The sequence below is a fragment of the Mugil cephalus genome, chromosome 1, assembly GCF_022458985.1.
Source record: "Mugil cephalus isolate CIBA_MC_2020 chromosome 1, CIBA_Mcephalus_1.1, whole genome shotgun sequence".
NCBI lineage: Eukaryota > Metazoa > Chordata > Actinopteri > Mugiliformes > Mugilidae > Mugil > Mugil cephalus.
The window spans coordinates 25,424,827-25,496,915 of NC_061770.1; the positions used below are offsets into that span (position 1 = coordinate 25,424,827).

The window sequence follows — 72,089 nt, forward strand, 5'->3', positions numbered from 1 at the left end:
CGATCTGATGTGTAACTTTATTTATTTCAGACCAGCGTTGTCCATGTAAACACACACAACCACACATGTAGCAGACAGAGAAACAATCTCATCAATAAAATAAATAATAATAATCATAAGATAATTAGCTCAATCACAAAGTTCCTCAGCTTTTTCAGTTTTGCTTTAACTGCTCCACAGATGTGCTACATGGAGCGGTAACATCTGGATTTAGTTATATTAACATTATCTGTACACACATGGAATCTGCATGGCAGCATGTTCAGATACGGATCATAGAGATCAGATCATCTCTGGGGATGTGGTCCGAGTATTTGACCATATTCACTACGTTTAGGCCTTGATCTGAACTTTAAAGTGTGGTTTATATTTCTTCAACCTTTCAACCTTTACATCTGTGGCTCAACCTGTAACAACCCCACCCAAACACTAGTCGGCGCTGTGTCTTTGTCCATTTTTGTTTCCACTTCCTTCTTCACTTTCAACAATAGCACAAATGTTTGTATCTCAGGACGTCCTCACGATTTCTGGATTAACGATAAAAAACATAATGAGTTTTCAGACCAATCATGACTCAAAAAGGTCCCTTTAATTATTTCTCAGACAAAAAACACATTTCTGAGGTAGGATGTAACTTCAAAATACAAACTATGAATGAACGCATATTTAAAAGACGTCTATATTTAGATACATAAAAACTACAAATTATATTTTCTCTTGAACAAATGAAAGAAAATTTCTTTTTATTTCTCTGAGGTAAATGAATAAAACAAATAAACTAAATGTCTTTAAATAAACAAACTAATTTGCAAGTCTTCCTAGTTTTAAATATACGTGACTGTGACATGACGTCGATCAAGTGAAACCCAAACGTAGATTACGCCCCCTGCTGTTTAAAAAGGACGTCGCGATTCGTTTTTTCACACATTTGTATCGATTTTTCTGTCTCGCAATGTTTCGTCACATCCCTACAGTCAGTCTTTTCTCGATGAGCTCCATCCTTATTGATCCAAAACAACCATTTAGATAATCGTGGAGATGAAGAAGCAGACGGAAACAAGAAGCGGAAATACAAGCGGACCAATCACAGAGAGCTGTGACACGTAGTTACGTATTTAGTGATGGTCGGTTACAGTGTTAGGTTGGTATCGATTTAAAGTAATGTACTTTAAATCATAGCTTCATACAAGACATCAGAGTAATTTATTTATATATTTTAAACTCTTAAAAGGTAGTGGCCTATGTAGGACGTGGACTGTTGCCATAGCTACGGCGTCAAATTGGTATAAGCGAAGTATAAACTGTGCATAAGTAGCTGTGTGCACACCTGGCTTCTTCCACACAAACCAGCGTGAGATCAGATCTCAGCTTCTGTCTCTGTATGTAAAATCTAAACTAACATCATTAGAATATTGTGGTCAGTGACAGTAGGAGACCTCCCTGGATTTAAATCAATAAACATGAAGCAACAGAGAAACTAAAGAAAATATGTGTGGAAAATGCATAAGACGTCCGGTGGGGGTTCAATGGTGTCGGGGGGGTAAAAAAAAATGAGATGAGCAGGTTTGGGAAAACGTATTGATCGCAGCTTGGCTGTGGGAGCTAAAAACTATTAGAAAATAACATCAGGCTTTTTTTTTTTTTTTTTTTTTTTTAAATTACGCGGCTTGGCTAAAGAATATCATGGCACATTGTTACCTTAAAGGCTATTGCACTTTGTGACAAGTCTGGTAGTGGCGAACCCAGAGGTTTTTCAATTATTCCAACCGATCTGAAATAATGTAACAGTGACCCGAAGCCGTTTACGATGAGGGCGTTATTATTAAAGGGGGACAGCAAAGACTGAGTGCAGACGGAGGCAAAATGCAGAGCAGGGAGTTTTTTTTACCCTTGGATTGCCCTAATTATACAGAGCATTGATTTTACAATGCATCCATGGATTGATTAGAAGAGCCCTGCACCTCCCTGAAGGAAGGAGGGCTCCGCTCCCTGGTCTCCTGCTCTCCTCTCGTCCTTCCTTTCCCTGCGCTTTCATTTCTTCTCTTTTCTCTTTTAACGTTTCATTTTCTTTTGATGATTGCACAGTTTCTCCCACAATAAAACCATTGATGTACTAGTTGAAGTTGAAGTCTGTCGGGGTTTAAATGTCCCTCACCGTTCTAGGTCTTCAAACTACATCTGGATTCAGTTGAGTATCAAAGTATTCACTCCTGATTGTGTTCACACCAAACACGTGGTTTTAAGCTGTCAATAGTGAAATGGTTAAAGATTTAAACCATATTCTGTTTATTGTGTTTATCAGGTTAATGCAGCTATAATTCAATGATGTTTTGTTACAATTTAATACTTTTTGTTGCAATTCAGTTACTTTTTGTTTATATGCCAATACTTGTGTATTGTTTATTCTATTCTTTTTTTTCTTTTACACAGTCCACTCTGTGTTCTTGTTACTTTCTGTCCCTCTGTCTGCTGTTGCAAACTGCAGTTTCCCCATTGTGGGACAAATATTTCTCACTCTAATTGTGGCTTTATTGGTTCTAACTTTTCTCTTTCCACCTTATGAGGATTCATGGAGATGAGAAGTCGTGCACAACATACAGACGGTGACTCTCCTGTAACGTCTTGTTTGCTTGTTTTGCCTTTTTAGCGTGGGCCGTGCACATTAAAGGGAAAATACACCAGATCGAAAAAACGACCTTCATGTCGATGCAGAGAGGATCAATCAATGCAACAGGTAAGTCGAGCACAAGAAAACACGAAGAGGATGAATATGAAAAAGACTAACTCCAAGAGGAAGAATGACAGTCTTAAAAATGAAAGAAATAAAGTTTAGAAGAAGGTTGAATAATGAAGATTTGTTCCTTCTTCCAGTGAATGTTGTCTGTTACATTAAGTTTTAGGTTTTATTGCAGCTTAGTCTGCATCAATTAAACCAGTTGTCCTCGTTAGTGGACACTTTAGTCTGCAAAGCAAAGCGTCCACAAAAGTGAACGAGGGACGAAACCCCATCAAATTCTACGGTTAAACCTTCTTGACTTTTGCTTATTAACGTTTCTAGTTTGATATGTCCCACAAATTTAGCAAATTTTACCAATTGCAACGAGCTACAGCGTCGCTAATTAACAAGTACCCGTTTGAGGACGTTGGGACTTATTATTATTTTGTCACACATTGGTGACTTTATTATAATATAAATAATGAAATAATCCCAGTGTCCACATATGAGGACTAACGCTCAGGTCTCAGGAGGTTATTTCCTCATCTCTTCATCAACTTTCTGGCAGTTTCTCATCCACCTCAACATTTTCTAACATTTTCCTTGTATTTTTGCATTTATTCAGATCAACCTTTATTTACTTGGGAACATATTTTAGAGGCGAACTGACAATAATGAGCTTTACTCAGCAGTAAAAGGTCACATAGCTCTGATGAGTGCAAATCACACCAAGAGTTTAAACGAATTCCACCTCTCTGAGATTTGCTGCTCCAGCCTCATGTGAACCTGTACATGGTTCATGGTTTACCTACCTTTTATTTTTACCTTCCCCAATAAGACGCCACAGCCGGAAAGACAGACAGCAGCAGGAGCTGAGGAGAAACCAATATATGATGAAGGAGACAGAAACGCTGAGATGATGATGTTTATTTTATAGCACACACACACACATCGAGGCCGGAGGGACGGGTCGCCGTGCGCCGTGGAGAAAAGTGGGGAAAAAAATAGTAGTGTGGGAACGGAGAGAGACGAGTGTGTTTAAAAATCAATTACACAGTAAATATGACACGAGTCAGCAACAGCACCCTCAGGGGAACTCAGGAAATATGTTCCTGCCCGCGCGATGGTAAATCTGCACCCCCTACAAATGAATTACTAATTTTATGGAGTGAGGAAAAAAAAAAAAAAAGAAAAACACCCAGTGTGGTTGTGAGTGTGCTGCTTATGAGCGCGAGCTAAAGCTCTCCCGGGAGCGTGTTATTAATTGATGGAGCAGAGTAAAGGATTTCTTTTTTCCTCCTGCTGGGGGAGGAGGCCGGAGAGCAGAACGCACGCGCCCGGTGGTACCTCTGATCTTCGCTGAGAGTCAGCGGGTCGGCGAAGCCAAAGGAAAACAGCCAAGCACCCGGAGCTTTGAACCGGCCTCAAAGACTGGACCCGAGGAGGAAGAGACGATCTGGAGACGGGGACAAACTTTACAACTGAGACAAAGGGATGAGGAGACCGATATGAAACAACACGATAAACCCTTGAAGCTCTGTTATTCCACACACTGGCAGCAGCACCCGCTGCTTCGTATGTGGCTTTAAAATCATCTTGGGAAGAGACGCATCATCACAGCATCTCGTGCATAAAAACAATAATAATAATAATGATCTTTATTCCTACATTTATAAATGTAGACATGGCATAAATCGTGTGTTTATGTAGATAAATATGTTATATGTGATATGCAAATATTAGAGGTGAGTATATTTTTGAGTTGTTTGTTATTTCCTTCTCCCTTCAGTGGTCATAATGTTGTGGCTGATCATGGGAGATGATATTTTCTAAGGAGCATTTGGTCGGTAAGAGACTGGAAAACTCAAACTCACACAGAGATACAGAAACACAACCACAGCTCCAGTCGCTTCTCTGTCTTTTCACCAGCTCTGCATCCCCCCCTCCATCCCCCCTTTCTCCCTGCCTCCCTCGTTCCTCCCCCTCCTCCCCCGCCCACCCCTCCTATAGTCTTCCTGTGGGTGGCTGGGCCGGCTTGGCAGGGCAGCAGTATTGGGTCCGGCCCTAATGAAGAGCATTGATCCTGGTTGGGTTATGAGCAGGCTTTAGTGGCCGTGTTGAGATGTTAATAAGCTCGGTCTTATTCCGGAGGAGCTTTAATTAGCCTGTTGGAAATGTGCTTACGGGGCGCACTGTCACTCTGTTGTGGCACACACACACATATACACACATATACACAATATATACACACACACACACACAAGGGCAGCTGCAGAGACCGTCCATCTCTGACTCACGTATCCAGTAGTCTGTCATTTCATGGCCCACTGACACAGCAATCAAAACAACATTCTCCATTTATTCAATTAATAGTTTCATTAGCGAGTCAAGCGGCGTGAATTTAGTTACTCATGTCGCCCACACACAGACACACACACACAGACACACACAGACACACTCACACCCTCGTCTCCAGCTTTCGTACTAATTCAAGTATTTTTATTTTGTCCCCATCGCCGTCTTCCTTTTTTTCTGCCTTTGTTTTTAAAACTTGAAGTGAGGCTTCGTACGTGTGCTGCAGCGTGCACACATTTAGAGGTAGAAACTTAGGCTCAACGCAAATACACAGACATTTATGAACAAAAAAAACACCTTTAGAGAAGAAACGCAAAGAAAATATGTGCAGAGAAGATGTAAGTAATAATAATAATAATAATAATGTACATAAAGTGCAGCTTAGTGTAAGTCCAGTCTGTGAGATGTTGTCAGTGTGTATTTCCTGCAGAGGACTCATGGTCTGTTCCATTGATTGTCAGCAGGGGTGAGTCAGCGTGGGAGAAGTTGTGTGGGTGCATGTGGCCGGTGGGGGAAACGTACTGAGGTCTGAGTCCAGTTTTAGCTTTATTAGGATACCTGAGATTATGACGTGTATGGAAGTTTACCAGGGTTCAGGTTATAATCTAAAAAAAAAGGTCAAACCAAAGATCAGTAAATGTTAACTTGTCATGATGCACACACACAAAAATCATCTGTTTGTGGTTCTTACTGAGGCGGCGGTCAGTTGTTATATATATATTGTAATGTCCTGCAGCTCTTTGCACTAATCCAGAGATCAGATCTCTAGTAGTGGCTGGGGACGCGTTTGAATTTACACCAGGTGTCAACACAGGAGCTTATGGATGGACAGTTATGGTCGGACTGCAGAGGAGGGATGTTAACGTGAGGTCTGGACGGGGGCAGCATCCTCTGAGCGTCCTGAGAGAGATTCAGTTTTTCTTCTGTGAAAGTTGAAAAACGCCTCATAATGAAATGAACTTATGGTTAGACCGGCTGCGTCCGGCTGGTATGAGCTTGGCAGCAGGTCTAAAATCCCAACTAATGGTCACCTGAGACTCTGTTTGCTTAATCTATTTATTTATGTTTTTAATTCTGCAGCACCAACATTTATTCATGGATTAAATGAAATTGTTCTTTAATCGTATTTGTTAGTTGTGAAGACACTAAGACCCTATAAAAAACTGAACGTGGTCTGTTTCTAAATATTCTTCTATTCTAAACTGATATTAGGATGATGAAGGTTTTTACAGTCACTGCCTCCAGAGGTAGAACTAGATACTAAATTTGGTGTTGGGGTTTTTCCTGCTGGAAGAATGAATGGAGCAGGCCTATTTGCCCTCCTCTTCTAATAAGTTTGGTGATCCTATAGATGTCTATTTGGTCCCATCAATAGGTAAAAATGTCTCTTTATTCAGTACTGCAGGTACTGAGACGGGTCATATAAACTAATATATAGGTTATATAATAATAAGCTCATTTCTTGTATTGCAGTTTTTCTCCTCGTGTGTTTATTCTTAGAAGGTATGTTTAAATTCAAACCCAAGAAGTTAAATTTACTTAAAAACTCTTCTTTCTTTTGAGTAACCTGAGTAGCTTCTTCAGTTCTAAGTGACTGGTGGGAAGTTTGAGGTGTAAATAGGGAACTCTGTGGGTACAACCCATCAGAAACTTTCTGTTAACGACTTGAAACTGGCACGACTAGTGTCTGTTAATGGATAGAAATGTGATGAGTGATATATTAAAGGTTCCATATTATACATTTTTTCAACAATTTCATATCGGTGTCTGAGGTCTAACATCATTGTTTTCAAAGGGTATTAGCCCAAATTCAGCCTTGGTCCTGAATTTCAGCCAGTCAAGAAGTGTCTCTAGTGAGCTCTACTGAGAACAGGCTGCTTCTGTGCCTGTACCTTTAAATGCTAATGAGCTGTGTCTGTCCACGCCCACATCACGCCCCTCTCGGGGAGAGGATGTGGCTCTTGCTGGCGTTTCCATGCGCTAATGTTTATGGTGGATTAATGACTATGGCTGGTACCAGTTTGAACCAGAATCTGACCCAGAACGTGTCAAAGGCAATATCCACTCCTGGAGGGAGTGGTTATTTCCCTGCATGAGATCAGCCTGTTTGAACACACATTCACTAAAAAGTGGAGCAAGTAAGTGAGGGAAGTGACAGTATTTTTAAATTTCTGGGGCCTCATACACAGACTATGGGGAAACCTATTACTGGTAGAAAACCTTTATAAAGTGAATTTCGCATAATATGGGACCTTTAAAAGCAGTGGCAGGACGTGCATTTTCCACTTCAATGCCCTCCAGCTTTAAACAACCCCCAATAAAATGGCATAAAAGACGCATAAAAGATGTAAATATAATTCATTTTACAGAACTTAAGAAACAATTTAGAGTTTTCCTCTGAGCCTGTGAGCCAGGGGTACTGCTCCGGGTTAGTGGACTGTAAGTGGCTGACAAATTATTTTCTGTAGCTTCTGAGTTGCGATGTCCAGCTTTTCTTGAAAAGTCTGTCTTGAAAATGACAGTAAATCCTCAACCAAATCCATTTCTTCTCCTCCTCCAGACGTTGTACAGTGACAAAACAGCTATTAAATCGCCTGTTGCTTGTCCAGCTCACAACAGATGTAGTTTGCTAGCTCTGGTTAGCCTAGCTCACTCTCTGACTGTCCAATCAAAGGCTCTGAATATGCTGACGTCACAGCACCAGCCTTCTAGATGGCCCTGGGGTCCTCACCTTAAAATCAGATTGGTAAAAGCAACAGTCGGATTATTTTATGCTGCAGAACTGATTCCGAAGGCCTCCAGGCAGATTTTTTTGAACATAGCAACAAATTAATGCTGAACTGTGATTGGATAAGAGCTTTAATGTGAAAATACACGTTTGGAAACAGCGCAACCAAGGGAAATGCTATGAAAGGAAGCAAATAGACCTTTAGGTTAGTTTTCATGGGAAATATAATTAAGTCTATTATTCAGATATTTTTTTAGGCCAGCAGACAAGGCCCTGACGAACCACTGCTGTTTAAATTTGTTTGGTTTGTTTCTGAGACTTAATACATTGTGCTAAGTGGACTCCTGGTCTGGACCACAGCTGTAAATGTCCTGTTGTTCATGACATGCAGACCCTCGGTGGTATCCGGGAGTAACTACCTGGGCAGGACCCCTAGAGCCACATTCTAATAGCCAGCATGGGGATCCCTAGGACAGCATTCATGCAACCTCCTGTCCCCACTGCGCTACTCTCACTCACTTTTTAACAAGCTCAAATTTCCCTCATGCAGAAACTCCCCGTAGTCAAAAAACAGCTTTGGACAGCAAACCCGAACGGGCCCAGAGCTGCAAGGACACGCTGCTCAAAATCCGATGAAGCATTTATTAACAGACAGTGAGTTTGTCTATGTATGCACTCTATACCGCGCCTCTACACAAATTGCTTACAGTCCTGAGTGTGTGTGTGTGTAGATATGAACACACAGATTGCACGAAATAATAAACCACATTTGGCTTTGTGTGGTAAGTTTTCATGGCCTGGCAAGAAACGGACCTGTATTTGGCATCCCATCCTCCACACACGCACACACACACATGCACACTGTCCTTCACTCAAACACATATACAAGCACACACACACACCTACACACACCTGAGTGGGGTGCAGTAGTGCCTTGGAGGCCCACTTAGTGGCCGTGTGGATTTGATGAGAAGGGCCTTTTGCTTTATTTAGTGGAGTGCTGCCTAATATGATTATGGTCAGCATACGTCCTGGTCTCTCTCACACCGGGAGCCATTACCCAAGTCCCCGATGACCGACCTTTTTTTTTTTTTCTTCTATTCTTCCTGCAAGAAGAGACAAAAAAAAAATAAAATAAAATAAAAAGTAAAATATCTGTAAAAAAAAAAATGATTCTGCAGACTGTAAGAAGATGCTGACACTCCTGACCTCCTCAGGCGTAACAGAACGATCAAGTCTTCGTTCAGGCATAACTGATCATCTGTCATTGTCCCACAGAGGTCACATTTAATGAGATATTGGCAGTCAGCAGCCTCCCAATGAGGAGAGAGCTTTATGCATTATAAAAACGTTACAGAGCTCCGCGCACACAAGGGCTCGCGGTGACAAATCACGCAGCGCAGGTTTTACAGTGGAAGGCTCCGCTCCGGTTAACAGTGGATCACAAGACTGTTTTTGGGGGCTCAGGTTACGTCTTGGTGCTTCATGGAGGGTTACGTAGCACTAAGATTCGATATTCTAATCGTGTACACTTCCACAATATGTTAATGAAAACGTGAAAACTGAAAACTTTTCCCATGTGCTACAGCGCTGCTTAAAATATGTTTTCTGTGCTTTGGTATTTTCTACTTTTTTTGCATAAAAATGATTCAGATCATCAGTGGATTTTCACACACGTCCTGGAAGTAGAGAAAGAAAAGCTAATCAGACTCATGGAACAGAAACATTATACGTCAGTGAAGCCTTGTTTCCAGTATCTGCTGTGAGAACTAAATGTTTCTGGTAACTGCTGATCAGATCAGATCCCATTTCTTCAGTTCTGAGATGTTGGTGGTTTCCAGTCATCAACTGATGCTACAACATTTCTACTGGATGAAGGTCAGGACTTTGACTTGTTCCTAAACATTCATCTGGTTCTTCTGGAGAACCACTGGTGTTCTTGGGCTCCTTGTCTTCCTCTATGACCCAGTTTCTCTTCACATTCAGCTCATGGACTCATGTCCTGACGTTTTCTTTTAGAGTTCACTGGTAGAATTCAGAATTCATTCAACTATTAATAATGACGGAGTAGAGATCCTAGTTGAGATGCAGTGAAACAGTCCCAAACTTTGTTTTTATACGCTGACAAAGCACAGACAACAACTACTTCATACTGAGTAAAATTCAAGCTGGTATCGTTGATACCGATCCGATACCGATACTTTGTGTAAATACATCCTAATGTGTCTGGTAAACCTAAAAAAGTAGTGTATTTCATATCATAGCTTCATAAAGAACAAAAGACATCAGAGTAATTTATTTATTTATTATTATTTATTATTTATTTTTTATTTATTATAAACTCTGAAGTATATTGAGGTAGTGGCCTCATTTATTATATAGCCGAGTTAATACAACAACAGAAAAACCAGAGACACAATCACACAAAATATGAGAAAATGATGTTTCAAACACTGAAAAAACAAGTAAAATAACAAGATCCTTGAAATAAATGATCTTATTATTTTATCCTCATCATAAATGTCTCGTATTCTGTGTTGTGGTTCAACCTGAGTTTGTGTTTCACAAGGTTTGTTGTGTTACTACATCACCTCCAATGACTGAAGTATCAAAAGTACCGATATTTAGATCTGAGAATTAATTTTAGATCATAAAGACCTGGTATCAGAAGTATCGAAATTTTGGTATCAATCTTCACATCATTACTTCTACTACCGCACAATTTATACACAAAGGAATCTATAAGCAGAAGATACACAAGTGTAATTCATAAGTAGAAACCGTATAATCTGTTTTTCTTCCGTGTGTCAGATTATTGGCCCATCACACGCTGTGGTTTGGGTAAAGAAAACAGGATCAACACCCACAGATGTTCCTATTTAAACCCCAAACTCCCCACGGGTCTTTTAAAACTAAACGAGAAATGTTTTCAAGAAACTCTACGTGTCCAGTAGTCGTTGTTTCAGCTTGTTTTTTTAGCTACACCATGACCTGGATGACTGAGAACCATCACAAACTGCATGTTTTTGTAGCTTAACAAACCCTCCGGAGTGAGAGCACAGAACTGAACAATGACAGAAGCTCATTTTTATGAAGCCCTCATATATATATGTGTGTGTCTTTTTTAATGACCCCCCCTCACACACACACACACACACACAGAGCGATGTGCGTGGCAACACTACAGCAGGCATTGTCTAAGCAGAGTGTTGGCATATTGCGAGAGTAAATATGCAGCAGTGCTGAAACAGAACACCGGGTCCAGCGAAGCTGCTGTGACTTGACTGCAGTCTCTCAGCATGTAGACGCAGTGCAGGGACCCGTCACGGCCACTGATGAGAATGTCCACACTGCCCCCTCCTGACCACGCTCTGCACATCACCTCCGGCAAACCACAACGCACCACACCACACCACAGTGTTCACAGATGAGCTTTTACAAGGAGGTGAAAGCAAAGACAACTTCTGACCTGACATTTATAAAAAAAAAATAAAATGTGTGGAGGATTTGTACCAATGGTGGGCGCTGTCCCTTCCTCACACGGGATTCAAATCCACAGAACAATCCAAACAAGATAAATCTGTGAGAGAACATTGTGGGAATTCAATGTAAAGTCAAAGTGTCATGAAGGGATAAAACAACTATTCACCGTGAGCCCTCAAACCTCCAGAAATCCCACTTTCACACTCAAAATCTCTTAATGAGTTGCACAGAAAAACACTTTCATTCATTATTAATTAAATTCCATCTAATAATTTTACATTTAACCATTGCAACTAAACATTATTATTCAGTACACAACGCATCTTCTCATTAACGTCACCGCAAACTTCTATTTCTTATAAAGTAATGTCCTTGTTTGATTTGGTTTTATGTCTCTTTAAAACGTTTTGCAATAATTTGTCTCATAGTGAAGAACAGTGTCCCAACACAAGTTGGTTGTTACCATTAAGGGACAAAAGTGTCCTCTAAAAAAATGCCATAAAAATAGCACATATTAATATTTTTTTTACATGCCAGTGTTTGTGTCGTCATCTCGTATTTTTCAATACATTAATCTATATGCAAAGTGGATTTTTTCTTGGGGAGATTATTGGAGCCTTGGACCTGTCAATAATTAGTAGCAGCAATGATTTTGATAGAATTTCTTATTTGTTTTGTAGCGCCTGATTTACAAAAAATGACTTTGTTACCATTAAAGGTGTCTTAATATTTTTCATGACTTTTTTTTTTTTTACATAAATCTTTTATTCCACTACAGTGTTTTTCACAAATACTAAAAGTTTGATTAATTTCTGACCCTTTATGTGGCGTCCAGTGTTTGTGCATCAAAAAATGTTCAAAAAACAAAAAACAAAATACATCCATCAAAATGCTGGAATAATTTGGCTTACACTGAAGAATAGTGTCCCTGTTAGCAGCACAACACAAGTCTGACACAATAAAACATTAAAATAAATATGAAACCGTGAAGAAAAAGAAGCGAATGTGGTTTGATAAAGCACATTTTTGCTTGAATCCAACTTTTGTGATCATGTTTCTTCAGACAAATAATCATTTCTTGTGTAAAGATCTATAATGTGTCTTCAGCAGGCAGACGTTGTGAGGTTAGAGGCCCATAGAGACTTATAGAGATTAAGTGCACTGCAGGCTCCACTGTAAACTATAATAAATCACAAAAAGGACACAATTAAAACTTAAATGAAAATTAAACTAATAAAAAGCACAACCTTCCAACCACATTGTTCATATTACAACGTTGGAAAATGTAAAGCCGCCCTCAGTAATGTGTTGTCTGTGTCTATATTTGTGTTTTGTGTGCGATAAGAAAAGCCGGCGGTCAGCGTAAAAGCCCAGGTAACGCCGGGGCCGGTGATAACGCCTCCAGCTAATGATTAGAGCGTGGCCTCCACACAAACACACAAAAAAAGTCTTCACACGCACTGTTTACCCTGCTGCAAATTTAATTTACAGTTTGCATCTCATTTATAATTTAAACGTGTGTGTTGAGTCATTAAAGATTTTTTTTCTGCACCTTGATTTTCCGTAATTGTTCACTAGTACAAAGAATATATAAGGTTTTTATTTATAACAGACACCAAATGGTTCCTATGTATTTGTTATCTGCTGAGTGTGCTCCTTCTATCTCAAGGTCAGTCGGGCTGGTGGCAGCATTTGCCACTTCGCTATCAGCTCAGTGTGTTTGTCCCTGTGAGAGTATGTGTGTGCGTTTGCTGTGTGAAGGTATGAAGCCTGTGCAGAAGTGAGTGGACGTGAAATTGCATGCGAACTAAATGCAGTGTGAATAGAGTGTGAAAGCATGGAAACTTACAGAAATATGTTTGTTTTTTAAAAGCAGGTAAGTAAAAACTGAATAGAAGTCACGTGTTAAAGTCTCCACAAAACTAAATCTCCTAAGACCCGCCGTCCTCATATGGGGACATTATGTTTTAGGTTGGTTGCAGCTTCTTATTCTGCTTCATATAAACCTGTTGTCTATGTCTCATAAGGAGACACTTTTTTCTGCCATGTACTGGAAGCGAAGTGTCGATGAATTTGTTTATTTATGCTCGTACTCGTTTCAGGACGTTGGGATTTCATCATTTCCAATTCTGCTTTTGCATTAAAATAAACAGTTTTATATTTTGGTTCCCATTGGAGACTTAAAATGTAAAATACAGTGAAATAATCCCTTTGTCCACAGTTCAAAGATGATGCTTATTTTTTTTATACTTCTTAATTCCTACTAATCCCAAATACCTAAAGATCTTAATCATATTTTAAATAAATTAACATGAATTCCAAACAAATGCTTGAATCTCAGGAGGTTAAAGTGTATTTGTCTATAATATTAAATATTAGCAAGAATAAAAGGCCCAACACTGTATTGACTCAGTGGGAAATTAGATACGACACACACTGGGCTGACATCGTTTTTGGGACACAGGGAAGTCAAGATAGTTAAGAAGTAGTTTTTCACATCTGATGAAAGAAATAAAAATATAAAATCTCCATTTATTTGTTTAATGTTGAAAAACGAGGAGTAATTAACTGTTGTGAATATACATTTTACTACTGTAGGACATTCTTGTGGTTTGTTAGCACTGAAAAAAAAATGAAAATATGAAGAAACATTCATTTCACACACTTGCCTACTTGCATTTCTTTGGTTACTTTGGCCATTTGTTACCTGTGGAAACGGTTCTCTTTGATTATTCTTGTTTTGTTGAGATGCTGTACCTCCAACAACTGTTAAAACTGAATAGTACAATGCAGCACATTCTATCATATAAGGCTCAAACTGTGGCCCTTTATTTCTACAATGAAAAATATGGATAAGAAGTGCATGCATAAGATGTTCCTAATGCAGTGTCTAGTGTCTTGTTTGTTCATATTCTATGAATTGTCACCATTCTGCTATGAACTGTAAGTTATCAGAAATAATCAGATTGCAATACCATTAATGTCCACTGGGAGCTCAGAACTAGCCCTCTCAATAGATCAACAGTGGCTACAGTAGCTTTGCAGCACAGCAGTGTCTCCATTCACAATCAGAAACAGTGATGGCATCAAAACATTTTAGAATACAAAAAAAAACAACCCAAAATTGAAATATTTTCAGTAATATAAATTGAAAGTAGATTTTTCTAGTGGGGATTATTAGACCCTAGGACATGTCAGTGATTAGTAGCAACATAGATTTTGATGGGTTTTTATTTATTTATTTTTGGAGTGTCTGATTCAAAAAATCACTCCCATTAAACCCCATTGAAATCCATTAATTGAAATGGAACTGCTGTCGTTCCACATATAACATCAGGATGAAAGATATAGTTGAAAAAGTCTCAGTTACACACACACACAGGTCAGTGTAAAGATCACTACGAACCCACGCATCCCCATGACCTAACAACATCATCTCTTTGTCATAACAAACTGCAGCAAATCACACTTGCATTTGCAACATTTTGGTACCTTTGCCAAGTTTGATGGCAAAAAGCACAACTACCACTAAGTTGAAAATTTAAAGTTGTTTCTCTAACGTGAGAAAAAAATTGGCCGTTTAATCTTCAGCTATAAGTTGATGCTGTAGCCATGGTGACAGTCCAGACCCTAGAAACTGACGTGCACCTCCCCAGACATGCAACTACAATGCAAACCTGTGATTGGTCTGTTTTGTTTCCGCTTCAGTATTTCTGACTGCTTCTACTTTGTCACAATTTTTGAGTCGGTTTCTTTGGATCAGTGAAGATGGAACATACTGAGGAACGGTTAACTGAGGAGGATCAGAGATACAAACATTCATCTTCAGAAAGTTTCAGGCGTGTTTGTTGTAAGTGAAGCAGGAAATAGAAACAAAAATGTACCCGACTGACAAAAAACACAGTTTAAAGGAGCCTTAACAGAGCACAGTCAGAGGTAATTCTCTAGAGCCAGACTCTATGTAGGACCAGGCTTAATGTAAGAAGCTATGAAAGACAGTGGACTTATACAATACATGTAACAGAAGAGATGAGAAGGGGAATGCAGTGAGGTGATCCAGGTGAAGTGCTTACCTGAGCATTCCAACAACTGTCCTCCCCAGATGTGTGGAGCAGTATTTGTTCAAGATAAGATACCGACAGCCAGGACGAACCAGGAGAGTCGGCCTCCTCTCTGTCTGACAGGCCAGGGCGTGGGTCTGTTTGTCACCGTGTCTGAGGAGCATTCAGCTCTGAAACTGTTGCATCCTCCGAAACTTTAAATCTTATTCTTTCAATGTATTTAACAATGAATTCAAAGCTACAGCGTTAGAATGACACGCTCTGGCCCTCATTCCCCTGTGAAGCTCTTGTAGCCTCGTTTCTTTTGGTTTTAAACCAAGAATAACAAACCGCAGACAAAACTTAGTGACTAACTAGCAAAAAATTATCAGTTGGGGGACCTTCAAGAAATAAAAGCTCTATGAAAAGCATTCCAAATAAATGCGTGTGCTGGATCTGTGCATTTAGTTTTTATTTCAAGTTTTCTTTTAATACTAGAAATGAAAACTGTGTCAGACAAATGTTATTTTATCATTTGCATTTGATTGAAAACGCTCTCTGCTCGACTGCTGCAGGTTACAAGGAGATACTGGCTAGTTAATGACATTCATTCACTTATTATTAGTCTACTAGAGCACAACTACTCATTTAGTAGGTTTCAAACTGACGAACGGTTATTTTGACTCCTGTTGTTGTCACGGCAACTGTCAAACATCTTGATGTCACATCCTGTTTTTACAGCATCATTGAAGAATTTAGCTTGTGGAGCTTATACTGGCTAGCTGAGAGGCTAGAAGGAGCTAATGTTAGCCGAGAGGCTAGAAGGAGCTAATGTTAGTTGAGAGGCCTGGAGGAGCTAATGTTAGCTGAGAGGCCAGGAGGAGCTAATGTTAGCTGGGAGGCTAGGAGGAGCTACTGTTAGCTGGGAGGCCTGGAGGAGCTAATGTTAGCTGAGAGGCCTGGAGGAGCTAATGTTAGCTGAGAGGCCTGGAGGAGCTAATGTTAGCCGAGAGGCCAGGAGGAGCTAATGTTAGCCGAGAGGCCAGGAGGAGCAACTGTTAGCTGGTAGGTTAGGATGAGCTACTGTTAGCTGGGACGCCAGGAGGAGCTAATGCTAGCTGAGAGGCGAGGAGGAGCTAATGTTAGCCGAGAGACCTGGAGGAGCTAATGTTAGCTGAGAGGCTAGGAGGAGCTAATGTTAGCCGAGAGGCCAGGAGAAGCTACTGTTAGCTGAGAGGCCAGGATGAGCTACTGTTAGCTGAGAGGCTAGGATGAGCTACTGTTAGCTGAGAGGCTAGGATGAGCTACTGTTAGCTGGGGGCTGGGATGAGCTACTGTTAGCTGGGAGGCTAAGATGAGCTAATGTTAGCTGGGAGGCTAGGAAGATTCAAACTAAAACAAATTAAATCAATCAAAAAAATTAAAAAAAAACAACTACAAAATGTAATTATTTCTGAGAGGTGACATCACGCGTTTATGGGACGTCCCATAAACCCAACCCAACAAAACATAGCGTAGTATATTTCAGTGTCATTACATTTTAGTGTGGTTATATTTTAGGGTCATTATTCAGATCTTTAAACCCGTGTGTGGATGCATCGGTGTGTCCGGGTCAAAAGTCGCGCTGTTCGCCTGATGAAGCTGGAATGTGAACAGTGGACTCTGATGTGAAGTCCATCCAACACGGCTCAACTGTTTCCTACAGGTGAACGGTCTCCGCTATCAGTTCACACCCTCGCTGATTATACGCAGTTATGGTGATCACTCTGAGGAGGAAGCTCTAAAACTAAAACTGTTTATTACGTTTGCGATCCGTGTTTTACGACCATTTCACTCTCTTTATTCATAAGAGTGCAGTCAGTCACTTACCTAAACTAGATGCAGCCTGTAAATATGTTTTCCACTCTTAATGTATTTACTATTATTAAGTTTTCTTATTTTGTACGTAACTTGTATTTTTGTCTTGTCCTGCCGCTCATCTTATCTTATCTTATCTTATCTTTTTGGTTAAAATTCGTCATCGCTCAAATTTCTGCTGTTATTACTCAAACGAAAATGTGCAAATCCTTTATCTCAGAGCTGATGCTTATCTATTTGAGGATGATCGAGAGTCGTAAACTGATTGCACGATCTGAACTCATCCTCCACTTTTAAGAACTTCAACTACAAGTAACATCCAGATCAAATTCTGCAAATGCAAAAGGCCTTTTTATATCTGTGGCACGTTTTCACTTCAATTTTCATTCATAAAAGGAAAAATGTTGTTTTTTTCTTTTAGCTGTTCCACAGTTTAGTCCCTGGCGTTTTTTTAAAAAAAACAAAACAAAACAAGTTCTATTCACTTCAATGACGAGTCAACGAACGGCTGATGAAGTGTTGTCAGGTGAGTTATCACATGGTCAGTTTGCACATAGTCATAAATCAATAATCCTGCCCTGCAGCACGCACAAAAACACACATTATCACCACTCCCTGAGTCTGAAGCTCATCTTCTGTGGCCCGTGTTTGTGTTGTTTGACCTTTGACAGCTGCAAAGACAACGAATGCACGAATCAATGCCCGACCACTAGCACATAAGCGCGCATAAAAACCAGCACAGCGTTAGCAGCCAAACACACAAACACACAAACACACACACGTGCAGGAGGCCTGAGAAGAACCACCCCGCGGGTTCTCCCTCCGCCTCTGTTTGCCAGCAGAACGGGTGACAGCTGGCCGCGAGGCTCGCCGCTGTTGAGCGATCGAGCCACGAGCAAATGAGCTGTGCAAATTGGCCCTTTATGGGACTGTGGGGGAAGATGTTTCACACCCTATTTCACTCTTCATCATTGTTTGGACAGAAAGAAGAAGAAGAAAAAAGGAAAAGAAAAAGAAAAGGATCAATCTGCGAGAGATTTAGCGGAGTAATGATGATGAGTAACAGGGATTTATTCAACATTTGAAGGGGGCCGCGGGCGCTCGGAGCCGTCGGAGCGGAACCATCAGAGACACTTATGTTCACGCAGGATAAATAAAAGTCTGAGAGATAAACGCAACATTAAATAAACTACAGAAAATACATAAAGCGTTTGTTAAGAAGATGCTTTAAATAGAAAGGGAGCGGCACAGAGTGTGTGTGTGTCGTTTATGACTATTCTGAAAGTAAATTATCAGCTACCAGACACGATCAGCCATAACATTATGACCACCTTCCTAATATCGTGCAGGTCTCCGTTGTGCGTCTGAAAGAGTTGTGACTCATCAGGGGATGGATGTGGGACCTTCTGAGGGTGTTACATGTTGTTAGTGGGGGAGCTTTGAGGGGAGGGGCCTCTGTGGATCATCCCACAGATACTGGATCAGTTTGGGATCTAGTGAATTAGGAGCCCAGGTTTTTTTTTAGTTGTTCCTAAAGCGTTTGTGTGTGTGTGTGTTTCAAGGAGTGTCATCGCTATTGGGTGGGGGGGTCTGGTCTGGTCTAGGTGGGGGCTACATGTCTAAGTAACCTCCACATGAATGAATTCCAGGTCTCATTGTCCAGGAACAATGAATCGTCACAAGATGGTTTTAATGTTATTTCCTTCTCCTGTGAGTGGTCATAATGTTGTGGCTGATCTGTGTAGTTACTTATTTTATGTATTACAGTGACAGTCATTGGACGGATCAGATGCAACATTACAGTTACTGTTTGCATAATGTTTGTTCATTCCAACCTCTTTAATTTGGGGTTTAATCTTAATAATTAAATCGTGTTTGAACTGTCTGAACTAAATGTATTTGAGGTTGAGGAGAAATGAATCAGATGAATCACACTCTTAACTCTGATGTTGTTTTTTGGATTCATTTTTTTGTACCCTGTTTCTGACCCGTGACGTCTCCCTCTTTGTCTGAACGCCATTTCACACAGACACAGATCTTCATTAGCTTAAACAAATGCACCAGCGTGATCAGTTTTCTGTCTTCACGCGACTTAAAGGTCACGTCGTTCTCCCGATGAAACAAGACGTGATCAATTCTGATGTGAAAGTCTGCAAACCCACCTGACCTTTCCTGTTAAACGCAGCCGTCCAGTCGACCCTCCACTTAAAAAAAAAAAGGTTTTGCTTAGTTGCAAATTGACTTTAATCTTCGTTGCACAGAATGATTCATGAAGGGTTATTTTTTTTCGTGGTGCATCCATAGAATTTCTCAACAGATTCTTATGAAGTAACATTAATTGCGTCCCAGAGCCTGAACCCAGCAGTAGCAGGGTTAGGGCTCGGCCAGATAGGGCCTGACAGGCTGAAATGAAACACAGATAGGGGGAATGGCAGACAGGCAGACAGGAGCCAGTCTCTCGTGGGCGCTGGAGATTAGACTGACTCCTACTTCACATTCCCCAGCGAGCAGAGCAGAGCAGAGCACCAGCGGCGTGCTTCTTTAAATCCAGCCTGTTTAAATCCTTTCTTCCCCCTCTATCTGGTCCCTGTGTCCACTGACATGTTTCTGTGGGTGGGGAGGGGGGAAAGACGAGGAGGAATTCACATTTTTGGGGATGATGTGAACAAAGCTGGGACCAGAAAGAGCAGCAGAGGAGAGGCTACAGGCCACGGGCCACCGTGCACCAGCAGCAGCCACGAGGCCGGAGGTCTGGAAGAACGCTTCTGACAGAAAACCAGGAGACGTGTATCACTGGAAAACTGTTGAAAAATGGGCAAAACCTCATCTATACATTTATATATGCAGCAGGTAAAATGAATATTGAACACATCACAGATCATAAACATCTACTTCCTGATTCTCACTGGAACGTTCAGAAGTTCAGAAATCCTTCTGGAACCAACGCAGTCACAATGTTGGGCAACAATAAGGTTGTGGAGGTCTTGAGCAAGTTCTTTGCTTTTATCCATCATGAGATGTTCCCTGTGTGACACCTTGGTAATGACACACCTTTTTATAAGGCCGTCAGTTTGGACTGAACCAGCTGATGTTCATTTACACTGAGTAGGAGCAGGATGGTTTTCTGATCACTGATAGATTCCAGCTGGTGTCTTGGCTTTCAAGGCCTTTTTCACCTCCCTTTCTGCAAGTGTTCAATACTTTTCCGTACTATAAGTTATGTGTATTATTACACATAACTTAATTTCTGAGCTTATTTGTTCTGATTTCTTTTTATGTATGGATTACTGGGACTGTTACCAACACCTGGTGAAAATTTCATGTCAATATCACCTTTAGAAACATGCTTACTATGAAAAATTGTGATGTGTTCAATACTTATTTTACCCGCTGTATATATATATATATGTGTGTGTGTGTGTGTGTGTGTGTGTGTGTGTGTGTGTGTGTGTGTGTCACCAATTTATCTCATAAAGGGACCAGATCTTGTGAAAGGCCTCCATCTCTGGACTTATCTGGACATTTACATCAAATACTCCATTTGCAAAAGTAAAAAAAATGTAATTATTCTTTAGCTCTTTTCTTTTGAGAGTCTTCATACAAATATCCCTTGTGGAATGAGGTTGATCTCGTTTCCAAACCTTTGGCCTGTACTCTACCTGTGCAGCGACAGAGCATCATATCATAGAAACAAGGTCGAGATCCGACCAATCAGGTCGCACGTGTCCAGCTTTAATTTCCTGTGTTCACACACATTAAATGGTGAATGATAACGTTTCCTCATAGTCCTTGTTTGGGAGATGCTTATAAAATCATCTTTACTGGAGCTGAATAAATGAGGATGTGATTCTAATTCTGCATCATGTTAAATCATTATTTATTCATCTTCACCCTGATGTTGGTCGTCTGGTTCATAGTCAGCGACACAAACAATCTCACATCTGAGTCTTTTTTTCTTCTGTTTTATAACAAAATACTTAATAAATTCATTACATGGTGAATTATTGATTTGATTTGATCTTTATTTTTCTCAAACCATCCTACAAGATTCTAAACATTAAACATAATAATATCTGTGTTTTAAAAATGATCCAAATACGCGTTTATTAGAAAAAACCTACATTTGTTTTTAAAATGTGTGATGTTATTGCACATTTTTATGAAATGTGTTTAAATGTAGACAAAGTTTCCCTCTTAAATCATGTGTGTTGCCACTTTCTGTTGTGTTTTGTTGTAATGTTATGTTGATGTGTGTGTGTGTTTGTGGACACTTGAATTTCCCCCACGGGATGAATAAAGTATCTTTCCTGTTCTATTTCTCTTCTATTTTTTTCAAAAAGTAATTCATGAATAAAATGTTTAAACCTGTAAATCTGTGCTCAGTGTTATGTTCTGTCCTTGTTGCTGTTTTTTGTAGCGTGTCAGTCCTGCATAAAAGTCCGTCTGCACCGTTTGCTTGCGTCATTCGTGTCGACTGTGAACCAGAGACCAGAGACCTGCATGAGCTCAGATTAGGCCTGAAGCCTGAAGCTTCTGTATGCATCATGTTTAAACGCTGTGATGTTTGAAGGTTTGAGGAAATACGTAACTTAACTCCACACGGCTCCTGTATTAAATAAACGAAGCTGAATGCAGCTTAGGTTTCTTTCTGGTTTAGTTTGGTTCAGCTCCAGGTCCAGGATCTTTTAAAAGACCCAGGAACGAGGTCACATGGGTCCCAGACCACATGACCACCTCCACATGTGGACTGACACCAGATCAGTGTGATGGATTTACATGGAGCCATGTATTCTGATTCCAATCAGTTTAGAAACCGAAACTAAATGAAAATGCTCCATATAAACACCTCAGTGGGAATAAAAAGGCCCAGAGTAAATGACAGGGGCAGAATATTCCTTTTCTCAAACTGATCTACAGTCATGTAAACCAGGGGGGTCAAACCCATTTTAGTTCAGGGGCCAAACCAGTTTGATCTCAAGGGACCAGTAACACAACAGCTTATTAACTTGCTATTTACTTTAGTGTTTAGATTTCTTAAGAAGTGCAAGGTGCACGTGCAATTTCTTATTTTATCGAATATTTTCAGCTGATATCTTCAGTGTAATTTTAACAAATTCATCCCACGGGCCGAACTGGACCCTCTGATGGGCCGGTTCTGGTCCCCAGGCCGTATGTTTGACACCCCTGATGTCAACAGTGAATCTGAGTGAAGTGAGGCTACGTTCTCTCTGAGCATGCTCAGTCTGGAGGCAAATGCTCAGTGACGTTTCCTCAACTGGTGGAGAACTTGTTTTTAATAACTAGAAAAATAGAAACAGGTCCATCAATAATGAAATGAACTCAGTCTGAGACTGAAGCTGGAAAACCTTGAAGACAAACAACACAATAGTAAAAGTGGATATGAGCCGACAGACTTTACGAATCAAACTGCTGCTGCTTTAATAATAAAGGTAAAAACAATAGGTAAGTAGCTCCTGCTGGTTAGACAGAGACTCCATCTTTGATCAGCTCACATGGAACCAGCTGACCTGAAACTTCCAATCAGAATGAGACAGAAGCCTCCATGTAAACCTGGCTACCTGTGATCAGATCAGGATGGATGGAAATGTGAACGTCCTCAAACTCTGACTGCATCCGTACCTTCACATCCTGATTTCTCTCCAGACCAGACGCCTGCACGCGTCATTCACATCGACAGCTACAGGAGACAAGACTTCAGACCTGCTCCCTGCGAACGGGAACACGGTCGTCTGCCATCGAGCTAAGAGGAGAAAAGTACAGCACCGTTGGAATCAGCTGTGGTGAGAGGTTCAATCCGTGCACCTTCTTCTTCTACCACGTCCTATCAGGGCTGTTTCACCATGTCTCTCTTAAACTCTCATTATGGTTTTCAGGTCCTGTGATGAATGAAGCCTGGGAGGATCTTATCTGGAGGGATCATAGCATCAATTTGCACCACTAGCAAAAAAGAGTAGGAAAAAAGAAGCTCTGAAACAAGACAGCGCACAAACACGCAGCCTTTAGCCCGTCTTTAGCTTTCATCCACAATAAATACCTCAGGAGAATTCTTCACTTATCTCACAGCCGTGTGTATGTAAAATGAAGATAGAGGCTAGAAATTCCATTCCAGTCCAGAGAATGCAGCCGTAAAGGACAGCGGCGTCGCATTAGAGGGTGATCAAAGTCAAAAGGCATTTCTATGAACACACTCTCGGCCTCCCTGGTGGATAGGCCTATCAGCCGGCGGAGAAACATGACCAAAAACTGACATAAACAGCAGATACGCGGCGGCCAGCACTGGGAATGTGGCGCATTCACGAATCCCAACTTTTTATTGACATAACCACAGACTGACCGGGGGCGAGCAGCATGACGCGGCGGCGGAGCGGGGCCTCACCCATCACCTCATCCATACGCCTGCTATCTGGACGTACTGAGAGACGCAAATTACTCCATGTGCTAAACCATCTCTCTGGCTTTTTCTTTTCTTTTTTTTTACTTAAGGGTGAAAGATTGATCTGACTTCATACGGTGCACTCAGAGTTTAAGGCTGAGGAAAATATGCTAAATGGACAAATATTAATATAAGAAACAGTCATTTCATTATTTGAGGTTTGAATTATTTTATTTCACTTCAGTTTTTCTTGTTGTTACACGTCCCTGATGCCAACACAAAATATAATAAAAATTACAATAAATAATTCCTGTCGTTTTCGTCCTTGAACTGAACCTGGAACCGTTAATTATATAGAGAGAAATCACATAAATCTGTTTTATTTATTTATGCAAACCGCATTTTTATGGCTTAAAAGACTTGAAAGAACTTCCTAGAAAAATCCTTTTATTAAATGTGACTGTGGAACCTACTGAAATATAAAGTACGGGGAGAAATAAAAAAATATTACAATATAAAAGAATAAAATAAAAAATAACAAAAAACAGCAATGCATAAAACATCATAATAATGAAATCAACTATGCAATAAATACATTTTATAAATACAAATAAAGGAAACTCACTACAGATTTATTTTACACACAAAACCAGTTACGTTCTAAAATAATCGTAAGGTTCTTACACAAATCTGGTTTATTGACATTTGGTAATAAAATAATAATAAAGCTAAGATCTATGCACACATGATACATACCTTATGAAAATAGTACCGTTAATAATTAATGATAAATACACACCAGACTTTAACACAGTCTCCATTTTACAAACGGGCTCCTTATATGTTCAGACCTTCCTCTTAGTCATATTTGCTGCATATAACACTTATTAAAAAAAAAACATGTGCTTCACAAAGAGAAAAAATAATAAAATGAAGTTTTATCACTTGTATTTGTTCTTATGGAGTAGAATTCTAATTATTGAATGAAATGTGAATTTATATTCCACGTATTCACTTAAATTCTTATTAAAAACAGTAATAACTATAGTTTGTCTGTGATAAAGTGGAATAAATGGATTGTGGGAGCGGCGCCTGGACTGCGCTTCATCATTTTTCCTATGAAAGATTCACTGTATTTTTATTTTCTTACTGAATCATTGCAGCACATTTGTTATTTAATTAACTATTATTAGTTATTATTATAACAGGAAATCTAAATCTAACAAACGTCCTGTTACAGCTCCATAGAAACCGTCAGTAGGAGATAATGTTCACTACAGGCCAAACGTCTGGAAGCAGCTTTTAACTTTCTGTTCACATGCTTCCCTTAAAAACCAGCACGAGTTCTATGTGTTTACTACATGATCAGAGTCTCATCTCACATTTTCCTCAGTTTACCTTCAGCTGAACATTAATGTTACCAGAACATTGATGAATAAATGTCAGCAAAAGAAAAGAAGAAGGTTTAGTTTTAGGGTCGAGAAGATTTAAAGAGTCACAACTTCAGAGTCTACATACGAATATCTCTCATGGAACAAATGTCTCATATGTGTCATGATGATGTTAAAGCGAGAAAAACTCAAATACCTGATAATTATAGTAAAAATGTCTCCTAGTAAGTTCCTCTTTATATGATAATCATGATCTTTTATGTATAAATCTGATCTTTATCTTCTAGTGTAAGTCAGAGATAAACTCTTACACATCATGTTATAAGATGCTGTGCTGATGCTGTTTGTGCCACTAACTAACGTCATGTCCCTTTACTTCCTGTTTAAATCCCGTCTTAACTAGCGCAGCCACTAGGGGGCGCTGTCACATCATGTGTCGGTGCTTTTTCTAAAACATCTCCTACTTCGGCTAGTTGCACAAACAACAACGTTATTTTCTTAGGACAAATTAAACAAATCCCATCTTAAAAGTGAGTCGTAGCTTAGTGCACTGGAACTTTTACGTTTTCAGCTTGTGTTGTCCACCCTGAGGCCTCTGTTCTTTGATTTAGTGGAACTGTACATTTACATGGAAACACAAAACGTAAACTGTTAGTAACATTCGCACCGGGGTTACATTGGAAAACTGCACAAACTCTGCTGGTGTAAACACCACGTGGACGATGGCGCGCACACCAGCGTCAGGCCGAGCAGATAACGCTGAACGCTCGACGCTACGAGCCAAGAACTTTCAGCTTTTCTGTGTCCACGCTGCAAACACAGCTGCCGCCCGGGAGTTTTCTGAACTCTCCGTCTTCAAGGGGAACCTTCTTCTGGTTTATCTTTGGTCTGGACTGCCTGTTTTAATCTACTGCAAACACTCGGGACACAAATTGTGCAGCGCTGCCCGTCATAAAATGAAAGGGGGTCGGTTCACAGCCCACATTAGGTTATTGGTTCATTAGTGAGCTTCATATGTGCTGGTGGGAAGCCTTAGTGAGCATAGGATATGGATTTTACACTGAGCTAAGCTAATGAGCTAAGCTAACGAGCTAAGCTAATGAGCTAACTGTCGTCTGACTCCGCCTCCTGAATTAGCATAGAGGGACATTCATCTAACTCTCAGCAAGAGAGTTAAGAACATGTGGCTACATTTTCCAACCATTCACTTTCATGCATTTTTATGTAGAAGGAGCTTTAATCGAGCCTTTTGTCTTCACATCAAAATCTTGTAGTTTGTTTAGTTGAGCAGGTTTAATGTTGTGGAAGTTGTTCTGTTAAATGGAGCTGGAAAAGAGTCATAAAGTAACAACAACAATCCATCATGAAAGTTAAAGGCTTTATTGAGTGATGCAGGTTTATTCACTCACTCGTAAAATTCACTGACTCGTGAGCACCAGTCAGATTTCAGCATGTGTTTCCCAGCAGCCAGAGCTTTGTGGGACGTGTCTTCCTGTTTACTGACTTTCAGTTTGTCCTTCTTATCTATCTATCTATCTATCTATCTATCTATCTATCTATCTATCTATCTATCTATCTATCTATCTATCTATCTATCTATCTATGGAATACACTCTGAGACGGAAGGGGAACATCCGGGTTCTCTCTGCAGCCTCAATTATTCCTGTTACTTGAAAACGTGTTTGCTGCAGCCATGTGTGTGTGATTTTTATTTTTCCTGATGCAAAATAATAATAATAATAATAATAATAATAATAATAATAATAATAAGTATTTTTTTCTCTTGGGTGGATAGGTTAGATAGATAAAATATGATAGGAAAGGTTAGAAGATAAAATAAAATATGAGAAAACTAAAACGGAAATAGACCTGAGTGACTGAATTTATTTATTTATTTATTTATTTCCTGTTGGATTATGGCTGAAAAGCTTCCTTTCTGTGGTAAATATCCTCGCAGCACCAGGTGCATCAAGTTCTCGGTCATGAATAGAAGCAGACAGACAGACAGACTCTCCTCCGTGATTCATTCATTAGAGTCGGTGCCAGGTAATTAATCGCATCAGTCCTTTGAACGGACACGACGTCACGTCTGAAGAGATGAAGCGAAGCAAATAAAAGCAACGACAGTTTATTTGGTATCATGACACTTTTACGCATTTCTGGAGTGAATTAAGAAATCGAAAAAATTTCGCTTTTCGTTTTTCCCTTTGATCCTTTATTGGGTTTATTTTATTTAAATTCAAAACGAATTCTTCTGGCGTTCGCATTTTTTATTAATTGCATTTTGATTAGTTATTTTTCATTATTTCTATCGTCTGTTTATTTCATTTATTTCCTAATTTAAGTTCTTTGTAAATTGATTGTGGGGTAAAGGGGCAGATTCTGTTTATTCTGATTATTATTTCATTCAGATTTAGAAACGTTGTGTTTATATTAATTGTTTTGTTTTAATCAATGAATGAAATAAAAACTAAAATTAGTTTAAAACATGGACACACGTTTAAAATCCTGCTGAGGCTTTAAACCGGTAAACGAGGCGGGGACACGTTCGCTTTCTTTCTTTCTTTCTGTCTTTCTTTCTTTCTTTCTTTCTTTCTTTCTTTCTTTCTTTCTTTTTTTGGATTAAATACCAGGACATGACAGAATTACAGGAGGAAAACAAAAGGTCAGATCGTAGAAGAATTTCCCTGGAGTAGAAGAAGACCCCGTGATGTTCTTTAATCCAGAAAGAAGTTTCAGAAGAAATTTAATTACAGATGAATTAAAATGAGGCGGATAAACGAGCTGATGTTCGCTGTCAACACAACACAGAGCTGTTTATCTCCAGTTTGATCAGAGTTTGTGTTAAGACATCATTTATTCCTCCTTCCATTTCTATTTTTACTCTTTTATGCATCATTATTTTTGATGTGAGCTCCACGGGATGAGAGCAGGGGACGTTAAACATAAAATGAGTCCTGTGTGTTCGCTGTGTTTTATTGCACATTTACTGAAACAATTCGTGGTCTGATTGTTATAATCGTATCACATCAGCTGCGGAATTATGACACAGCTGATGATATTTTATTTTGCAGGGCCGCTGCCCCATCGTAACTCCATCCTGCTGCTTTTCTTGCCTGCAGAGTATTATTGCTCGTATATTTCTTATCGGTTCGCAGCTTTTAAAGAGAACTCATTCACATTTATCTCCTCGTAAAAAAGCAACTTTCTCCGCACTGCGTTTTACCACCACTGGTTGATTTACACAAGGTCATTTATAGATTAATCCTCTCGCCTTTCTAATCTTTATATTTATTTAATAATCCAGTTTTCCAAAATAAAACACATAAAAAAATAATGATAATGGCAACACGTTGTTGTAAAATGTCCAACCATCGAATAAATGATATGTGTAACCCCAGTGAAATCCTACTAATGAGAATATTTTAATTCATAAAACACATCAGAATAAACTGAGCCTTGAACGTGTCCTGCGTGTGTGGCCTCAGAAAGTGAATACGGCTGCTATTAAAGCTAATAGCTCTGGACCCCCTCAGCCCTGAGCTTTGGACCCTCTCCTCTCCCTCTCCAGCACCCAGGGGTCCTCCCTCCCTCCTCCTTACCGCCCTCCTTCCCTCCGTCCCTCCCTCCCTCCCTCCTCTCCCCCCCCCACCACCACCACCACCACCTAGGCCTACCTCGGAGCTGCGGGCTGCGTCACGTGTTTTTCTCCCGTACAAATTTTCCAGTAGGAGAACGAATAGGAGCACACCCATATCAGCAATTATCAGCGACAGCAACTATCTCCAGATATACGGAAAGGAAGAGGAGCGTCGCGCAGTAGTCCGGGATCCTCTCTACCAGCAACAAAAAAAACTTTGGTTAACTTTGGTCGTTACGCGCAACTTTTACGCACCGAATCCGAGACATTCGCTGAAGCTCCATCTTCCGTCTCTATGTGCGTGGAGTGACACCGCTTGCCCACCGCGCTCCTATATTGAGGTTTGGGGACCCGCTCAAGGACCGGACCGCTTTATCACCCGACCGTCCTTATCTGGTGAGATAATAACACTGAGAGCCCTTGGGAAGAAATTGTGTTGCTCGTGTACGCAGTGGAGAGCTATTATCAAGGTTTTATGTGATTCGAGTTACTGTTGATAAAAATATACATATTTATATGTGGCTGCTTGATACGGAACTCGAGCTCACTATCTGTTGCGCTTGATTTGGTTTCCGTTGCGGTTATGATTTAATGAGGCCGGCGCGGAGCCGCAGGATGTCTGGGGGCGCTGATAGTTCGCCTCTATCTGCGCGCACAGATATCAGCGATCGTTAATGTCATTTTAATTCATTTCATGTCAGTCACAGTGATACAGGTGAAATATGACTGATGATACCGAGTGACAGTGGAATCCTTTGTCACTAACAGAAATCACACCAGAGTTTTTTTTTTTTGTTATCATTATTATTCTTATTATCACCTTTAATTTACACATTACTCTGATTTCACCATCCAGCTGCTCTTGAAACTTTTCAATCCTCATATTTATTAATAATTTTATTGCCTCTCTTGTATCTTTGACAGGGAAGGATTCTCCATTTTTAAAAAAGACATTTGCACAAGAAGAAAGTTCCTCAGGAGAGGGGGAAAGAATCTTTACGCGTGGCTTCCACCTCCTCCTCATCCTCCTCAGGACTCCACACAGGACGTAAAAAAATAAATTTGGTAAAATGTATCAAAGTCTGGCCCTTACGTCCAACCAGTCCCCTTACGCGCACGACACCGGGAATTACATGCACCCCACGGCCAGCTCTCCGGTCTACGTGCCCACCACCAGAGTTCCAGGCATGCTGCCCACCCTGCCCTACCTGCAGACCTGCGACTCGCCCCATCAGTCCCACGGCCTCGGCGGACACCACGGCTGGCCCCAGACCGGCGCCGACGGCTCATCCTTCGCATCCAGCAGCCCCCACCCCACGCACGGATTCTCCTACTCCCACAGCCCGCCGGTCAGCACCAACACGGGCCGGGACTCGACCTACCAGAGTCCGCTGGTTTTCGGTAACGGCACCCGGGCCGATCAGTACGGAGGCGCTCTGGTGCGCTCGGTGGGGGGCTCCTACTCCAGCCCTTACGCGTACATGAGCCCGGAGATGGCGACGTCCTCCTGGACGCCGGGACCGTTCGAGAGCGGGGTGATCAGTCTGCAGGGCCGCCAGGGAGGTCTGTCCGGGAGAAGGTCCAGTCTGGGTAAGCATGGGCCTCCACACATAAGGAGAGAAATGTGCTGCTGTTATTTTTGAAACGAACCCCTCGAAGAATTAGGGACAAATTTGCCTTAAAATCAAATTCTTGGGATCATTATTTGCTTGTTGTTCACTCTTATCTTCTCTAATGATTTAAAAATGAACAAAGGCCCTTCAAATAATAACAGGCACTCACTGATAAGACTCTTCAGTCCATACTATTTTTTTTTAATAAGAATTTTATTTTTCGAGCTCACAAACAGAACCAGCACCAACATTGAAACAGCCAGAGTCCTGAGCGCCCTGTGCTTTCGTTATAGAACACGATTTATCTTGTTATTGTGTGTAACTTCGGAGTGGCTTGTGCTTTCAGATTTCTCTTATCAGTTGTTGTAAAGGCCCAGTTATATGGCGCTGGTTATTCAGCACAGAGGCCTGGAACAGTGCAGGGCTCCGTGTCATGGGGTCAGAGATTCAAAGTCCCCTAAAAAACAATCCCGCATTACATTCAAACAATACACATTCTTCAGGAGAGAGGGCCGCGAAAAACAATCAATTAGAAGCTTAATTTAATCCCCCCGCGTTGATGGCAGGCATTCAATACACAGGAGACAACAGTCAGAGCAGTTATCACCTGGGTCAGACAGTCAGGGCAGCAGCTCTTTACCTGCGCAGCCACGAGAAGCTGATGTTAAACGGTTTGATTCGGCTCCTTCAGACCCTGGAACAAACAAAACAAAGGCTCATTCATGAAAAGAAAAGGGATTATGTCCTTCAGTCTGTGCTCGATTAAATCAAGGCCCAACAGAGAACGAGATGTTCACTTTAAAAATATAGTGATCAGTTAACATGTTGTGCATCAGTTTGAAGTTTAAAGTTTCTCTGAAGCTCATTGGAGTCTGAAGGCCCAGTTAGGCCCTAAATGATAAATAAAGTCCTGTTTCCTGCTCTTTATATGAAAATATCTATGAGAACAAAACAATAGATAAAATAAATGTAACATATTTATATGTGCTTATATTTATCCATCTATCTATATATATAATAAATATATAAAGAATATATTATAAAGCATCTATGTGAACCCACCAGGACTCAGGAGGAGCTGAAATAGTTAAGATGTTGATCCGTTTATGAGTTGATTGACATCTAATTAATGATGATCAAAATAATTCTCCTTTCGATTCACAGCCTATTAAACTTCTATTAAACCTCCAGGGAAATTATTACTATTAATATGATAATTATCTTTAATTTTTTTTATTTTAAACGTCCAATCATTTAAATATTAAAGGAAATAAAGGTCAGATGGTGATAAAATAATTGTTTAATGCAGACTCACTTACGTTTTCAGTGCAGTAATAATAACAATGATAATAATAATAATAATAATAATAATAATAATAATAATAATAATAACAGACTGTTTTATAGGAGACCAGCTAATGATTGATTGATTGATTGATTGATTGATTAATTGGCTTCTGGTGAATGATTACGTAAAAATGAAACGTTCCGCATCAGGCTTCTAGTTTCCAAGTTTCCTCTCAGAGTTTCCTCGTATTTCTCAGTATATATTAACACCAGGGCTTCATATAATATAATTATATAATTATATGGTTTAAAATGTCAAACATATATAGACAAAGGTCATGTGTTGATGATAATAATTAATGGCTGCTTCTAGTTTCTAGCAGAGTCACGTTGTTGTTGATGTTGGGATTCAGCTCTGACTCAGCATTTATTAGAAGTTTAAAGACTCCAGAGTTTCACTGTTTTTATTTTATTTTAAAGCTTCAGTCGTTTTATTATTAAGGGGAATGAAAATCAGGCGGTGATGAGATCACACAATGATTAGATTAATCGACTAATTAACCTTAAAAAAGAAAAAAAGAGCTGCTTTTAGATCAAAAAACAAAACACTTGGCACAGTCTGATGGATGCTGATGGAGAAGTCTGATCTCTCGTGAAGTCCTGTCCTACCTGAAAGCGCATGCGCACCTTGTTTGCTAAACCTTTAATCCGCGGTGACTCCTGTTCTTCTGCGAGAAGAAGAACCACAGCCACAAGTTCAAAGGACTCCTCTTTATCTCTCTCGCGCTTTCTCAATGGAGGGATTAGGAATTTGGGCAATTAATGCCAGGAGTCCGTCGCGTGTCAGGGCTGTGATGGATGGAGGGGGGGACCCCTGGATCCCCGGGACTGATAAGACACTACACCCGCCCCCCAAACCGACTCCTCCATCAGTTTGGTGATTCATTCGCGGGGGTTTGATCTCTCTTCATCACAGGGAATGGAGGAGGAGGAGGGATGGGTGGGGGCCTTAAATTCCTACTACGGCTATTCATCAGGCACTGGTGTGTAACCAGACCCCCACCGTCATCCACACCCCCGTTTTTTAAAGTCCAGAAGAAGATGCCGTAAAATATTAAAGAAGCACTCAGAGTTTATTTTGTCCAGACGAACAAAGAAATCCTGAAATAAATAAATAAATGATCGGGCCCAGCAGTGGAGCCGTTTAACCCAGAAGAATAAAATGATAAAATGTCTGCGTGTTTGTCTCTGATGTCCAGAGCTGATGGACGACATGTCCACCGAGGGCAGAGAGTGCGTCAACTGCGGCTCCGTGTCCACGCCGCTGTGGCGCAGGGACGGGACGGGCCACTACCTGTGCAACGCCTGCGGCCTCTACCACAAGATGAACGGCATCAACAGGCCGCTCATCAAGCCGCAGAAGAGACTGGTAAGAGGCGCACGGGGCGGGGGAGAGAGGGAGGGAGGGAGACGCAAAGCGGATATGGAGCTTTTAAAACAAAAGAAAGAAAAGCGCAGCAACGAAGTGTGTTTCATTTTCAGATCCGATTTAAACACATGACAACACATCCTCCGTTCTCACAACAATAAAATGTTACATATGAGTTTTTAGAATTTTACTAATTAGACCAATGCAAAGATGCAAATGCAGCTTCAAAATTATATATATTATAGGATTCTAGTGATAAAACAGGAAAGGTTATTTTAGTCTATTTGTTTTATATTTCTTGTTTTATTTTAAAATGTCATCGTTTGCTCTAAACCGACGTTTTTACTGTCATCTTGTAGAAATAAGGATTCAAACCAATTCTTCCTGACAGTTGTTATTTTTTCCATAAACTAATTAAAGCATCTGTCATAACCTTCCAGAGCCCGAGGTAATAGTTTTGTAATTTTGTGTAATTATCCTGTAAAGCAAAGACGTGCACACGAACCTTTTATGATTAAATCAAATAACTGCACATCAATCATTTCTGATTGAGGAGTCGCTGCAGCTGGGATGGAAATTATTATAAGATCAGTTAGTTTCACATGTGATACACAGACTTGTCCCTGCAGCTAATGCACCAGATGATCAGGTTTATGAAAATAAATGAAAATAAATGAAATATTATGGATTATTATTTCTCTTCATAAAATAACAGGATAATAAAGCAACTCGTGCATAAAGCTGATTCACTCTCTGACACCAATAAAGATGCATCTAGTGTTTTTAATATTCATATTGTGCCCCTGTTGTTAAACGTCTGCCCTCTGACGGGTACAGAGAGCCTGTAGAGAAGCAGTTGGGCCGTGGAGGGAGTGTGTGAGTGTGTCAAGGTTTCCCGGCTGGATATTTCCCAGGAACTGGCCTCTCCAGAGCAGCTGTGTCTTCCATGTTTTTATTTGTCCTGTGCTGACCTTGCCCTTGGTGCCGGCCGCTTTTAGACAAGGCCCTGCCGGGCCGGGCCAGGCCACGCTTCTCCGCTCAGCGCCACCAGACGGAGCTTATATCCACGCTGCGGAGAATTATTCATGACATCTTTACAAGTCGACCCGGCCGTGAATTATTACTTTGGTTTTGTACGAGTCTGGGGTTATTCATCACTGACATCCTGCAATTCATTCGCTGTAAACGCGCAGGCAGCATGTTTTTCCAGTTGAACTTTAAGACTGCTTCTCATTCGGTTTCCCCTTTCTGATGCGTTCTCCTGCAGCAGACCACGTCCCGCCGGGCCGGTTTGTGCTGCACCAACTGCCACACCAGCACCACCACGCTGTGGAGGCGCAACGCTGAGGGGGAGCCCGTCTGCAACGCCTGTGGCCTCTACATGAAGCTGCACGGGGTAGGCCTAACCTAAGCTAACCTCAGCCATCGCCTGGCTCCAGCAGGGAGCCGCTCGCTTTTATTTGCGCAGTGTAAATCCTCTCCAAGGACACTGCCGCGGTCACCCTGTTATCAGAGCGGCGGCGTGGGAGGAGAGCTCCGGCGGGTTGTCATGACACCGGGGCCTGCGCTTGTGTTCGGCACCGAGCTAATGTGTGTGTGTCGCTCTGCCCCCTCCTCCTCCAGGTGCCCAGACCTTTGGCCATGAAGAAAGAGAGCATTCAGACCAGAAAGCGTAAACCCAAGATGCCCAAGAATAAAACCTCCACAGGTAGAGTGAAAACACACGGAGGGAAGAAGGGGGAGCTGAAGAGCAGCAAACACGTTAGGAAACCTCCGTGCTTCAGTGTCACAATCTAACCCGTCCGTCTGCTTCCTTCTTCAGGATCCGTGACCTCTGACACCAGCTCCCCTCCCTCCCTCTCAGCCTCAGAACACGCCTCCACCATCAAGAGTGAACCCAACATGGTGCCGTCACCCTACGCCGGACAGACCGTCACATCCGCCACCCAGGTACCGTCCTCTCCTTCCTGCTAGTGATGCTCGATGCCACAGATTTCCTTCCTGATCCGACTCTGAGTAAATACACTCTAATGTGTCTGGGAAACTTAAAACAATAAGCAGTGAACTTCAAACCAAAACTTCATAAAGAATAAAAGATGTCAGAATAATTAATTTATTTAATATAAACTCTGAAGTATATTGAGGTAGTGGCCTCATTTACTATAGAGCCAAGTTAATACAACAACAGAAAAAACAGAGACACAATCATACAAAATATGAGAAAAAAGAAATGAGTAAAATAATAAGACCATTAATAAAAAATAATTGTTTAACTATTAAGAACTATTTAATGAAACCTTGCATCTTAATTGTGACCCTATTCTCTCCTCTTCTGTCCTCCTCATCATAAATGCCTCCTATTCTGTGGTTTAACCTGAGTTTGTGTTTCACAAGGTTTATTGTGTTGCCACAACTGAATAGTTTAGTTATTTTCCACTGTGTTCTTACATCACCTCCAATGACTGAAGTATCAGAAGTATAAAGACCTGGTATCAGAAGTATCGATATTTCAGCGTCGATCCACACAAGAATAATTCCTCTCCACATTCTCCTGTAAGAGTCAGGATTCAGCATAATTCAGCATTTGCATTAAATAGTTTTTTATAATCTGCTATGATCAGGCGTGAGTCGACTGAAGTCTCAGCTTCATGTCATTCAAACATGGCTGACTTTTAAAATAATATTCTTTGCAGCTTTATTCAGAAACGTCAGGATCATTAATAAAAGAAAAACTTGTAATTCTTTCCATACATAGTCGACATTGTGCTGCTAACAACGTGAATTTCCCCACTGAGGGACGATCTTATCGTATCTTATCTTATCTTAATGCGCCGTGACATTTGGCCTCTGACATGTTAGACCCGTACGGTTTATAATGTATGAGACCCCTATGGTCCCGTTAAGCTGCCTGTTTATCTCCACTTACACGGGTTTTTTGCAGCATATTTTTCCAAAGTCAAAGCCAAAGGCAAGATATTGTGAAGGAAATGTTGATGATAGACTCTTGCTCTCTGCAGAGAAACATCACCTCAGCTATTGTTGGTTGTGTTTCTCCATCAGCAGGACGTATGACGTCCTGGTAGACAGCTGGTCAGTGGCAGCAGTTCTCTGAGAGACTCAAGATTCAAGTTTCAAGTTTAAAACATCCCCACCATCGTTCATGTGTACCGACATGACACAGACAATAACCACGTCCACTACTTGGAATATTCTACTACTACAAGAAAAATATAAAATACACAGAAATAAAGAATCTGAATCACAATTAGAGCAGCTCCTACTCAACGTGTATAAGAATTTATAAGAATAAGTAGACAATTAGTACAAGAATATACACATCAATGTAACATACATATAAATTGAGCATGCTTTCCAAACCACAGCAGCATTGAATGTGGGAAGTTGGGAACAGCGGGAAGTTATTGCGCAGTCCAGAGATAAATATGTGAGGAAAGTATATGAAGGGAGCTGGAGTTACTGCAGAATAGTGGCATAAATATGGGTTAGTGCACAGATGGAAGTTATCCAATCAGCTGACTCATCGTGGTAAAAGAAGTGGAACTTTCATTTATTATTCATCTATTTATTCCTTCTCTTTTTTTAGCACAATTTAAAAACAAGCAAAGATAAAATGATCTGCAGCGTGAGGAGAGACAGAAAACCACACAGGTTTATTTGAAGCCTTAATAATATTCAGATGTCACATTATTATAGAGAAAAATGAAAAATGATGCGGACGCCAGGAAAAGTAGTTACAATAGAGAAGTTTAATGTTTTTTTGTTACATTTCAAAGAGGAACTTTATTCTTTTTCCAAGGGAAATGGTAGTTAGTACTTTAACTTAGTACTTTAAGCCACTTTATGCATATTTTCATGTGCTTTTTAATCTACTTTGTACATACAGGATATATTTTTATATTTCATGGACACTTTTTGTATTGCGTTGCACATGTCAGAAATGACAACAAAGTCGACTGACTAATGAAAATTCATCTCTGCATGTTTAAACTTTATCACAAAGATGTAAAAACTGATGCATTGATTAGTAGAAGTTGAAAAGTTATTCTTGAAAGACTGCATCGTGCAAATGTCCAGTTTATCTGAAAGAGACTTGTGCTGCTGTGTGTCTATGTCTCTAAAACAAACCAAAAATAAAAAAAAGAGGCCACAGGACCTAAGTTGAGTTTTCTTGACATTTCATCTCTCACCCTGTTTCATGTAGTGAAAGTTACTGAAATGAAATAAATTATGTGTAAATTGTTACATATTAAAATTCACTATGTCAAGTTAAGTCAATTTAAATGAGGATTCTGACATGCGCAACACAATACAGGGTTAAAATTACCTTCCACAAGGCTACGGTGCAGCAGCTAAACAAAAAAAATGTTGAGAATATATGAAATATAAAAATATATCCTGTATGTACAAAGTGGACTAAAGAGAGAAACGTGACAATATACAATATATATAAAGTGGCTGATGAAACCCTGAGCTGAATAGTGCAGAAAAGAAATGGATGGAATGAATTTACATGTAAACAGACTACAGGCAAAAAGCTTGGAATCAAGATCAAATGTGGTATCAAAATAATCAGATTATTATATCAAGAGTAAAGTTAGTAAAGACATTTTTATATTAATTATCAGGTATTTGAGTTTTTCTTGCTTTAACATCATGACATGTAAGAGGCATTCGTTCATGAGGGATATTTGTGCGTAGACTCTCAAAAGAATTAAAGTAAATAATTTAATTATTATATTTTTTTTTTACTTTTGCACTGAAGTTGTGACTCTCAATACTCTCATCAATAAAAGTAAAGTCGGATTATGTAGAAAATACATCCCAGAATATATAGAACTCATGCTGGTTTTAAAGGAAGACATGTGGACAGAAACTTGCTTTCTTACGTGTGTGTGTATATATATTTCTGCAGTATGATATAGATGTCACTAATGAATTGTAAGGCACAAATGCACAAATGTTTTCTGAGATTTTATTATTATTTTTGTTAACGTTTCTTTCCTTTTCACAGACGTCTTCTCAGTTGGACAGCACAGGATCGGGACACGTGGACATTAAATACGAGGACTATCCCTTCACTCCGACCTCCTTGGCCCAGAATTCCTGGTGCGCTCTGTCCCAAGCGTGAGCGGCCTCTGCTAACGGGAACCGCCACCTCCCACCCCCCCCACACACACACACTGACTCACTTTGCCTCCATTAGCGAGGCCCCTCCCTCCGTCACTGTGATTCCTGAGCTGTGGACAAAAAGCGAAGCAGCGTCCTCGAAGGAGAGCGACGTAGCATCCGAGGGCCACGCGAGAGAACTCTTTGCTGTATTATAAACTGTAACACACTGGCTCTGGAACCCAGACACCACGGACCAACAACGACAACGACGACAACAACAACAACAACACAGCTCAGAGCTAAGAATCGACCCCTGAACGGAACCGAACACAGGGAAAGACGAGGGTCCAGTTCTGGCTCATAAGTGACTTTTTGTATCATTTCTCACATGTTACTGTCACAGAAAAAAAAGGAAACAAGAAAATGGACAGAAAACACCTTTTTTTTTTAATTTTATGGCTGTTGAACGTGACTCATTACCAACGCGTAGATGATTAACTTTTATAGGGACATTATTTATGTTGAGATAAGAGACAGTTAAAAGTCACTGTGGACACTAAAACCCGGCCGGTTATAACCCACTGCTCGGTGTTCCCCTCATACACATAATGAGCTGTGATGCTTGGATCTCATTAGGTTTTTTTTAATGTTTATTTTTCGACGAGTCATTTGAAATTCGGCTGCATATCAGAAGTTTTACCCTTTTATCGCTTTTGACATTAATTCAAGTGCAATTACTCAAATGTTCTCGTCCAAAACTGAAGGCACAAGAAAAAAAAATATTATAAAAATAATAACCTAACTTTGTGTATTTTGTCGATATATAAGGGAATTTTATTGTTTTAATTTTCCTAAGAGCTTTTTCTTTCTGTTTCCTCCTTTTTTTTTTTTTTTTTTGATGCCCTTGGAATCTGTTCAGGTTTAATAAACTGATTCACATTTTATACATTTGAAGCTTCGTTTGGTTTCCCAGTGGATTTCACCAGTGTCCAATCTTGTGTTTTGAGATTTATTTTCACGATATTAAAATAATGCAGTTTTTCTTTGACTTTCCACCTTGGCCCTGTCACATGCTCCATTACTCCACCACTCAAATATGTTCTTTTAAACAGGGTTACCATAAAATGTGTATTTGCCAGTAATTTAAAAAAAAAATTATTAAAGAATGTTTTAGCCATTTTTACTACTGCCTCGTGAAGCGATATTGATGCATATTTCAAATGTTAATCCATTAGCTACTTAAACCAACTAGCTAAACCGGGAATCCTAGATTGGTAGCAAAGATTTCTACAATGTAATGTCATTTAATTAAAAACTAGAAACATAAAATAAGTGACCGCATAAATATCCACCTCGTTCTGTGGGGTCTCCATCAAACTTGCACATCTGGACACATTCTTCTCTGCAAAACTGTCAGTTCATCCCCCAGCAGAGTCCTAGTTCCTCATTTCCGAGTCCTGGTCTTTCTGTAGTGAAGCTCCAGCACAGCATGATGCTGCCGCCACCGTGCTTCAAGGTGTGGGTGGTGTGTTTGAGGTGATCTGCAGTATTTTGGGGTCCACCAAACAAGCTGCATTTTGGTCAAGAGTGAAGCTTTAGTCAAACTTAAGACGAGATTTAAATTCTACCCTAAAGCTTTGACCAGTGAAGAACCAGTGCAACGGTGTTCCATGTTCCTTCCATTCCTAAGTTGTAGATTTAAGTGAACTCCACCGCATGTTCGGTGACGTCTACTTTTCAAAAACATTTTCCTCAGCGTGTTCTTTTGTCTTCATGGTATTATTGTAGATTAACCAGAAACCTTCCTGACCAGTCAGCTGATGATCTATCTCTGCAATATATTTATTTACATATGTACATATGTACATATATGGTTTATATATGTTTAATCATTTTCATAAAAGAGAAAAGGCCTCTCTTACGGAGTCTTACAGACCATTCATTAAAAGTGGATAATAGGTCCTTCCACAACATTTCTACTGGATGAAGGTCAGGACTTTGACTTGTTCCTAAACATTCACCTGGTTCTTCTGGAGAACCACTGGTGTTCTTGGGCTCCTTGTCTTCCTCCATGACCCAGTTTCTCTTCACATTCAGCTCATGGACTCATGTCCTGACATTTTCTTTTAGAGTTCACTGGTAGAATTCACAGTTCATTGGTCCATCAATGATGAGCAGATGCAGCAGAACAGGCCCAAACCAGGACATTAGCGCCCCCATGTTTCATGGAGGGATGAGGTTCTGATGCTGGAATGCAGTGTTGGTTCATCTCCAAACATTTAAACTAAAACTATTCTACTCTGGTCTCATCCGTCCACTAAACATTGTCCCACATGTTCTCTGTGGACAGAGAGCAGTGTCTTTGGTTGTTGAGTGGATTCATCAACATGAACATCAGCCAATGTGAGAGAGGCCTTTAGCTGCTTAGAAGTTCCCACTATGATGGAGTGATGTTTGTTGGTGGACCACTCCTGTGGAGGGGAACAGTCGTCTTCAATCTGTCTGACTCTCTGTGGATTATTTGTGGCTTCCAGACTCTTTAGAGATGGTTGTGGAACCTTTTCCAGCCTCATGAACAACAACTCTTTTTCAGAGCTCCTTTGTCCGTTGCCATCATAGACTTCCATGTTTGTGGAAGTGTCGGAAACAAAGAGATGGACTTCGACTCATAGATATGTAATGTTGGTTTGTTTTCCTGAAACTCTTCTCTTTGTCGACTCTTTTCTACATGTGTGAAATTGATGTTTTGAGTCATTTATTTTATTTTGTATGAACAAATCTCCAAACTCTCACAGGTGCAAAGACCCTTAAAGCAGCACTGTACATGCATGTGTGAGTTCATGCGTGTTTGTGTGTAGAAGCAGGGTGTGTTCCCCCGCCAGTTGCTTAAGCTGGCAATGTCGACCAAAGGTTGAGTTCCAACTCTACTTTATGGCGGCCGGGTCCAAATTGGCCACATGGTTTAGGGAAATCCAGACCTGTCAGCAACAAGGCTGCAGCTTTACTGCCGCCATGGCGACATCCAGGCACCGCTGCACCAACAGCACTGCCCAGCTTTATGACTCTTGGCCGAAATGTTGCCGTCTTATCTGTTGCTGGGAGAGGCCTGTTGCAGTGTGATGTAAAGATGCAGACACATGAATTTTTTTTTTTTTTTTTTTTTTTTTTTCCATGTAGGAGGGAGAAGAATAAAGTGGGTGCTTGGAATGAATACCAGGAGGTTTGGAGAACGGGGAAGATGATTTAAAGAATTTTTCAGTTCAAATAAACTTGTTTCAGACACTAATGTGCAATATTGTTGGGAGACATTTGTTTTTTCTGCTTAACTGATGAACTGTTAGAGCCTGTTGTAACGCATATTTAATGTTGCACCTCCATAAAATTCACCATAGACACATTAAAAAAAAAAAAAAAAAAAGAATTGTGTAAGCTGCAGAGCGTAACATATCTTTACTTGTTGGAACAAGTCAATATTACTGGATCTTACAACTTAACCTGAACCGCCCATCTTTGTGAGAGTCTAACAGGGAGATTTTCCTCGCCAGCGTCGCCCTCAGGCTCCTCTGGAGGTTTCAGGCTGTTTTTGTAAAGCGTATTGAGGCAGTTTGTATTGTTATTGGTACTACATAAATGAAATTGAATTGAATTAAAATTATTAATGTTTCTAATAATTCTAGACTGACAACACTGAGTTTTCAGTTCCATGAAGCATAATTTATTAGTCCTGCTCTGAACTCTAACCTATGATTCTAGATTTATCTCAGAATTCAGAATTCTGTTTCAAACAGATGAAACATGAACTGCAACTTTACTCTGTAACTTTTAAGGTTAAGGTACTGCAGGACATAGACGATGTAACTTACGTACAGAGCCTACGTACGGTTTATACTTGAGACCTTTTTTGTTTTTTTTGACAGTCGGGTTCATTTTTGTTTCTACTTCCTACTCACTTTCCACAGTGGCAACTGAAAGTTTTGCCAAAATGTCTCACAAGATGAGTCACACCCTTTTCCAATGTGTTTGTCCATCTTTATTGATCCAGAACAATCAATTAGAAAACTGCAGAGATGGAGAAGCAGCCAGAAATATTAAAGTGGAAACAAGCTACTATCAAAAGGACCAATCACAGCTTTTCTGGACCATGGTGCTGATAAAACACAACTGTTCTATTTTTCACGCTTGATGTTTGGAAACCTTGTCAATACGAGCAGATTGATCAAGGAAACCAGGAGTAACCCTAACCCTAATCAGACACCTCAGGACAACCTCAGAAGGTCCATGTCCACTCATACTCCGATGAGTCACCACTGTTTTGACCTACAAATATTAGGTCACGTTCACACATAGCAAAACAATAATTTTTTGTGAAGGATCCATTGAAAAACCGCATCTAGTTGCAGAAAGGCTGTAGTACGTATCCCAGGCTTATGCATTGCGTTGTTTCGGCTACAGAACTCTGTCAAACATACAATCTGGATTACAAAAAAATGGATTATAGTGGTGAAACAACAGCTTATATTGGACCTAGTCACCCGACAAGGGTAAATATCTGATGCAGCACCATCACAAGCCTGTAGTCCACCATTGATATTGTTGTTGTTATGAGATGCTTTGGGTCGAGAGGTGATGACATCATCGTTTGTATCAGGTGTTCACAAATTTAAAAAAAAGACCCACCCTGGGAGCTGGATTCAATAAGGTGTAGTTCCAGTCACAATAAGATCTGGATCTGTCATGGACAGCCGGCAGAAACGTGCAAAACTTATGCCCAACAATCAGATTCGTATAAACGTAGCCTTAGGAAGGTGGTCATAATGTTATGCCTGATCAGCGCATATCCTTTTCCATCTACAGTTTATTTTTTTCTGCACACCTTTTGCTTTCCTGTGCTCTAGTTTACTATTTTTAGGTCGAGTAAGTTCATGCCTTCATTTTTAACCGACAGTCAGTGCTGACGGAGGTACCTTGGGTTTGATTTAGAGCCTCAAGCATCAAGGCTCGTGTCAGGCCGATGTCAAGGCCGCGATCGCCGCAGCATTTCTGAAACAACTTCTAAGTTTGCTGTGTCACAAGCTCCGCCTACCCTGACTGGTCCTAGAGGGAGAGAAGTTTCCCTTCCACTGCCTGTATTCTCCTAAGGGTTCTTCATTTCCCCTTCCTTCATGTTCTCCAGCAGCGCTCTGTCTTCCTGGACAGCTATACACAAGTGTGTGTGTGTGTGTGTGTGTGTGTGCTGTGTTACAGCTCAATTCCTGAACAGACATGTGGGAAAAGAGGCCACAGTCCAGTAATAATATCAGCCCCCGTTACTGAGAAATAGACTTTTTTCTTCTTTGTCCACAGCAGCAGACATCCTTTTGAACATCTACGTTGAATTACTACCTCAAACCACACCGGATGTTCTCATCAGCACTGGTCCTTTAGGGTTATTGTCTGTGAATTTGGGACTAGTACACACATTTATTTAACTGTTTTTCAGCTTTTAAATCAGCGGCCTCCTGAGTGATCTGTCCTGAAGGAATGTTTGATCACTCTGAAGAAGAACAGCGCAGAGTGTGCGCTCAGATATCCTTTATGTTTTGAGAAATTTGTCCCTTGCCAAAGCCTGATATTCTCTTTGCGGGATGTGTTCTTTCACACACTTCTAATCACCGGCTGTGTGTTGTGGCGTCTCCTGGCTGTGCTGTTTCCTCGGGACAAAAGGCATAAAACAAAAACACACACGGTACGTCTGTCTCCTTCAAATCTAAATGATTCACTTGAGACATAAAAAAAATCCTTAGGGCAATACAGAAAATCCATTATCCATCCATCCAGTGTCGGATTACTCTACAGCCAGTTTAGAAACACCAGTCAGTCTAACATGCATCTCTTTGGAATGTGGGTGGAAGCTGCAGTACTCTGAGAAAACCCACGCAGGCCCAGGAAGAGCATTTAAACTCTGCACAGAAAGGCCAGCGTTTGGATTCAAGCTCTCTGAGGCCACAGCGCTAATCAAAGTGCTGTAACATTTGGTTCAGGCTACATGATGCTAGCATGATAACAGCCTGACCCCAACCACATAAGATGTTAGAAATCTGGAATTCATTCCTGCAACCTCCCACCCTGGAAGAAGCTGGTTGTGTAGCCTTTTTTGCCCTTCAGAATTTTCTGCATTTCTGCATAAAATGACTCAAAACATCATCGCATTTTCACACAAGTCCTGAAAGTAGACAAAGAGAACACAATCAAAGGCAAAAATATTATACTATACTATAGTGAAAGTTCATTTCAAGTCCAAATTAAGATTCCATCTGTTTACAGTCATTGTAATGAGTCATTCAGCTCCTTGTTCCGTTTAAAAAATAAGCAGGTATTTGTCATATTCTGACCTTTACAACACATGTTTGTGTTGAAGTGTGTGATGACAACAGATCAAAGGAGCTTTGTGAGGAGCTCAGATATAAAGAGTTGTTGTTGCTCATCAGGCTGGAAAAGGTTCCACAACCATCTCTAAAGAGTCTGGAAGCCACAAATAATCCACAGAGAGTCAGACAGATTGAAGACGACTGTTCCCCTCCACAGGAGTGGTCCACCAACAAACATCACTCCATCATAGTGGGAGAGGGACCAGAGGAACCCAGGGGAACTTCTAAGCAGCTAAAGGCCTCTCTCACATTGGCTGATGTTCATGTTGATGAATCCACTCAACAACCAAAGACACTGCTCTCTGTCCACAGAGAACATGTGGGACAATGTTTAGTGGACAGATGAGACCAGAGTAGAATAGTTTGGTTTAAATGTTTGGAGATGAACCAACACTGCATTCCAGCATCAGAACCTCATCCCTCCATGACACATGGGGGCGCTAATGTCCTGGTTTGGGCCTGTTCTGCTGCATCTGCTCATCATTGATGGACCAATGAACTGTGAATTCTACCAATGAACTCTAAAAGAAAATGTCAGGACATGAGTCCATGAGTTGGATGTGAAGAGAAACTGGGTCATGGAGGAAGACGAGGAGCCCAAGAACACCAGTGGTTCTCCAGAAGAACCAGATGAATGCTTAGGAACAAGTCAAAGTCCTGACCTTCATTCAGGAGAAATGTTGGAGCATCAGTTGATGAGAGGAAATTAGATCAAATTCCTCCAAACTGCTGTGGACACTGATCAGCAGTTACCATAAACACTTAGGAGCTCACAGCAGATACTGGAAACAAGGTTTCAATGACTAGCAATTTTCTCGAGTGAATAGATGCACAAATATAATATTTTAGTTTCAGTAGTTTGATTGGATTTTCTTTGTCTACTTTCTGGAAAATCTATTTTTGGACATTTTTATGCACAAATATTGAAAAATTTAAGGAATATGAAATTGTTGGCCTAATAGCATAATAGTCTAACAGCATAATTGTCCATATGTGAACGTTTTTGTAAGTAAGTCAAATATAATAATAACATATATATAATACAATATATATATATTTCTTTAAATACACATTAACATAAACCCAACATATTTCATTGAAGGGATAAGGACACATCATCTTTCAGTCTGCACGTCACAGAGCATTACACTAGCTGAGACCTGTCAATCTAAGCCTCCCCCACACAGTAGGCCCCGCCCCCATCACGTTGACTCTATCAGTTTCCCCGCATTTGGCCGAGAGCCTATTCAGTCCCCAGGTGAAATCCCAGCGCACGCTGCCATGTTTATATCAGGTTAGTTTATGTTTATGGCAGTCGCCCGGCCACCCTACTGCTGCACAAAGATTAATATTTGAACCTGTGTATTATTTGAATATTTTAATAATGAATGCAAAATGAAAATAATGATGTATATTTATAATTTCCACTGGGCCAGGTTAAATATGAGGGTCCTTGTCCTGAAAAACCCTGAAGTGTCTCTGTAAACACATAGTATCACTGGTCATGTAGTCAGGGGGGGTGGCAGTGTGAGGTATGAGGATGAGGTGGGGGGTGAGGTGGTGGTGGTGGTGGTGGGAGGGGGGATCTCTATGTCAGCGAGTGATTTGTTTGACCCCAGAACCCCCCATTCTGTTGTGATTTACCGTTCTGTTCACTGATGAGCTCCACGGCCACATCTGGTTCTAGTAACCAGTGATTAACACTCACAAACTGATTTTAACTAATTATTCCAAAACGAGGGAGTTATTACAAACTTTAAACGGCTTTAACCGCTGTGAACCTCAGCTGTTGCCATTAGCCACGCGAGTTGGTGGAAAACCGTGCAACAGTCAACAGCTTAAAGGTCACAGAATGAGCAAGGCAAAGGTTGTAATACAACGAGAGCGCCATAAACCAAAGTACATCCTACCTGGAGGAGGAGGGGGGAGGAGGGGGGTGAACAGGAGGGCACATCGGTCTTTGCAACTGCTTAGATATTGTTAATTCAAACAAACACCACAATGAAACATATATACAGTAATTAATTAACAGAAGAGGAAAGAAACAAGCAGCTCCTTAAATAAAGCTTTAATTCGTTGATGAATGAGGCAGCGACCTCGTCTCTGGGGGTCGTGGATGGAGGTGTCTGATCCGTCACCATTGTTCCACTCGGCTTTGAGGTGAGATGACCATTGTTTTTCAGGATGCTTCTCATTCCTCGCCCTCAGTAACCTTCAGCTCCACTAAGCTGCTTTCTGAAACGTCCCGTAAACGGCTGAGCGTTAATGCACAACTTCAATATCTGTCACAGTGAAAACAAGACGAAAACAAGCTTCAAACTATTATTTCCAGTGACATATAAACAAATCAGTGTCAGGAATCAAGAGCAAGAATAAAGGCAGCACTTAAAGAGATGTAAGTGTCCATTATTTATTCAAAGAATTCAAATGTGTTTGTGTTTGGAAATACACACCAGCAAATACAGTAAAGTAAGAATGAGACTTTAGAATGAGTTACAATAATTGATTCCTCCTCAGGCCTCTGCTTGTGGGAATGTGAGCGACGTTCTGTAGTTTAATAAAGTACAAACTGGACAAGGAAGGACAGCGTTTAGGTTTTCTGCTGCTGTTGCATAGAACTACTTTAGTCTAATCTCAAACTTTAAAGTTTAAAAAGACGGTGAAATCCGTTGAGTCCTGTTTGTCTGTGTGCAAATCTCTTACCTGCTGGTTTCTATCTTGTGCTTTTATGTTATTTGTTGTGCTGCCGTCGCTCCCATACAAGTCTCTGCTGTAATGTTTCTGACCTGGTTAAATAAAATATAAAAATATGATGGGGTAGGTGCCTTCTCACCTGTGTGTTTGTTAATTCAGGAAAATGAGCCAATATTACACATCTTTAAAGAGATGATTGCTGATTGACTGCTTTCTTACTGAGCATCACCTGGAGAGGAAACAAAACTAAACACAGGGTGACAACTAAACAGAACATACAACACGACACGGAGCAAAGGGAAAGACAGGGCTGTATATACACAAGAAACCAATAAGCATCACGGGAAAACGCAAAGAGGCACAACAGACAGGAAACCAAGGAACACAACAAAACCCAACAGGAAACTAAAAAACATGATCATGAAAAAGGCACAGACACAGAAACATGACACACACATTTATGTAACATCTTCCTATTATCTAGGAAATCTGTGTCTGAAAAAAGGAAAACGGTGACATGTCATTAATCATAAGAACAGTAAACACAGTTTAACCTGTTCGTTCCCACAGTGGAGGCCTCAAACCATTAGATCCCTAAAGGAAAGTGACCCTGACGTGATTTGAACACGCAACCTTCTGATCTGGAGTCAGACGCGCTACCATTGCGCCACAGAGTCACATAAAAAACAAGCATCTTACCTTCTGTGTGTGCACCCGAATAATACAAGCATCCACATCTGAACATCAGTTACATCAGAACTTCTTAGGAACTATCCAGCCTCCAAACGCTGCAGACGTAACGCTTCCTCCTCACATACTCAACGTTAATGGCTCTTAACTGGACAGATGTTTTCTACCAGCTATGTTACTCATCAGTCACAGGCTCTATTAGAGCAATAACCTACGCATGTATGAGTTCGTCTGCTTTGACCTGTAACAACGTCACACAAACACAAGAAGAGGAAGTGAAAACGTCAAGAACAGAAACTGAAGGCTTTGAAATAACTCTTAAATAAATCCAGTGCCTTGAACGTGGCCTTTGCATTAACCTCCATCCTGTAGAGAACGAACACACGATGAGTCCCGGGTCAGACTAAAGGCCACCTCCTCAGCAGGGTCGGTTCTTGCGTAAGGGGAGTTTACACTTATCTCTGAACCTCCTCGGTTAAACCTTCTCGACGTGTTCCTTCTTTATTGATCCCAACAAATCAATTTAAAAAACTGCAGAGATTGTGAAGCAGCTGGAAATACTAAAGAGGGAACACGCTACGACCAAGCGCACCCATCACAGCTGTTACAGTAACGGTAGATTTCTGGGGAGGTGCACGTCAGGCGACAGCGTCAGGGTCTGGGTCTACGTTGAGGTATAAATCGCTCATACGTCTCTTATGGTGCAAACCAACTAAATCACGAGCTTGAAACCAGCTACCAACCCAGTCCAGTCACATTCCATTCACAGAGTACTATAGATCTTGTAATGAGTAATGCATTTATTATCTGGTGTAGACGTATGTGGGCGTTTGATATCCAGTATCAGATACGTTTGAGCTCTGCTCTCAAACCCAACACAAATCCAGACACTTGTCAGTTTTTCTGTCTGCCTCGTTATCTGCAACAAATCTGGAAATAGGAACGAATTCCTTGAAAGACAAAGCAAACATAGGCTTAGATCATCATTATTATTGTTATTTTTTTAAACTTGACCAACATACAGTATATAAAAAGGCCCTATGTGGCTTGTTGGACGCTAGTGCAAACACTAATCACATTGTAGTCTGGCCCAACCTGTGTATAACTCAATGGCCCAACCCTGACAAGCTAATACTTAGGAGTGACAGGTTATTTGAGGGACACAGTGAACCCACTTCAGCTATAAACGCTTCATTCATACTTTATCTACAGTCAACAACACTCACCCTGCACAACAGCGACGCTGCAAAGAGCCAGCAGCAGTGAGCCAGCGAGAGTTTCATCATCCTCCTTCTTGAGAAAAAAATAGAATTTGCGAGCAGGCAGCACATGTATTTATTTTCTCATCGCACAGACCATGAATCACACAATCTCACTGATATTATTAGCCCTTAGCCCAGACTGGGTCTATTCACAGATGTATTCTTCCATTTATAGGTAGAAAAAAAAACACATGGGACGACAACAGGAGAGGCCCAAAAATAAGACGGAAAACAACCGAGTGATGGATTACGCGGAGACACCGCGAGAACGATGACTTCCGTGACCGTGAGTTTGATTGTTTCCTTGAGAAAAGAAAAAAAAAATGTCACAGGAAGAGAAGGGAGGGGATGCAAAATGTAGCCTTGAGGAGGAAATCAATACGCGTGTGCAGCTACGTACAGAATAGACGTGTTCTCATGTTCTCATGCTCCATATTGTATATTTTTATCCAGTGAAATCACTCTAGTTTGCACTCGGTCCTGCACAGAAACACCTTGCGCCATAGCTCCACAGCACCCCATAGCACTTCACAGCACTCCACAGCACAAACCAGTAATAATTAAACCACCCGGCACGCACATCCATCACCAGCTGAAGACTGCGTGTATACACTACTGTAATATTTATTGTCCGCTGGCACCAGCTGCTCTCCAGGATTGCGAGTGAAAGTGCCGGTGAGCCAGATTCATTTTCCACTCTTTGATTCCTCGTCCAGATTTGGGAGGTGAACGGGATCTTTCTGTATAAAAAGTGACGTGTGCCGTGTTATCTTTGACCTCTCCCTCGGTCTCTCAGTCTCTTTAGTAAGAGAGCCCCTTTAAGGTTGTTGAAGGCAGCAGAGTGAAGTGTAAGAAGTGAAAAACAAAAACACTTCTCGATATTTGGTGCACACACAAGAGAGGAACTCAGCACGTCAAGAGACAAAACTAAAGGCTGTGAAATAACACTTAAATGAATCCTCCGTCCTGGGCCAGTTTAGAGAATGAACAGGTGTGAACAGACACATATGAGTGATCCAGTGATAGGAAACCGATCTTTTCCATCATAAATACGCTTTAATCAGACTTTAACCGGACAACATGCATGTGTGCATGTGCTGGTGTATGACCCTGGAATAAAAACATCGAAGAAAGCCGGTCACAGAAGAAGAAGAAGGTGAACAGAGCCGGTAGAAGAAGCAGCTGAGGGATAGCGCACATTAAAAAAGTTGAAGTATGATCCATCTGGTTGTTGTTTGAGATGCTGGTCTGCTGCACGATCAACTCCAGTTGTTTATTACATGACGTATTAGTTTAACTGGGCCGTATTAACCCGCTGACAAGACACTTATCGCCCCCTAGTGTGGAGGAGGAGGACATGTTCCCGTCACTTATTCGATTTTCTCTGTTGCATGTAAACTGGGACTGTGTCAGGTTGAATCCTGATGGGGATAAATGCTGAACACAAAGGAGTGTCACTGCTGTGGGGTGGGGGTGTCTAGTCTGGTCTAGGTGGTGCGACATGTCTAAATAACAGATATCGTGTTCCTCCTGAGAAATGCAGCGATGCATTTTTGTCTGTTTCTCCATCTCATGTTTTTATTGACTAGTAGACCTTCAACATTAGACCCGAACCTTAGTCTGGGTGATATGATCCAAAATCAGATCTCAGCTGATGCTGAATGGAACGTAATGCTGCCTCCAGGTAGCACATTGCTACATTATGCATATTATTGGTCATATTTATATGTTTTTTTTTTGTTATATCTTCACTGCGTTCTGTTATATTTTATTTTGTGCAATAATATATATAATATATTGTGATTCAATATATTGCATGTTATATTTTGTATTTTATACTATTTATTGTTGTATTTTTTTATTGTTTGATATCTAATAAAGTGAAGGAAGTGAACAGTTTTTTTGTTTTTTGTTTTTTTGGTATTTTGTTGCATGTATCATTGAGTTTTATTTGTGTGCTGTAGAGCAATGCTAAATGATGCATAATATACCAAGGTTTCTCTAATATAATTAGTTTTTTGTACACTCTACTTTCATTCAATTCTTATCTGCTTATGCTTATTGATGGGAGTGGAGGCTACACAGCGTAATTTTGACTACACTAATAAATGCCAAAAGCTTCCCAGCAGAAAGTTGAATTGTCACAAGACGTGATTCACTTCTCCTGTAGGTGGTCATAATGTTGTGGCTGATTGGTGTACATCCTACGTATCGTAATATTGGCGGAATATTCGTCACATGATTCCATCTCTCTCCCATTTTCACATACTGAACTCCTGCGTGTGTGATTCAGGCGTAACACAAGGATGGGTGCTATCTGTATTTTACTCGTGGGAGTGTAGCATAGTAAAAAGAGTGTGTGTGTGTGTGTGTGTGTGTGTGTGTGTGTGTGTGTGTGTGTGTGTGCCAAGCTGTCTCTCCATCCGTCATTGGCCCAGAGGGTGGAGAGGAGAGGAGAGGAGACTACCCGGAGCCCAGAAAGCAGGGGTCAAGTCCAGGCTTACTCAACCCCCACAGGCCCTCACAGGGGAGCCGGGGAACAGGGGGGAGGAGGGGGAGGAGGGGGAGGAGAAAGAGGTGTAGAATGTAATGGGTGAAGAGAAGAGCTGATGAGAAGAGGAGGAGGAGGAGGAGGAGGAGGAGGTCTGAAGAACAGCGAGAGAGTGATAAAAAGTGGAGGGCAGGACTGAGGGATGGAAGGTTTGGGGATTATTCTTGTTGAAAGGAGCGTGCATATGGAAAGAAATGTAGCGAGATAAAGAACTGAGGAGGAAACTTGAGAAAGAGAAAGAAATTTGAGATTGTGAAAAGATTAATGTGGTTAATGGATCGGCACCAGAAGCTGATCTGATCCACCTCCTTGTTCCTCCAGAGGAGGACGTGAGAGGAGACACTGCTGCATCTAAATGCTCCATTAAATATCTTCGCTTTCATGTGTTTACATTTATTTAGCCACAATTTACAATTCATTAACATTTACTCCTGTAACTGTAACTCCTGTAACCTTTGTCACATGCTATTAGGTCATAAGTCGCCTACGTATTTATTAACTTGTACTTAGTATTGGAGATAAAGTGAGAAGTAGGTGTAGTGAAGGAGCGTGTGAGCAGAGTGTGGATGATTGATGAGATTTAATAGTCTTCAGGCCGGAGTCATATATTAGAGACTCTGTCCAACTCTAATCATGGCGCCATGTTTGCTACATCAGAGGTTAGATTCTGCAGTGTGACCCTATGTTGAAATAAATGTCTTATTTCCACCATTAACAGGTTTATAAATGTTATTACCAACGTCTGTCAACATGTAAAAGGCCCTCACTTAAATATCCCAGCGTCTACTTCCTTTAAATATCTTAAATGCATGAACTGAGGAAGCTTTTCTTGCAGCCAGTTACAGCGTGCAACTAAAATTTACTCCTGAATGACAAGGTAGAGCCAAAATAATAATAATAATAATAATGAGAATTAATGCATTTACTGGTGCCAGTGGTGCAAATACAGACAACATACAATTCCATTAAGTGTGGAGAAGAATGATGTCCCAATATCCACTATCACACACAGGGAGTAAAATAAAATGTGGGGGACGACGTGAAAGGAAGAGAAAGAGTGAAAGAAAAAAAATGGGTAGAAAACACGGGTTGGTGGGAATGATACAGATAAGCTAAAAGAGAGAATGGTGTGTGTGTGTGTGTGTGTGTGTGTGTGTGTGGTGAGAGAAAGAGGTGCAGAGTGATGGGTGCCAGGTACAGCCGTCCAGAGTGGGCGTCACCACCGTTCTCAGAGCACCACCTCAGAGTCCGTGTCAGGGTGGCGTCAGCGATGGCCGGCACCGAGGCTCCAAGGGTCTGCTGGTATTTTTAACAAACACACACACACACACACACACACACACACACACACACACACACACTGAATGCTATCACGCCTTTGGCCGGCGGGTCACTGACTCATCAGAGATACAACGCTGCCTAATCTCCAGAACTGGGTTGGTTTCTCTGTCGACTACGAAATAGCTAAAGGCACCAAAATACAGTTTGATGACATAATTGAAAATAACCAATCACATTCTCAGAATATCTCATCATATCCTTGTTGGATGTACTGGTCAAAAGTTCATCAGTCTCCTCTGGTGTAGTTGGTCAGAGCTTCATCCTGCAGCGAGATAATGACCCAAAACTTTAGTCCAAGCTCTATCAAAACTACCTCAGGATAAAAACAACATGGAAACATGGAGTGGACCATGGCCCAGTCTCTAGACCAGTGATCTTCAAAGTTTTTCAGACCAGGGACCCCTAGATTAAGTAGGGCCCGTCTATAGTGCTATTTATAAATATACATTATTATCATCATTTTGCATTCAGTATTAAGCTTTTCGAATAATGCACAGGCTCAAATGTTAATTTTTATTACTTCAAACCTGTAACAGTATGTGAAATTAAAAGCTTAAGAAATTCACTTTGGCCTCAGTGTAGTTGGCTGATGGGAGCGAGCTGCACTGTTAGCTTCACTTCTGCCTCCATTTATCCCTTTACTGAAATATGTTCTATTCATGTTAATGTGTTTTTAAAGAAATTTAAAAATGTGGGGGAATTAAAAAAAATAAATAAATAAAGACCTTGCAGACCTTTGCTCTAGACTTTGTGATGAACTGGACAGAAAAGTGAAAGAAAAGCAAAGAAAGAACTCTCTGAAAAATATTTGACTTTAGAAAGAAAGAATGTCACACGTGTGTTCACATGTTCAATCAAAGGTGGTTACAGTGATGAGTCCAAAGTTTAGAATAGATTCTGGGTTATATATTGATTATATTTTTTTTTAACTTCAGTTGTTTATTTGCTCTGTTCTTTCACTTCTTTCAGAGTAAAATGAGACATTAAACTGCATAGATGACAATAAAAAAAGAAAGAAATATTGGATAAATATTTTAGTTGGAGTAACGTGTTTACATGCCCTTAAGTTGTCCAGTTAGAGTCAGATTAAGTCAATCATTTTTATTTATTTATTTATTTTCATGTGCTGACTGTGTGTCCACCAGAGGAATGAAGGTCCAGAGAACTGAATACTTGGGATCAGGCTGCTAATGCACAGCCTGACACTTTTTTTTTTCTGCAGACCACAATCACCACTGTAACATTTCTCTTTGTCTGCTGTAGAATATACAAGGCGGGGGTATTAACTTGTGTACATTGTGCGCTCGGCTGGTGCTTTGAAGCTACAGTACATCAGCAGAGTTAAGCTGAGCGCCGTGTGTTGCCAACGGCCTCGACAGGCATCGTGTTTGATCTCCTGACAAAGCTCCGGTTGGTGAAGTCATCCCCTCCACCGCCGCCGCCCCTGCACCTAAGCGCTGCACTAAATAATGATCATTACGGCCGGATCGTAAAGTGCTGCATGTCGGCTTCTCCCCCGTCCTCCTCCTCTATTATCTCCCCCACTTTTTCCCTCGTCTCTCTTTCTCCTCGCTGGCTGCCATCGGAGCATATTTGTATTCTCCTCAGAATACGTGATCCCTTCTAATAAGCATCACTCATTTTAATAGTTTCATCTTCTGATGACAGAACGGTTCTTTCTACTCACATCTGTCTTTCTCCAGTACTTCCTGATTTCCTTTGGGTTTCATCTTATTTCTTTTCTTTTTTTTTTCTAATTCTCCACTGTGGACTTTGGGATAAATAAGCCTCCCTCTTGTCATTTTAACTCGATCCCCCGGTCTCTCTTTCCTCCATACTTTTCACCTTCATCTGTTTCTCCGTCTCCCCCGCCTTTTGTCAGCTGCCTTGTTTCCTCGATCCGGTTCCCAACTTCTCAGCCTCCACCTTCATCCGTCTTTCTGGCTCATCTGTTTCTGTCTGAGCTTCTGAATGTGCACTCTGGATAACCCGCGCTGCAGCCTCCCCTCTGTTTCCTGCGCCGAGATGCACCCTATTTATTTCATTGATTTTCATGAGGGAAAGAATGCGCAGACCAAAGACTGACTGTCTGCACTGGGTTTAGCCGAGTCAAGCTGTTGGGTTACTCAGGAAGGGAGACAGAGACACTATAAAGTAACTCCTCGGAGCTGTTAAAATGTGCACATTTATAAATGTTTCGGGCTGTATTTCTTTTGAAATGAATCAGCGAAGAGGGGCCTCTGCGGCTTTCCTCAGCGTGCTCACCTTCCATCTGGGATCAAAAGTTCACACCAAGTAAGACATAAATGGGTTTGAAGGAACAGGATGATGCATCCACTGATCAGCCACAACATTACGACCACCGGCAGGAGAAGTAAATAACATCTAAACCAGGCTGTGACTGTTCAGAGTTCTGCTGGGAAACTTCTTGGACTTGACATTCAGTCATGTGGATGTTAATTAGACATGTAGCCCCCACCTAGACCAGACCAGACACCCCCACCCCATAGCAATGACACTCCTTGATGGCAGCAGGATGCAGCAGATACAAAAACGCTTTGGGAACAACACATAAAGAACAGAACAAAGTATTAACCTGGCCTTCGAATTCCTATAGGCTGGAGTCTAGACTTAGAATCACTAATGAACCTAATGAGGAACCCACACAGACACAGGTAGAACATGCAAACTCCACACAGACAGGTCCCAGTCGATTAAAACCCAGCCCTTCTTGCACCATGAAGTTAACCTTTTGAATTTTTTTGCTGTTTTGGTGTAAATCTCTCATGCAGACATTATCATGTGGACAAAGACACAAAGCCACAGTCACATGCTCCACAAAGCTCTTCTGGGGACGTATGTGGACACTAAGTTTAATGCCAGGTGTGAACACAGGTACAGTTGGATTACCCAGGTCAGATATTAATACGAGGCCTCATTGACAGGGTCGCTGAGGTGGAGGACCATAAAAGCAGCACAAAGGAACCAGCTGTTTGGTTTGACCTTGTTTTGCGATCAGTCATCCTCGTCTCTCCTCCTCTGTCCTTTTCTACTTTTGACATAATCTACACGTGCACCACAAAACCACCCCTATGCATGCATGCACGTGTGACATGTCTAATATATGTTCTTTACATTCAGAGAAATACTCCTACCCCCTCACCTCACCCCACCCTCACCTCCTCTCAGCCGACACAGAAACAAAGGCTGATTGCAGCATTCTTCTCATACGTGAGCTAAACATGGAGATAACTGTCTTTACAGCCGCCCGGACAAGTGGCTGAAACGCAAACAGGGGATAAATAGTTGCAGCCGGCTCGGCCAGAACCGGAGACGGGGACATTCAAACCAAACGGCCCAATCACACGTCTTACGATCATTAGGATTTAGTAGCGATGTGAACATGAAGGAAAGAAGAAGCTTAGTCTCTGGTGTAATGTCTCGTGTAACATAAATGACACATAACGATGGCTTTATGTGTTACAGCTCTTCAGTCGTCTTCTAACTGGTTTCAAATGGTCGGGACGGGATTTTATGGATCAGGAATCAGGAAATAAACTCACGTTACGAGTTCAATTTATCACACAAACCCTGTAACAAAAGTTACTGGCACGAAACTAATTTTTCAGCGGCTGCTCCGTTAACTTTACATTCACATTCAGTGAATGTTATCGTTTGAGTTGCTATCAAAGCTAATCCAGGTTTATGGAATTAAATCCATCTAATCCACTGTAGAAATATCTGTGCATTAGCTTCACTTATGAAGCTACTTTAAGCTGAGACTACGGGAGTTTATCCCTGGATTCACTCCTTCCCTTTCAGATGATCTGTTTTAACGTTAGCTAGCAAACTCCACGGTGTAAAGTGTCCAGTCTGTCCACACTGTCTCCTTTTTTGTGTTATAAGCTCCCTGATGTGGCCTGATCATTTAAATAATATTCCAGGGTTCCTACACATGTGAAATCTCAAAATCCCATACTTTTCTAGACCCTGATTTGCAGATTTCCCAATAATAAATAAATATTAAAAATAATTAGTTTATGGCATTTCAGTAAATGTGAATAAATTATGGAATTAATGGTTTGTTTCCATGTTATGTCACCAAATAATATTCAGAAGATTAAAGCTAAGAATAAGTTAAGAACAAACCCAGATAAATTCAGTGCTCTTTTTTTATTGTAAGTTGCACATGAATCATCCATCAGTGATGATCTATGTAGCGACTGTGTGCGTTTTATCTGTGCAGCCAAGTGCTTTAAAAAACAGATCAATCCATTATTTTTTATTATTTTTTTTTAGATAAATATATTTTTTATGAAACATGAATGTTTTTTCATACATTAGTTTTCATTTTCCATAATTTTCCAGACCTGGACAATTTTTAAAATCAAATTCGATACTTTTCCATACTTGTGTAGGAGCAAGGTGATTAGAACTGGGTTGGATTTAAAACTCCTGTAATCTGAGTCCTGTATTAGTACTTTACTGAATGAGTTCAAAGTCAGTTAGTTTAACGTTAAGTTAAACTGTGGATGAGAAACAAAAGATTAATTAACAGAACTCACGGTGACATAAACCATGATGTCACTGTGTGAGATTCAGTCCAGCCCTTATACCATAACACATATTATCTATTTATTATGTCTCTCTGCTCGTTTCTTCAATCCTCTGTGATATTTCTGTGTATAACAACTGCATTTAATTACAGTATAATAAATTAATTCTTCAGCTGAAAAGGTTTTATTTTGAATCAAAATACGTCCCTTGTATTGACTGATTCTTTGAGTTATGACCAGAACGTGTGCAGGACGGGGTGGAGACAACTCTGTGTAATCAGGGAGGGTTGAGTATCAAAAATCAAGCAGCATTGCCATTCATGTGTGTGCATGTGTGTGTGCATGCATGTGTGTGTGCGTGTGTGTGTGTGTGTGTGTGTGCGTGTGTGTGTGCAGGGATTCCTCACGGCTGTGCCTCATTGTCCTGGGCACTGTAAGACAAAGGGTTAAGTAAATGTTTGGGGAAGATAAGGCCACTCACGCTGACAGGCAGCAGGCCCCGCTGCCCAGGGACCCAGACCCAGATCCATCACACACACACACACACACACACACACATTGTATGCACATTCCCACTACGACCTCCACCCCCTCCTTTTCTGCCTCTTTAATATCTGGCTCTTGGAAAAACCATTTTTTCCCTCGTCACCCAGTGAATCAGTGGCTGACGTTTGACGTGCACGACCTTTACAAACTCAGCAAATCCAGGTTTTAAACGTAGCTCAGTAAATGTGCCGGGTTCGGTAACACGCAGTTAGTCGGCAAGTCTGGCAAACACACTAATTCCTGCTTTTCATGTTCCACTGTGAGGGTTTTAGTGTTGGCGGAGGGAGCTCAGCTCCACGTCACCGCTCTCTGATAAGGCCTGCCAGGGGGCTGTGGGCTCACACTGCAGAGGAAGAGCATGAGTTCTTAATCTTTGATGTCGTGAGCCAGTTTGAGGTCTGTCCACCCACTATGTGTGGCTCAGGATCGCCCAAAACAGACAGGACTTGTTTTGAGAGGCCAGAAGTGCTGAAGAGTTTCACATGTTATACCAACGGAAATAATACATTAAACAACAATCAGCTGCTGTTACTGTGCATTAAACAGGAGAGAAATAGTTATTAACATAAGTCTGACACAGACTCTTTAAACTTTAAATCCTTTTTCATTCTGTTACAGACGGACGGAGCCTCTGTGACGTCTCCCATTAGTGGAGGGCAACTTTAAAGCTCAAAGAAGTCATGTTGACTGTGCCTGAGCTAACTGCGACTTTGAGGTCCGAAGTCGGAGCTGGGTATGACCTCACAGCTAAAAAAAAAAAATCTTATTGACTGATATTATTACTGTAAAGTTAAACTAAATTTAGTCTATTTAAGTTCCACAAAATGTAAATCATACAGATTACATGAACCACGAAATACGACTTCAGGGGGCGTTCTAGTTCAAAATTTGACTCAAAATCAGAAATTCCAGCTCCTGAGGTGGAGTTTGTATTTGTATTTTCTGAGGGAAAAAAAGTATTTGTATTTGAATAAAATTAGCAAGCAAACGAATGCTAACTAAGACGATGCTAACATGAGAGAACCTGACAGCAGACGTCTCAATACTAATGGAACGTAACAGAATAATCTGCGGGTCTAACTCTGCTTCACAAAAGTTATTTGCTGCCTTTACAACTCAGTTAAGGTAAAAAATAATTTAAAAAATAAATAAAAATCTATTGGGCAAAAGTAATGATTCAGTTAATGTCGTGTTTCATCCAGTCAGAGCCTCCTCTGTTACAGACTTTTCACCCTGAATCCTGAACGTCACTCAATCCAGGCAGACGCACAAATATTCACTGAGGTCACATGATGAAAGGCAGCTTTCTGATTGGATGTTTGTCTTGTTCTGGAATACAAATAATTTGAAAACTATTTGTTAGAAATAAGTATTTGTAAAAAAAACACCTTTCCGAATACTGTATTCGGGTTTGAGTCCACCCCTAGTATGAATCTTTATTAATTCAGGTAAAACGTGACTTATATTGTGCAAATTACTAAAGATACCGTTGGTTACCGATGCTATGTCTTTCCATTATCTGCACACTGCACCCAAAGACTGGGCCAAACAGTTGGTCGGCAGTGGTCCAAACTAAGTTAATCCAGCCCTGAACGTACCCACCAGCCTCAGTGAACAAGAATAAAACTTTAGATTAATCTACACACCAAAATGCTTCCAGGAGAGAGATGCAAATGCATGTTTTTCTTGGTTATACTCTAGCTTCTCTATTTCTGACTGTATTTTGTTGGAGGAAAATTGTCTTCCAAAAGTTCAAAGCCAAGAAATCACTGCGTACAGGCACAAACTGCGACGCCAACAAAGTCACGATGGACAAAACCATTTATAATCGTCACACTTTGCTTGGCTTTTAGCGGCTGTCTCGTTGACGACGTGGACCCTCCGCAACCACGGAGGGCGTTTCGGTATACAGAGAGACGTTTAGTTTTTGTTACAAATTAGCCGTTTGAGTAAACAGTTAATCTAAGCACCGGCGGTGGAAATGTGGAGCCGTCAAACAGTTTACGATTCCCCATTCTTTCACTGTGCCCACATGAGTGAGAGAACAGAAGCTGAGCGAGTCGATTCCAGAGAACGCTGAAAAAGGAGCTGTTTGTCAGATTGACGAGTCAAACAAAAAATGGCAAATAATTGTTCACATTTGTTTAAACGTGCTTGAGTTATCAGATAATTTAGCCAGACTTAAATAACTAGTCATCACCAACCAAAATACAAAGGTCGTGTCATTTTTCTTTTTTAAATGTGTGACTCAACATCAGCATTTATAACAGATAGTTATAGTTTATTTCCATGGAATCATTGTTTTCCACTTACAGGGTCACAAACAGATCAAACTTTATATGACAGCTTTAGCTTTGGTGAAGAAGTCAACCGTGTTGTGTCTTTAACTTCTCATCGTCAAATGCTCTGCAGAGTGGACAGTGAATCACAACTGCAACAGATTTATCTTTCGTTGGAAATTATCGACTAGATGCGAAACATAAATGTTTGCTTTGTACTGGAATAATGTTTTCCCCTAGGAAGCTAGGGACCTTTCAAATAAAGAGTGTCATGTCCTAGAAACACCTGGATACCAAAGCAAACATTACGACCAGACAGCTGTAAGCGCTGGTGTGACTTCTCCAAAGACCCTGTTCAGAGCCGGTTTTACAATCAGCACGTTTACATGCACAGTTTAATGGAGCTATGCTCGAAATTTGATTTTCTGAATGTGGTCCTTGTCCCAGTTTACATGCAAGGAGAAAAACGAATAACTGTCAGGAACATGTGCTCCTCCTCCACACTAGGTTTTGATATGTGTCTTTTCAGCAGGTTAATATGGCGCCCTTTAATGGTTGAACTATTACATCCAATAATAAACAGCTTGAGTCATTCATGATGATGATGATGATGATGATGATGATTCATGATAGTTCAGCTTTTTTAATCTCGTATGTAATGTGCAGATGAGATGACGCTATCCCTCAGGTGGTTCTTCTACTGACTCAGTTTATCTTCTTCTTCTTCTGTGACCGGCTTCATTGGATATTTTTATTCCGGGTCATACACGTGGTCTAGTTTAACTCCGTTTAAGGTGTATACATGCTGGTGAAAATCGAGTTCCAATCACATTATCTGGGCGTCTTAGTCGATAAGGAGAACTCCGCGTTCACATGTTGTCCAGTTAAAGTCAGATTAGTGGTGCGTTCCATTTACCTCTGAGTTCGGAAGTCGGCACTGGGAATGATGAGTTATCAGCATTACGGTTACAGAACTCAGAATATCACTACAAAACTCTTGCATTGTCCGAATATAACTTGGTGGAAACTAAGTGTGTTCAATATTTACATTTTTTGAGTGCAGAGTGAAATTATTATTTCTTTAAATTCTTGATATTAACTAATATTATTGGTAAAATATTAACATTACACGAGGCAGAAATTTATTTAATTGTTCAATTTAAACAGTTTGCCATAATGGTGTTTGTCTCTGCTTTGGTTTTACCAGGCTATTTTTTTTAGCTGTTGTTGGCGTGACATGGGCTTGTAGTTCCCATATAATGAAAAATTACACTATAACAGCATTTCAACACGTGTATGTGGAAAAATACTGTCTGTACGATCAATTTAATGCAACAAAAACTAATCAGAAGAGCTAATAAACGGAATATTACAGGAGCTTCTGATTACTGTTTACACATGGGGCGGCCATCTTGGAACTTCAACTTGGGCGTAGTGAAGATTCTACGACTTTCTGGGGAGAAAATCCGACTACGGGGGAATTCCAGTTGAATTCTGGCTTCTGTGTACAAATAGAAAACACCATATGGCAATAATGTGTCATTTTCACATGCATGTAAATGTACTGTGTGAGTCCTGAGTGTCTATGTGTTGATATTACCATTACCTCGAATGACTGAAGTGTTGAAAGTATCGACATTTAGATTTGAGAGTTTATTTTAGAGCGTAAAGACCTGGTATCGGTAGTATCGATATTTCAGTATCGATCTGCACATCACTACTGAGCCAGCACATGGAGATAAAACACATAGGCCCTGTTAAGAATGAGATACAGCCAAAGCCCTTAAATACGATTAAAGCCCTTTTAGTTTTCCCCAAACACTTGAGCAGAAGTGGCCTCAGTTGTCCGCAGTTACACAAAGCGTCTGCATCGTTCAGCACCCTCACATCTCTACGGACTAATCTATTCACCTCACAGATAATATTTCTTCCCAGAATGTGAGCTCAGAACGGTTTGCCACCCCGTCATAATCATAAAACCATCCTCCGTGTTACTACGGGGCAGCAGGAGCAGACGGCTGTGTTAAACAATGCCACCCACTCTCTGAAGAACCTCTACGGACTCACTCATTAGTGGTCACTGATCGCTGGAGATTGGGAGTTTGAAGGGGTAATAATAACCTGAAAGGGCCTCTCCTCCTCCTCCTCCTCCTCCTTCTCTTCTCTTTTTCTTTTTTTTACTCTGCTCTCTCCGTCTGTCTGTGTGTCTCCCTCCCTGCTGGGCTTTATCAGTGGTCCTGGTCAATGTCCTACTGTCATGTCTTGATGTGATTTATGTCACGGGCTGTAAAGTCGACTTATCTCCCTACTCTCCCCAGTGCTTTTCTCCTCCCTTCCTCCACCTTCTCCACCTCCTCCTCCTCCGCTGCCGCCCTACGGACGGATCCCTCTGTCTCAGCCAGCCTGTCTCCAGCAGCAGGGACAGGGAGGAGAGGTTTGGGTGTAGGGGGAGGTGTGAGAGAAAAATTCCTTTCCGAGCACCCACCTGTCCTGCAAGTGATGGGCGTCATAATGGCCCTCAGTTCACGTTACTCATTTTCTGACTGTATGCATACGGGATCAAACAAGGGTCAATTAGATGTGGAGCTCGTAAAACGTTGTTTACTACTAAGTTAAATTAAATTAGTGTTGAAGAAACTCTGCTTAAAGGTATTAGTAATCCTCAGTGCAGACAAAATGAACCCAATCAAACACATGAAACAGAAATATTACATTTCCACGTACTTGCCATTTTGTTAATATTATTGCTTATTGTATGGTCTATATGTTCAGCAATGATGCCAATAACGTGTTACTTAGTTACTTTGTAACTTAGTAACACGTTACTCCAGTCTGACCACTTTTTCCCAGTACAGTAATCTAATGCGTAAACAAGTAATTGGATTAAAGTTATTTATCTCGTACGTAGTGTGTGTCTGTACTTCTGGTGCAGATAAGATGGCGCTATCCCTCAGGTGGTTCTTCTACTGACTCTGTTTACCTTCTTCTTCTGCAACCGACTTTCTTGGTTGTTTTTGTTCTGGGATCATATGTCAGCGCAGAGTTTGTGGAGCATGCACACACATACTGTCTAGTTAAATTCTGATTAAGGCGTATACATGCTGGGAAAAATCGATTTCCAATCACATTATCTGGGTGTCGTAGTCGGATAAAGAGAGCTCAGATTTTTGTAGGAGTAACGTGTTTACATGCACTTAAGTTGTCCAGTTAAAGTCAGATTAAGGCAATAATTTGTTTATTTTTTTTACATGCATGTAAACATAGAGTGTTTGGTGGACAGATGAGACCAAAGTAGTTTAAATGTTTGGGCATCGTCATGTCTGGAAATGAACCAACACTGCATTCCAGCATCAGAACCTCATCCCTCCATGAAACATGGGGGCGCTAATGTCCTGGTTTGGGCCTGTTCTGCTGCATCTGCTCATCATTGATGGACCAATGAATTCTGAATTGTACCAGTGAACTGAGCCCAAGAACATAAGTGATTCTACATAAGAACGTTTAGGAACGTCCTGACCTTAATCCAATAGAAATGTTGTGGAAGGACATGAAGCAAGCTGCTGTAGACGACTGATCAGCATTTACCACAAACATTTACTCACTTGTGCAACTCACAGATATGTACAAATGGCAACACCTGTGGTTGCCACGGTAACGGCAGGTGCAGTTGAATACTAGAGCAGACACTCACTGAGCAGCTACTTCAGAAACACAAAGGAAGGAGCTAGAGGTTGGTCTATTTGCAGAGCCATCAAGTGAACTCCTGGCGTTGAATAAAGGTGTCAAACAATAGAGCTCCTGAATGTTTCAACATTCCCTTAAAAAAAAAAAGAAAAAAAAAAGGAAATGAAGTGAAACGTGACTTGCTTTTGGAGATGCACATCTACATTTCAATCACTGTGGCTGCGTCAAAAATAAAAGCCTCCACGTGTTTTGCCAGCTGAACACGTTTAATATGAAGCAGCAGGAAATGTTCCGTCGCTATTAATGAACACAGCTCTGTTATGGCTGGATAGTGTGAACAGTAAACAGTCAAGCTGATATCAGTGAGATAAAACTCCCTCGTGCTTGGATGGTAAACCCCACAGCTACCAATAAAAGCCACTATGTAATTATTAATCTAAATTCTCTGAATGGTAGTTGCAGAAAAATGCAATGTTATTGTTTTGCATGTTAAGGGTGATATATATGTATGTATGCAAAAGTTGTGACGTGATTTCGGGTATTTTATTATTTATTTTTTTTGCATGCTTACAGTCTCTGTGTTTCTGGCCATGTGTATGTGTCCTGTGTGTACTCATCCATCCTCCTTTCCCATCATCTCATGCTACTCCTTCCTCTGGCCTTTGATGTGCTTTTAAAGTGGACCACGTTCGCTCTGCTTTCCCTCTCACTTGACAATTGTTTATTAGTTTTGAAATGGTCTTTGAGGACCCTCTGTGTCTCTCAATGGCATACTTAAAGAGAGAATAACTGGCTTTGAAACAAAGAGAGGCAGATCACAGGAAGTGGCGGTGAGGCAAAAGAAAAGAAGAAGAAACTGTATATTTATGACTTTTATCTGGGTTATTATGGCGAGGTTCACTGGTGGGAGAGGAATGGCGGTATGGGGAGCAGGAGAAGAGAGAATGAAGAGGAATCAGTGTGAAACAACAGAAGGAGGAGTGGAGGAAAAGAAAGACATACAAGGAGTGAGAGAAATGCCTTCAGACCACCCAGGTGTCCCGCTCCTCACTGGAGTTAAGATGGATGATTTCTGGTTCATTGCCAGCTTCAGGTTTGATCCTGTGACTCAGCATCTGCGGCAGCACCATGACTCTGCATATCTGACCTCCACGTCTCCCTGACAACTTTCACTGCCTCCATCATGAAGCTGGATGTGAGTCCAGCACCTGCACGTCCCACGCTCACCGGTCCTACTCTGAACCTGAATGGTCCCGGTTGGCAACTCGCAATTAAAAGTTAAAGAAATAAACACAAGATATCCGGGACCCTGTTTCTCATTGGCAGCTACTATCGGACCAGCCAATGAAAATGTGTGTTTTTATCTTTTCCTTCCTCCCTCTCCTTCTTGTGTAAACATGAAGCAGGAGTCAGAAAATGTCCACTTTAATTTGGAAGTTTCCCTCCGTTCCCCTTGGAGATGCACCCTAAAAAAAGAAGAAGAAAAAAAGAACATGCAAGTGAAATAAATGCTTGTTTTTGTCAAGCTGTGTCTTATCGTTGTTGTGTGGAGCCATGTTCTTGATTATACATACACAACTTTTACGAAACCATGATGAGGTGTTGGACACCTTTGACCAATATTTTGTATATATGCAATATTGCCCCGGTCATTAACATCTGTCCAGGACAATCTGATCGCAAGAGACCAGCTAAAAGTTCAGGGATATATTGACAGAGATCTGATCTTAAGCTAACCCTAACCCTAAACCCTAACCCTGTTCTGAACACATCAACCAGCCAGAACCTTTTTCTCGTGTGGTGTCCTGCAACTACTCTGTGATTGGTCAGAAACTGGAAATGGCCGTGGTTAATGCGGAAAAGCCACTTTATGAGCTCCCAGATGCTAATAGTCGTAGCCTGACCACTAATCTCTCCTGGGTAGAGATCCTTCTGTGTGCGGGTGTGTGCTGAGTGAACGGTGTGATCCAACAGACGTAGTCATCACAACGACTGGCTGACATCCGAAAATAACATCTCGTCATTCATCTCTCAAATCTCCCACAATGCTTAGTGCGTTTAATGTATGCTGCAGTGGGAGGGGCCACTTGAGCATCTCGTGCAGTATAAATGACGTGGCCAAAATTAACTTTGTTCTTGTTCTTCCTCACCATGAGAACAAGAACAAATTCCTCACTTCTCCTGGAGTATGAAACAAGCCTCAGAGGGAACAAATGAGGCAAAAACACAGCTTATGCAAGAGCACCCCTGTTGTGCACACAGTCCTTAATGTGACCCAGGACTCAGTGAGTTTTATATGCCCAGCTTCATCGATCTATGCTATTTCTGAATGCGGCCCTTGTCCCAGTTTACATGCAACGGACAAAATCAAATAACTGATGGGAACATGTTCTCCTCCTCCACACTAGGTGGCGATATGTGTCTTTTCAGTCCTTTAACAGTGTCCCTTTTCCCGTTGATGTATTATGTCATATAATGAACAAGAGTCTTTCATGCGTCAGACCAGCATTTCAAACAACAACCAGATGGATAATAGTTCAGCTTTTTAATCTAACGTAATGTTTGCACTACGTCTGGTACTTTAGGTGGTTCTTCTACCACCTCTGTTCACCTTCTTCTTCTTCTGCAACCAGCTTTCTTGGACATTTTTGTTCCGGGGTCATACACCAGTGCAGCATTTGTGGCGCATGCACACACGTGTTGTCTAGTTAAAGTCCGAATAAGCCGTATACATGCTGCAGAAAACTGATTATATTGAAGTCTTTGTCGGATAACAAGAACTCAGAGTAACATGTTCACATGCACTTAATTTGTCCAGTCAAAATCAGATTAAGGCAATAATTTGTTGTTTTTTTTCACGCGCATGCAACCCTATATATTGTGTGTTCACACTACCAAAGGAATAAGGTTTGAGTTTGAGCTAAATCCTGGGTGTGTTCACACCCGATCTTCAAGCAGACCACTTCACCCAGGAAGGATGTTAATACAAGGTCTGAACGGGTGTGAAAACCTCCTGTGCCTTCTCTTGAAATAAAGCTTTTTAAAGGGATTGGAGCATCTGATTAGGATGAACCTTTGGCCTTTTCCAGCAAAGTTTTAGGTAGGTAATCCAACTGGCAGCAGACCAAATGGTAGAACACTTTCTTGAGGTTCCTGAGAACTCTTTGAAAAACACAGCTGTCTATAGGCATGCTGCTGAAAATGTATGTGTTGGATATAAAATAAAGATAGTAAAAGATAATTGCAATAGGTAATAATGGTATAATCTAACTGAACCACTTTTGGTTAATTATCCAAACTGTCTCATCAAAGTTTGGGAGTTTAATAGATGCCACCAGCACAGAGGACAAAATCCCCATCAGGTCGTCAGCACGTAACCCCTTATTTCGCCATTTCTCTTGCCTGAAATTCTTTTTTCACCCCTTTCTGAACTCTATCCCTCACTTTCCCCTCTTCTTTAAACCTTTCCTCTCCTTTTTGTCTTCCTCTTCCCTCGCCGACATCCAGCCTTTCCCCATTCCTCTTCCCCACCATTCCTCTTCTCTGCCATCTTCTCTTGCTGTCCCTCGTCGGCCCATGAAAGAGGCTAAGAAAACAGCGTGATGTGGGATCCTTATAGGACTAGATGGTGTAATTGCCTAATTGCTTTTTTTTTTTTTACTCCAGTCAAGGGGTTCTGCTTTCTGTCAGCCAGGCAGGAGGCCATAAACAACCACCAGCTATTCCCAGCATCTCCCTCAATGTCACCGTTTTGTGCAGTTTGATTGGCTTAACTCTGAACCAGGGCCCTTTTGCTCATTGGCTCCTCCCAGGATGGATGGTCCTGCTGACAGCCAATGGGGCCACAGGAGGTTGAGAAGGGCCAGCCAGAGAGTAAACAGCATTTTTCTGGAGTCAGGGACACGCAGGGCTCTCATTGTTGGGAATTCCAAGTAATACTTTCAGTTTGGGGTTCCCGGGAGGCCGAGAGGTGTTCAGAATTGTAAGAACGGCAAGAATTGAGCTGTTTGTATACAGCTGAGGCGGCTGCTTTACAAGAGTAATATGTTTTACTTTTTAAAGCGACCATTACTCCTCAAACTTTGCAGAAGGCAGGGAGATTGGAAGTTGTAGGGTGTTATATGAAGGCTGTGGCCTAGAAACAGAGCATAAATCAGGGCAAAGTCTCTGTCTCCCTCCTCCAACGCTCTGTCTACTCGAGAACACTCACTCCATCCAAGGCCAAGCAATCTGTCTGCCGAGAGGACGGAGCGAGAGTGGAAGAACATAGCACGCCTAATATCGGCCATCTCAAATCTCAACCTCCCCCTCCACCCCCACCACCATCCACTCCTCAGTCCACACGTCTGCCTGGAACCCCCATGTGATAGATATTATCTGTCTCTCTCAGACCCTCTGTCCTCTGTCCAAATCTATTACCTTGAATGAAGATAGATGTGCACATTGTATATGTTTCCACGGGCCATCAATTCCAGACGATTCTGTAGGTGGTGGTTGTGCAAGAGCCCGGGGACTGAAACGGAGTCGGGGAGTGACAAGGAAGAGAAAATGTAAAACAGAAATAGACTTAGAGAACAAGAAAAAAAAACATGGTGCCACTGTGCTTTTTATCAGTAAAGCCACACATTGATCCAGGGGAGGAAGCCTGTAGGCGTCCTGTCACAGAGGCATACAGGAAACAGACTGGTACAGACAGGAAGTCAGCAGCAACACAACAACAACCAGGTTCACACAGTCCTGCAACAATGCCTGCTTATACTGATATGCAAAACAGTATACAGTATGTATAGTATAGTACAGAACACAAAAACTACCGTTTGGCCCAAAATGACCAATAGGACAACCTTGATATTAACCCCCATTTATCCAGCGTCTTTTTGGGGCATGTTTTTCTTCGCGCCACCATGTAAATATGTCAGGACTGAGGTCAGACGACCGGAGAAACGTCCTCGACAATCAGCACTCCTTGGTCTTCTTTGGTCTCCTCCAAGCAGGTTGTCCAAAGCTTTTGGGGTGTATTTGGGCACCACATTCCATAAAATGATTGCTTTAGACCACAGAGAAGCAAATCAGAAGGTGTAGCATGTTTCTGCTTCAGACTGGGCCTCATCTCTACTCTGAGGCATCCAGCCTCAGAGTAGCCCTCAGATATTCCCACCACCACATTTCACTGGATTTATGTTCTGTCAACACTGCAGTTTAAACCGTATCTTCTCAAGATGTTACTCCTCTCAGATTGAGCACCTTCTTTTGACAAGACTTTAAATCTTCCTCTGTTCCTTCCATCCATTGCTTAGAAATTTATGTATTTCTGATTAAGGAACTCTTGGCGATTTATTTGACGATCCATGGACATGATGGATTTTGAATGGGTTGCACCTTGTGGTTATTTCTTCTACGAATGTTTTTGTCATTTCCATGGAAAGGATCCTAACATCATCCACCAACCATTGTCTTCTGTAGACGTCAAAGCCTTTTTATGTTGCTCAGTGAATTTGTTTGCTTATGGTGCTGCCTCTTGTTCTCAAACTTCAGATGAGGGGCCATCTCGTCCTTGTAGGATAATTTTTCTGACCTCTGACAGGTTGAACATCTCACAAATTTGAGCTTTAAAACCTGTTAAGATTTGGTTTCAGTGTACAGTTAGGGTAAGGGGAAATGATTTATGTCAGTGGGAAGTGCTTTCAAAGATAATGGATTTTCTGAAGTCAAGTGGTGCAAATCTGTATATATACCTGTAATATACTAGGGATGGGTATGGTCCAGGTTTTATCTGATACTGGTGCCAAACTGGTACTTATGAAACGGTGCTGGTGCTTAAAGAATGAAAGCATACAAACTTTGTCCAACTTTTTTTTTTATTTTTAAGGCTCTTTGTGACGTGCAAGTTGAACAGAGTACTAATTTAAATAATATAAATACAACCAAGAATAAGAAATAAATGAACCAATATAAAATAAATTTCACAGCAAACTGTCATAATTATCATAATAAAAACAGTAGTGTAACAAAACCAGCAGAACACAACTTTGGATTTTAACAAAAAGCTAAATTTAAACTTTCAGCAGTTTTTCTGCAAAAACATGACCACACTAGCCTTTTCTGGTGATATATGACTGATGGCACGATGCTGGCAACTCTAACACTTGACGTGGGGTCTGTCAGGCTGGTCTTTTAATAAAATGCTATGTGTGGTCAGATGTTGAATCTTATTCCAGGTGTTACCTCCCTTGTTGCCGGTTGACCAGTCTGCATCTTTAGAGGTGAAGTCCAGACAAACGTTTGACCTCAGACATTTTGAATGTTCACTTTCATCCATGCAGGACAAAAACTGACGTCGTCCCAGCAATAGAGCTAAGGGGGCTAAGTTAATTAACCTCCCGAGATTCTGCATCCTCATATGCGGACATTAGTTGTAGCTTTAGTTGCAGCTTATTCTGCTTCATTTAAACCCATTGTCCTCATTAGTGGACGCTTTAGTCTGCCATGTAGTGATAGCAAAGGTAAAAATTTATTTATTTATGCTTATTAATGTTTCTAGTTTGATGTGATGTGCATATTTAATAATTAGAAATTTTTGCCATTTAGCAAGTACTCATTTGAGGACGTTGGGACTTCATTGTTCTGTCTTTGCTCAGCCATGTTCAGGTATTGAAATGAACAGTTTTATATTTTGGGGACTTTATTATAATATTTATCTTTATTATAATTATAAACTTTTCTACCACTAGATGGCAGACTAAAATGTCCACTCATGAGGACAATAGGTTTAAATGGAGCAGAATAAGCTGCAATAAAACCTCAAAATGAATGTCCCCATATGAGGACGCAGGGTCTCAGGAGGGTAATGTTGCATATACAGAGTAATATGTGGGAGGGGGTGGGGGGTGCTGCAAAAGAAACAGAGAGGGATAAACACAAAATAATGGGCAGAAAACATGGGCTGAGTGATAAGACAGAGGGAAAGGTAAATAAGGCAGAGATGGAGAGACCTTGAGACATCCTAGAAAAAGTCTCCGGTTCTTTCCTGTATTTCTACTGTATACAGATTAGATGATAAAAACCCCCTCATACTGAGCGGGACACACACTACTGTCACTTTCCTCCATATTATTGCTCTCTGTGCCTCTGGTTTCAGCCCGTTGCCTCTCTGCGTCTCTTTGTCTTCCTCTGTCCTGCCGGGGTTTGAAATATTTATCCTACCTCTTTGCTTGTTTGACGTACCAGGTTTATTCATCGCTCTGGGTGGCCTGGACCGGGCTGCCAGCTCCCGATGCTCACGGCCTCAGCTATTATTATTATTCACAGTCACACTAATACGTGCACCAACATCAGCGCTTTTTACAGCTCAGCGAGCAGCGCAACATTTCTGAAGAGTCACCGTGTGGTAGTTTACTGGTAATTCAAAGCTCGGCTCTGTTATCTGAATGTACAGTGGGTTAGGACATTATGACAGTACATCAGGTGTGGAGATCAGCTGCACTTGATTTCAGCTTTTTTTTGGATAAATATGATGACCTGGATGTTTGACCCATTTCAGTTTTATTTCTACTACTTTGGCTAAAAAGAGAAGTGGAAAGGTGGTATTTATATGATATATATTCACTTCTGTCTCTGTTTCTTTTTGCCAAAATTTTGTAAAGTTCTTGCGTATACTATGTACCATTTTATTTTACTTGACAGGGCTTTTTTTTTTGTTTTATTAAATATTTTTATATTTTAACTATCTTCACACAGCATTTCCCTTGTGGATGATTAAGTCTACGTCTGATTCAAATAACCCACAGATTTCCAAATACGAAAATATGCAGAAATAGTGGAGACTTTGCAGTCAGTTGATCTGGACTCTCATTTAATCTATAGACAAACTTAAGACTGAAAATTAAAAAAAAAAAAAAAAAAATGGACTACATGAGGCCATTATCTGTTTTTAGAAGGTGTTTGCTATAAGAAACTATAACTCTGAGTGGCTTTGCTCTTGTCTGAGAGTTGTGCTAGTTCTCGCTGTAAACATTA

At 40.9% G+C, this 72,089-nt stretch overlaps 1 protein-coding gene, 1 long non-coding RNA gene and 1 other non-coding gene across 4 annotated transcripts; 2 read left to right on the plus strand and 1 right to left on the minus strand.

Annotated features, from left to right (window-relative positions):
• The first annotated feature begins 22,751 nt into the window (after window positions 1-22,751).
• On the plus strand, window positions 22,752-24,765 carry LOC125021291. The gene is made up of 2 exons (XR_007114321.1): window positions 22,752-22,980; window positions 23,074-24,765. It is a non-coding gene; the product is annotated as an uncharacterized LOC125021291 (long non-coding RNA).
• A 3,886-nt stretch (window positions 24,766-28,651) lies between these two features.
• gata5 (GATA binding protein 5) lies at window positions 28,652-39,463 on the plus strand. 2 transcript variants are annotated; one of them, XM_047577387.1, is made up of 7 exons: window positions 28,652-29,000; window positions 29,529-30,194; window positions 32,764-32,933; window positions 34,204-34,329; window positions 34,557-34,641; window positions 34,756-34,883; window positions 37,966-39,463. In XM_047577387.1, exons 2-7 carry the CDS (start codon window positions 29,675-29,677, stop codon window positions 38,080-38,082), a joined length of 1,146 nt encoding a protein of 381 aa, XP_047433343.1. In that variant the 5' UTR covers window positions 28,652-29,000; window positions 29,529-29,674; the 3' UTR covers window positions 38,083-39,463. The 2 variants fall into 2 exon arrangements, with proteins under 2 accessions (XP_047433343.1, XP_047433335.1); XM_047577379.1 differs by having other exon boundaries at window positions 28,657-29,000; window positions 34,201-34,329; window positions 37,966-39,266.
• Window positions 39,464-47,769: 8,306 nt separating this feature from the next.
• Window positions 47,770-47,841, minus strand: trnaw-cca. The gene has a single exon. It is a non-coding gene; the product is annotated as a tRNA-Trp (tRNA).
• Window positions 47,842-72,089: the final 24,248 nt, after the last annotated feature.

Bases quoted from the DNA above. Each gene is read 5' to 3' on its own strand.
- gata5 (XM_047577379.1), top strand. From the start codon at position 29,675: ATGTATCAAAGTCTGGCCCTTACGTCCAACCAGTCCCCTTACGCGCAC. The intron at 34,330-34,556 runs GTAGGCCTAACC...CTCCTCCTCCAG, and splicing joins TCTACATGAAGCTGCACGGG to GTGCCCAGACCTTTGGCCAT. The intron at 34,642-34,755 runs GTAGAGTGAAAA...TTCCTTCTTCAG, and splicing joins CAAGAATAAAACCTCCACAG to GATCCGTGACCTCTGACACC.